The following is a 68,902-nucleotide window of genomic DNA, read 5'->3' on the forward strand; positions in this document are numbered from 1 at the left end:
TTATTTAAATTATTTTAAAAGATAATGGACCACTTAAAGCAAAAATAATAACAATGTTTTGTGGGACCCATGACATACACAGAAGTGAAATGTATGACAACAGTAGTACAAATGCAGACAGGGGCCGTAGCAGAAACAGTTGTAACGTTTTTCTATTGAACTGGTAAACCTCCAGCCAAGATAATAGAAAAAGAGAGAAAACATGAATTATGGTACCAGGTATGAGGGAAGTGACATCATTACAGATTCCACACATATAAAGCATCATAAGATAATATTATGGGTAATTTTATGCCATTATTGTCAACAGGACAAAATGGACAAATTCCACAGATCACTCAAGAAGAAACAGATAACCTGAGTAGCCCTCCATCTATTTAAAAACTTGAATTTGTCATTAAGGTGCTCCCACAAAGAAAACTGAGGGACCAGATGAATCACAGGGGAGTCAGTCTGACTCTTAGGGACGAAGCCATACCAATGTCACACACACCTGGGAACAGAGGAGACCTCAGGCCTCCCAGCGTGGCCGGTGAGGCCATTAACCTCGGATCAGCCCTCAAACTTCAGTGCTGTGAATGTCAGTCTTTTACTAGCTTGATTGCTTTTTTTGAGTCTCACCAATCAAACCTTCCTTTTATTTCATATATGTGCATGTTTCCTTGTTCACATTTCTTTAGAAAATTGGCTCCTGGTAAATCCTTCAAGATTTATTCAGATAAAATATCTTCATTGCACTCTCATTCTGGAGAGAGATGTTTTTATGGGGCCACTCTCAGTCAAATGGCGACTTCCCCTGGTTACCTGCAGGTGTTTCCCCGGAGCCACTGTCACTTTGATCAGTGATGTGTCTTCACTCATCCGAATTTAAGATGTTCTTTCTGACATTTGTGTAACCCCTTCTTTAGGTACACAATGCACTTACTTTAACAGTGCATGCGTGTCTTCCATCAACAATAGAAAATTTCAGCCATTTTCTCTCAAATAATGCTGCTTCCACACTTTCTGACTCTCCCGTGATTTTGTTCTAATCTCTTAACCTCTTCCTATTTCATCCCCTTTGTCTCTGCTGAAGCCTGTGTAGTTTTTTCAGTTACATCATTTTCCATGTTGCTAATTGTCTCTACTTTGGTACTTAGTTCATCTAACTGAATTTCATTCACTGATACACATAATTCTAGACATTCTCTTTGACTCTTTAAATCTTCCTGGTCTTGCTCTTCAGTCATACCTTACCCTCCTGCTTTTGTTTTTAAATGGATGAAACAAATTTGCACTACACTATAAATCTTTTCAGTTGCTGCAGAATTTGAACATCTGTTTCACTGTGTTTTGTGTGTTTCTGCCTACTCTCACGGCACTTTGTTTTCTGTGTTTGGAGGTTTTGATGGTGTGTTTGAGAGGGCAGGGCGGGGTGAGGGGGCAGGGCAGGGTAAGAGGGCAGGCGGGGCGAGAGGGCAGGTGGGGTGAGAGGGCAGGGTGGGGCGAGTCCAGCTCCAGGTAACTGGACCCTAGGCCTAACCCAACCAATCAGGTCAGCCAAGGTAGCGGCACCACCCTCCCTATAAAACCCATTGATATGTTAAGTTCTTTCTCTTTCTCGCCCATGCCCTCGTTGGTGTAGGTGAGACTGGGCTAGGACTAGTCCGAAATAAATACAGGCTTTCTGCAATTGCATCGGATTCGGCTCCCTGGTAGTCTTTGGGGTTGATGACACTTGGGCATAACATGTTCATAGGTTAAACTTCATCTGTGGGAATCTCCAGACCTAAAATGTAGGTCAGTCCTTCCAGAATGATCCCGTGTCATATCTGCCTGGCAAACACAGGCACAAAATGACTAGTTCTTTCAAAGGTCCTGGCTGAAGGCAAGCATGGGAGGCGGGTGTGGAGAGACCAGGCAATATGCATCTCCGAAGGCCAGAGTAAAAAGCCTGGGTTTATTCTAGGATCAATGACGGGCCCTAGCAAGTATGAGGAGGATGCGACGTGCTCTTAGTCGTGACTTTCTTTCTTTCTTTCTTTTTTTCTTTCTTTCTTTCTTTCTTTCTTTCTTTCTTTCTTTCTTTTTTTCTTTCTTTCTTTCTTTCTTTCTTGCTTTCTTTCTTTTTTTCTTTCTTTCTTTCTTTCTTTCTTTCTTTCTTTCTTTCTTTCTTGCTTTCTTTCTTTCTTTTTTTCTTTCTTTCTTTCTTTCTTTCTTTTTTTCTTTCTTTCTTTCTTTCTTTCTTTCTTTCTTGCTTTCTTTCTTTCTTTTTTTCTTTCTTTCTTTCTTTCTTTCTTTCTTGCTTTCTTTTTTTCTTTCTTTCTTTCTTTCTTTCTTTCTTGCTTTCTTTCTTTTTTTCTTTCTTTCTTTCTTTCTTTCTTTCTTTCTTTCTTTTCTTTCTTTCTTGCTTTCTTTCTTTTTTTCTTTCTTTCTTTCTTTCTTTCTTTCTTGCTTTCTTTCTTTTTTTCTTTCTTTCTTTCTTTCTTTCTTTCTTTCTTTCATGCATATTTTTATTGATTTCAGGGAGAAAGGAAGAGGGACAGAGGGATAGAAACATCAATGATGAGAGTCATTGATCAGCTGCCTCCTGCACACCCACACTGGGCCGAAACCTGAGCTGACCGAAATCAAACTGACCTCCTGGTTCATAGGTTGATGCTCAACCACTGAGCCATGCCAGTGGTGCATTTGTTTTTCAAAGATCCTTCTAGATGCTCCCTGGAGAAGGGCTAGCAGGAATGGAAGGACTTAGAAGCCTGTTACAATCATGGCAGAGATGGCAGTGGCTAATGTGGCACATGGTAGAAAGAAGAAGCGAGGACATTCCCTGGCATGGGGCTTCAGTCTTGCTTTCATCTTAAGCAGTAACTGAGTTTACTTGTAAGGAAGTTTGAGTTTAGTTCCTCCTTTCATAAAATCACTAGCACTCTTCTCAGAAGCAGCTCTGTCTTTGAGGTCACTGCCTCCTCTCTGTCCCTATTTTCCCTCACTCTTGCTGGTGGGAATAAACTGCCCCCAGATCACTGAGTTTCCCAGCCCCAAGTTTCTCCAAGACCCTAGTTAGGACCCTGCTTCTGACGCGCCTCATAGAGGCCCCGGTCCCTGTGCCTTCCTGGCAGGGAACCAGCACTTGGCTAGGCAGGAACGTGGTGCTCACAGAGGGAGTGATTAAAGGACTTAATTCTCTAAGTAAATTCCACCTTTTGGCATCCCAGTGGATAATTTTAACTTACTGCTTTCTTAAATTTCATCAAATACCTCTTAAGAGTGCAGAAATCTGAATGTGGGCGGCTAGAGCTGACTGTTTGCCAAGATTCGAGGAGTAAACACTGACAGCCTCGGGGGTTTTGAGCCCTGAGCTTTTTTATTGGTTTTCATAAGGAGGTTTAAGGTGCAAGAAAAAGTACACAGGAGATGGAAACAGATCAAAGAGGATTAACGTAGTGAAGCCGCTCATGGGGGAGAGCAAAAGCTTCATCCAACTAAGAAAGTGGGAAAACGTGTTAGCTGCCAAACTGGGCGAGGTACAGCATCTGGGTTCCTGTGACTCTTATGACCTGGCAGGGACATGCCCCCAGAGACCCCACCCTGGGGCACTGGGTGAGCACTGGCCTGAGACTGGGAGACCCTGGGTTTGTGCCCAGGCTCTGCCCCAAATTCTTATGGGGATTTTCAGGAAGCCACCTCTTCTGAACCTGTAAGAAAGTACAATGGCACTTACCTAGCTACCTCTCAGGGCTTCTCAGCGATAACGAATTTGCTAATGTGCATGAATTTGCATGTGAATTGTAAAACTCTTTATGAACAAAGACATTATTCATATTGTTATTTATCTTCACCACTAAGAATTAAATATTCCAATAACCTCTTTGGCGTAATAAAACCGGCACAGAGCATCCATTGTTTTATTACTCTTTTATTGTGCTCACAGAGACCTGGCCGGACTCCTGATATAAATCAGATAAACCCAGAATAGAAAATGAACTGGGGGTTGCCCTGAACCCTCCAGGTTGGGGTAACAATAGCAGCTGGAACAATGGGCTCTTGGACAGACAAGTGCAGAGGTTCTATGGGACAGCTCTCCTCTTCCCACCCACCCGAGACTCGGGCACACAGATTCACACGGCCGTGTCCTCTGCTCCATCCTCTCCCCAGCAGGTCCCTAGGCTCTCTCGCAGCTCCTTGCTTCTCCAGAAAACACTTTCTAAGCTTGCTTTAAGGTTGTTCCCTTTTTTCAATCCCTGTCTAGTTTGAATGACAGCTCTCCTGACATGTTTCTACTTTGCCAACATTCTCTGAGCTGGAACCTACCTCACAGCCCAAATGATGCAGGTCCTTGTGTTGTGGCCTCAAACTCTGGCTCTGCCAGCTTCCAATCCAGACCCCCTCTTGGACATGTCCCCAGCCCTGAGGTTGTCAAGGCCTCTATCTCACTTATACACCTATCAGAGTGGCTACAGTAAGAACAGTGACACCACTAATGTAGGCAGGGACACAGAGAAACCACATTCGGAATACACCTATCTGCATGGGTGATAAAGTGACATCAAACTACCCACACACGTACCAGGATCAGCATCCTGGCTCTGGCTTAGTGTTGACTGACTTTTGGAAGTTTAACCACTTGGGGGTGCAGGGAGAGAAACCTGATGCTGAATGGTTCCTCTAACACACATGTGTCAAACACGAGGCCCGCGGGCCAAATCCAGCCCGCCAGGCCTTGCAATGTGGCCCGCACCGCGCTGTCATCACTGCACTCCGCTGTCAGTTTATGACCTTGTCAGTTTATGACTGTTCAGTAAACAATTCGGCTCTCGATTTAGGCTGGATTTTAGATTTTGGCCCCTTCTCTGATTGAGTTCGACACCCCTACTCTAACAGTTGCACTCTCTACCGTGCTGAGTGTCCTGGGCAGAATAATGCCCCCAAGATGTCACCTCCTGGTCCTGGAACCTGTCAGTGGGACCTGATCCAGCACAAGGGACTCTGCAGAAGGGATTATGTTAAGGATATTGGGCGCGGAGGGGGGGGGGGGGGGCCTGGATTATCCAGTTGGCCCTAAATCAGTCTGTCTGAGGTGCCTTAGGAGAGGGAGTGGAAGAGACTGAGTCAGAGAGACTGAGTCAGGTCTCCCAGTGTCTTGTCCTCAATGGCTGGTGCTGGGTTTGGGATCGTGCTGGCATTTTCACAGGCAAGGGCATGCTCTTGCCCACATTTTGGTTTTACACTGTTTTGTGGTCAGGTTGATAAAGACTATTTAAATGCATCCTAGCCGAGACCAGTTTGGCTCAATGGATAGAGCGTCGGCTTGGGGACTGAAGGGACCCGGGTTTGATTCCGGTCAAGGGCATGTACCTTGGTTGCGGGCATATCCTCAGTAGGGGGTGTGCAAGAGGCAGCTGATTGATGACTTTCTCTCATCGATGTTTCTAACTCTCTATCTCTCTCCCTTTCTGTACAAAATCAATAAAATATATTTAAAAAAAATAATAAATGCATCCTATTATGCCACACTGCATTCATCTGGCCCCCATCCTGACATCCTGACCCACTGAGCCATCTGGATCTTGATTCTGCGGCCTGGTCTTCCTGCCTCCTCCTGGCTTTGGGTCTAAGACATGAGCTATCACGGGCTATCACTCAATGCTAAGCCCAACAACCTAATCACTTATTTAGACATCTCCCTAGGCGTAGGTCACACTCACTGGTCTGGAGTTTATGGAATTCTGTCTCCCTCCCTTTGCTCAGATGACTCTTCTACAGGCTTTTCTGTAATCGCTCATGGACTGGCAGCCACAGTGGGCAACACTGCAGGGCAGCTTTGGGACACAGTTGAGTCAGAGCTCCTGACTCTCCCCAGGAGGAACCCAGGGTCCAGAACTGTGCACGTTGTTGCCAACCTGGGAACATCAGTCTCTTATTTATCATCTCCCAGTGAGCAAATGGTACATTGGTATCCTTGGCTCCTGGCACAGAATCTACTCCATTTAGAAACTTCTGAGTGTAAGGCCCATCCATGTCCTCCCAGAAGACCCCAAATGGGATTTTGTGGTTGTATTTGATCTCAAGCTGACAATGCCACTTCTTTTCTTGGAACATTTATCATGTCTCATGAGGCAATGATTTAAGACCATCCATCACTCACACCTCAGAGCCAGAACAGAAGCTGCAATACTGGAGGGCTCTGGATGTGACCAATTTCCATTCAAACTGGAGATTTCCTCACTGTGGACATGGTACTAAGCACACACGCCTGTCATTTTCTGCCTTGGGGCCATCTATTCTTTTATTATTACTATGTTTCATCCTGGTTTTTCCAGGTGAGCCAGAGTAACATCATTGTTGGAAAAGAACAAATTTCCGGAAGCAGCCCCAAACCCTCTAGCTGCACAAGGAGACAGTGCTCACTCGGGGACCTGCAGAACAGTAACCCTTCCTCCCCAGGATTACTGGCAGTGACAGCCTGAGGGCATCATAAATCTGAAACACCATCTGTCTGGGGAGGGAGCGTGGAGGCCTGTAAATGCTAAGGCCATGAATGGGGGCAATTTCCGGAGCAAGTCTCTTCCTGTCATGCAAGGTTAACGTTTGTTCAGCCTTCAGTGTTTGCCAACTCGGATCTGTCACCTCAAGGAGCCTCCCAGACCTGGAAGCTTCTCCACTTTGTAGTGATGCAAACGTGGACACGTGCAGTGCCTGGGTCTGGGTGTAATCTCATTGGGGTGACTCCTCTGAACTGCTTTGTTCAGACGACCAGCCCTTGTCAAAACTGTCCTCCTGCCTCTGGGGAGGATGAAGGGTGGTGGGGGTCTCTGCTGCTGAGCTGGAAGGCGGAGCTGCAAGGCTATAGGGAGGTGCCTTGGTCTGTCCAGTCTCACCTTCCTTCCTCTGGGTTGGGAGGGCTCATGTATGAAAGGACCTTGCAGGTGAGTCCACAGGTGGTGCCACACAGAGCCTGTGTGATAGGGAACTGACTTTTTGTGTGTATTTCTGTTTATGGTCGGGACAAGAGAAGCTTAAGAAGCCAAAGAGAAATTACAGTCCTGGTCAAGGAGACCAACTCAGCGGAGAAGGACTGCTGCTGCGTGCTGACCACGGCCGCTACCCGCTGCCCGCCCTGAAAATGATGCGGGAGCACCACTGGGTGCTGGCGGAGGATGCGACTGTGCCTTCGATCCCCCCAGACCTGCCTGGCCCGAGCAGTGGGGTCCATTCTCTCTTTTGTACATCATTATATACTGTCCTCCTTCTAAACCTCTCTACCGAACCCCAGAGCAGCCCTCTGTGCCTGAGTTAACGGTCCACGTGAGAAAATGATAAACTGGAAGGACCCTCTCTCCAGGGGATTCAGAGTGCACCAGGTCTCCCAGGGGTCCCCTCGGATACCCCCAGAGCCTCTCCAAGGTGGGCCTCGCTGCGAGCCCTGCATCCTGGGAGAGGTCGCTGGGCACCGGTGGGGAGGCTGACCAGTGCAGCGGGCGCAGAGGGTGCACACCAGGCCTCATGGACACCAGATGCCAACATCAGGCACCGAACACCAGAGCGGGAGGTAAAGTAAAGGGGCCGGGCACCATCTGTGACCCGCCCCTTCGGCCCGACTAGGCTCAGCCCCTTCCTCCCCCAGCCTCGCCTCCTCTGCGCAGACCCCGCCTCCCCTGCGCAGACCCCGCCTCCCCCGCCGGCTCCGCCCCTTTCCCCCGGGCAGCCCGCCCTCCCCCGGGACCCCTTCTTGCTGCACAGCGCGCGCGCGCCCGGGTTCACTACACGTGGGAGCGCAACACGCCTCCCGCAATGCAGCGCGCGCCCCGGTGCCGCGCCGTGCGCGCCTTGCTGCGGGGCCGCTACCGGGAGGTGCTGCCGCTGGACACCTTCGTGCGGCGCCTGGGTCCCCAGGGCCGGTGCCTCGTGCAGCCGGGGGACCCGATGGCCTTTCGCGCCCTGGTGGCCCAGTGCCTGGTGTGTGTGCCCTGGGGCGCGCAGCCAACCCCCGTCGCCCCGGACTTCCGCCAGGTGGGCTTCCCGGGGACTCCGGTCGGGCCTGGGATCGGGGGGGGGGGGGGGGCGAGGGACGGAGGACGCCGTCGCAGCCCTAATGCTCCCGGGCACCTCCATCCGTCCCGCAGGTGTCCTGCCTCAAGGAGCTGGTGGCCAGGGTCGTGCAGCGGCTCTGCGAGCGCGGCGCGAGGAACGTGCTGACCTTCGGCTTCGCGCTGCTGGACGGGGCCCGCGGCGGCCCGCCCGTGGCCTTCACCACCAATGTGCGCAGCTACCTGCCCAACACGGTGACCGAGACGCTGCGCGGCAGCGGGGCCTGGGGGCTGCTGCTGCGCCGCGTGGGGGACGACGTGCTGGCACACCTGCTGGCGCGCTGCGCGCTCTACCTGCTAGTGCCCCCCAACTGTGCCTACCAGGTGTGCGGGCCGCCCCTCTACGACCTCTGCACCCCAAGACACGCGGGCGGGACCCTGTCGGGCCTGGGACCCACGCGCCAGGCCTGGAATGGCGGAGGTGGCCGGGTGGCTGGGGTACCCCCCGGCTGCGGAACGAGGCGGCGGCGGCGGAGCAGCGCAGGGGGAAGTCCGCCTCCGGCCAAGAGGCCCAGGCATGGCCCGATCCCAGAGCCATGCCGTGGCCCAGGCGCCAGTGATCCCCGCGTGGTGACACCCGCCAGAGCCACCGCGGAAGCCTCGCCTGGGGAGGGCGAGCCGCGCAGGCCCGGGCGCCCCTCACCGCTGCGGGGCCGCGAGCGGGAGGCCAGCTGCCCTTTCTCCCGGCCCTCCCGGCCCTCCCGGCCCCAGGCCGCTCCTGGTCCCCGAGTGGTCGCTGAGACCAGGCAGTTTCTCTACTGCTCTGGTGGCAAGGAACGGCTGCGCTCCTCCTTCCTGCTCAGCTCTCTGCAGCCCAGCCTGACAGGGGCCCAGAGGCTAGTGGAAACCATCTTTCTGGACTGGAAGCCCCTGCAGCGGGGGGCTCCCCGCAGGACGCGCCGCCTCCCCGCGCGTTACTGGCGGATGAGGCCCCTGTTCCAGGAGCTGCTGGGGAACCACGCGCGGTGCCCCTACGGCGCGCTGCTCCGGGAGCACTGCCCGCTGCAGGACCAGGCCACTCCGGCCACCGCAGCGGCTGCGGCGGAGGAGGCGGCGGCCGTGGGGTCCAGCAAACGGGGGTGCAGTGCAGTGGGCATCAGCGCCCCGGAGGAGGACACTGGCCCGCCGCACTTGGTCCAGCTGCTCCGCCAGCACAGCAGCCCTAAGCAGGTGTGCGCGCTGCTGCGGGCCTGTCTTCGCAGGCTGGTGCCCCCACGCCTCTGGGGCTCCAGGCACAACGAGCGCCGATTCTTGAAGAACGTGAAGAAATTAATTTCCCTGGGGAAGTTCGCCAAGCTCCTGAGTCAGGAGCTGACCTGGAAAATGAAAGTGCAGGACTGCGCCTGGCTGTGCCAAAGCCCAGGTGAGGAGGTGGGTGCCAGGGCCCTGCAAGCCCAGGCCCCGTAAACACAATATGGTAGTGCCCCTCCTTCCCTTATCCCCCAACCCCTTGCTTCTTGGTGCTGCAGAATGGCTGTTTGGTTTCTCTGCCTCTGATCTGCTCTCCCACCCAGTTTGCATCAACCTACACGACTTTTTACGGACGCTGGCAGGTCCTGGGTGCTGGGAATGGGCAGTAAGCACCTGGAGCATGAGGAGTAGGGCTATGGCAACAGGATGGAAGCATCCAGAAGCTCCCCTGAGTGTCCCAAAAGTTAATTTGTAATCACCTTTTTGACATTCATGTTTTATTACCATGAAATAGTGCCCCGCTGAAACAGGTTGGGAATAGAATCAATTTATATATATTGATTTCAGAGAGGAAGGAGAGGGAGAGAGAGATAGAAACATCAATGATGAGAGAGAATCATTGATTGGCTGCCTCCTGCACACCCCCTACTGATCAAGCCTGCAACCCAGGCATATGATATGCCTTTGATCAGGATCAAATCAGCCACCCTTCAGTCCACAGGCCATCACTCTATCCACTGAGCCAAGCCGGCTAGGGCCAGAATCCACTTTTGCTGGGGGATGGGAGATAAAGCTCTGGCTTCCCAGATGCAGCTGGTCAGCCAACACACAGATCCCAATCTGAGTTTCAGTTGTGCAGCTGCTATGCCAGGGCAGGGCAGCTGGATGAGTGAAAAGACTGTCCTGCACAAGGACCCTCCCCATCTTCAGGAAGGAAAGGGTCCCCAGGGAGCAGCAGGGCGCTCCTCCTGTCAGGGAAGAGGATGGCTGCAATGGGCACTTCGGGAAGTTTTCTGCCAACCTGGCCTGGCTCTCCCCCCAGCCCTTTGGTTCTCTGGGCATGACGATGAGGTCTCTCCAGTCCAGCCACCACTCAGCCCCCTCTTGGCCAGTGTCCTCTTTGCTGCGCACCAGCCACCTTCCCTGCCCCCCTGACAGAGTAGAAGCAGTGAGAACAGACCCAAGTTTTGCTATACTTGATCTCCCCCAACACCCAAGACATTTAGGACTTTAAAAGAAAGATGGTTTAGAGCCTTCTGTTACAGCCAGATGCATGTTACAGCTTTCTGGGGTGCGGAGCCTTAAAAATGCCCGTCTCCATCCCCAGAGATCCCAATTGCAGTGGTTTCTTACGGGGAGGCAGACTCCCAAGAGACGCCAGGACCAGCTGATTCAGACAGCAAGGTGACCTTCCAGCAACTTGTTTTTTTGTTTTGTTTTTATTCTAATTGTGGGAAACACCACATAACATGCAATCTACCTCTTAACCACTTGCATGTACAGGACAACAGTGCTGAGTGTAAGAGGGCTGCACAGCAGATCTCTAGCACTTGTTCATACTGCGTGACTCGTACACCCACAGACCACCTGGAGCGGAGTGGGTGACCCTCAGGTGCGTCAGACTCAGTTGAGTTAGCTGACACACACTCACTGTACTTGGGACGTCAGCTTGCCTTGTGAAAGGAGAGTTTGACTTCTGTGACTCTGTTCCCCAATTTCCAATAAGGCCTTGCTCCACCATGGTGTTCTCCCAGGCAGCTGGGACCTCTGCAGCATCCTTGCTCACTCAAGCTATACCCTAGGCATTTGTTTCTTTCTGTGGCTGGGCCATGACAGCTGCCTACTGGTTGAATAAATGATGTACGGACAGCCAGCCTTGGCCTCTGAGCCACCTCTCCAGTCGCGGCTGTCCATGGCCACCTCTTCCCCCCTCTCCTGCTGGGACACCCCTTCCTCTGTGCTGGCTTTCTGCCCTGCCAGGCGCTCTGTTCACAGCATCCAACTCCTTTGCTTCTGTCTAGCCAACTTTGACCATTGTCCCACCTGCCTGGTCCCCAGCCTTGGAGGCCAGACTGCCAGCTGACCGCATCTGCCGCATTGTTTAGAGACATCACAAGACAGGTTCCTGATGGAAACTCAGGAGCTGCCATGGCTCCTTGCTTAATTACTCGGTCTCCCTGGGCTGTCTTATCCTTGGGCTGGTGGCAACCCCTGCCCCTAACCTGGGCATACACTGCTGCTGGCTTAGGTTGTGCTCTGCCTCTAACTCCCATCCAACCACACCATCACTTCTCCTGAACTACCATCCAAGTATGTCCCTCCTGTAGAGGCCACCTTTCCCTTCAGTGCAGAGTCTGGGCGCGGCCTTTACCAGACCTTTGTTTTGAATTCTGTTAGTTGTATCCTTCCTCTGCTCTCGTCCTCTGACCTCTCAGGTGGATGTCTGGTGGTGCCTTCCCTTGGTCCTGATCAGCTGCCTGTGTTCTGAAGTGTTATTCACACCTTTATATCAACTGCATTTAAGTATTTTGTAGTTTTTATCATTTCTTCTTTGATCAGTGAGTTCTTTAGACATACATTTTGGATTTTTCAAATGAGTGGATATGTTATCTTTTTGGTTACTGATTTCCAACTCAGGCGTGTCGTGGTCTGAGTGACCTGAACTATTTGAAACTTGCTTTGTCATCTCATCGACAGACTTCACCAGTGTCCCTTGTGTCCTGGAGGCCCGCTTGGTGGCTGTGTTCACGGTGTCGGCTTGTTACATGCTGTGGGAAACTGTGTCCTTCCCGGGGCCCCGTGCTGAGAGGCGCCTGTTTCATTGGGCCGTTTGTCCAGCTTCTCGTGTTCTGACAGCGTTTGCGTGGTTTTATCAGGCAAAGCACGTTTGAGAAGTTTTATCTTCCTGATGTACGTCTACTAATTCTTTTTGCCATAAAGTCTGTCAGAACACCTTAGAGAACATCTGCACTGGCTTTTTTTTGGTTAGTATTTACCTTATATCATTTGTCATTCTTTGATTTTTATTGTATGTTCAACCTTTTTATATCTCCATCATTCTGACATTTTTAAGTTTAGTTTGATCCAGTGTGAGACTTTGCCACATTCCTATAGAATCTGATTAGTTTTCATTTCTCTATAATTATATAGTTGTGTCTACATGTTTTTCTTTGTCATTTGCCTGCCTTTCCCACGTCCTTACTCCTCATTCTGGTTTTGCCTTCCAGTAGCTAGAAATTATACGCTCCATTCTCTTTCCTCAGTGGTTTTCCTTCTCCTGAGCAACAGAAGGGCCTTAGCATATTTTAATCTGGTCCCACCCCTACCTATATGTGCTTTCCCACTGGCCTGGTTATGTCCCAGATTAGGCACTGTTACTGTTTCCCACTGTTATTGTACATTCAGTTCTGTCCCCACCCTATTGTTCTCCATCCTATCTCTGTCCCACGTCTGCCTCTGGGTCCCTGTTCTTCTCCTTTACATGTTTCCATCTGTGCCATGGCCCTTGTGGCAGCCGGGTGACACTGTGGACCTCTTCGCACAATGTCTCACAGAATAAAATGCAGAGGACCACAGAGGAGGACAGCAGTGCTGGTGCGGGTTCACAGCACGTGGCATCCCTTAGCTGGGTGTGACTGCCACCACTCACCTGTTGTCCGGCCTGGAGAACCCCAGGCATTTCTGGATCTAGCAGCCCAGTGAAGATCCCTCAAGCCATACACACCAACACGTGACTGTGCATGATGGGCCATGCAGGGGGGGTGAGCATGTGCCTCTCGTTCCAGGTGGTCGCTGTGTCCCAGCCACGGAACACCGTCTGAGAGAAGCGGTCCTGGCCAAGTTCCTGTGCTGGCTGATGGGCACGTACGTGGTTGAGCTGCTAAAGTCGTTTTTTTATGTCACGGAGACGACGTTTCAGAAGAACCAGCTCTTCTTTTTCCGGAAGAGCGTCTGGAGCCAGTTGCAAAGCATTGGAATCAGGTATCACAGTCAGAGCGTCGTGTCACCCGTTTCTTCCATCTGCAGACACAGCCCTGGCTCCTGCTCCGGATTCCCTGTGCCCCCACCTCGGGGGTCCCCACCCAGCTACTCCCGGGGTCGTCCTAGCCCACAGGGGTCTTGGCTGGCAGGCACTCCTGGAGCGCCTTTTTCCTTGCCTGTAGCTAGGTCAGTGGTTGGCAAACTCATTAGTCAACAGACCCAAATATCAACAGTACAATGATTGAAATTTCTTTTGAGAGCCAAGTTTTTTAAACTTAAACTTCTTCTAACGCCACTTCTTCAAAATAGATTCTCCCAGGCCGTGGTATTTTGTGGAAGTGCCACATTCAAGGGGCCAAAGAGCCACATGTGGCTCGAGAGCCGCAGTTTGCCGACCATGGAGCTAAGTAATCTGTAGGGTCTCAAAAGCGGGAACAATAGTGCAAGCAAGCCACTTATCCCTGGCTTGTGGTCAGATTCTGTTTTAATTTGCACAGAATAAGTGGGATTTGTGTCACAGGAAAAACCTGCCTGCTTAACTCACTGTGGGAAGTATCTGGAGTCAGAGGTGTCTGATGTCAGGCAGGACCCTGAGATGGAAACTTCCAGAAGGTCGACTCACCTCTGAGAGGATTTGTCTTAGCTGCTCAGTGGCTGTTTCGGGTACAGTGTGCAGGACTGTGACAGATGTGGGCTGGTTTGGAATCCTTAAGGGTTAGGGGTGTGACGGCCCGACACACAAGCTTTCCTCCTCTCTGCCACCAGCCTGGCCGAGGGCTTGGCGAGGACCAGAGCAGGGCTCCCGGGCTCCCGGGCTCCATGCACATTTGGGTCAAACCCAAGCCTGGACCACACATCTCTGAAGGGAGGCAGCAACTCCTGAACCAGGGCCCAGGCCCAGTCCTGCAGCTGGGAGAGGGTCTGGAAGCCCTTATCATGGGTCTGAGGAGGTACACAGTGCATCCTGTTTAATAATTTAAAAGTTCATGACATGTGATCCCGAGTGGTCTCTTTTACCTCCCTGTGGGGACCATCCACTTGCCTGTTGGGCATTCAAGTACCTCCAACCTCCCTTTACCACCAGGACCACACTCAGGGAGCATTCTTAACCTCTGCCTCTCCCAGAGGAGGTTTCAGGGGGAAGGCCAGCAGGGAGCTGGGTGTCCCTGGAGAGTCATTTCTGACCCTTGTGAGGTTGCACCAAGTAGGCCCTCCCCCACATTCCTTGTGGCAAAACATGGAGCCTTTTTTCAGGGGTCCCGTCCTATCCCAGCCGCACTAGCCAGGGCTCTGGGGTCCCCGGCACAGAGGCCACTCCAGCAGTGTCTGGTCATGGTGTCAGGGCGGCCTCCTGGACACGGCACCCCTGCAGGTCGACCACCTGGTTTCTGTGTGGCTGCCAAGCCACCTCTCATGAGGTTCTGTTTCAGACAACACTTCGATAGGGTGCAGCTTCGAGAGCTGTCGGTAGCCGAGGTCAAGCAACACCAGGAAGCCAGACCTGCTCTCCTGATGTCCAGACTCCGCTTCCTCCCCAAGCCCCGCGGGCTGCGGCCGATCGTGAACATGGACTACGTCGTGGGAGCCAGAGCGTTCCATGAGGACAAGAAGGTCACCACCTTTGTTTCATTTTTTAAGCAAACAGCATTCAGCCTCAGGCCTGGTGTCCACGTAGACAGGCCGAGGGCCCCAGGGTGCCATGGGTGGGCCATACTCTTGTGTCTCAGGAGGAGCTCACAGGCAGGCCAGTCCTAGAAGCCGCTGCACAGGCTCGGAGACCCCACAAGGTTCCCATGATGTGGACCCGTGACATGTGGGACTGACCCAGTGCCCATGGTTCTGCCGTGGCACTGGGATGCACATTCTCCGAGATGCAGGGACGAAAGGAACTGGGCCATTTAGCCTACGGGTTCCTGGACCCTGTAGGCCCCCACCCTGTGATTAGCATCCCTTTCCACCTATGGCATCTCTGTCACCAGCAGTTCTGACCCCTTCCAAGTGCCTTCCTATAGCATGTGGGGCTGATTTTATTGTGTTCCCCCTCCCCCAAAAGGAAGTGGAACTGTTGACGTGGATCAGGGGTCTGGTTTGGTCTGTGAGTGCAGATGATGAACCTCTCATCTAGGGTGGGGAGGGGGCCAGGTGGGAGAGATGGCCCTGTGTGTTGCCACTTGTTTTTTTATACCATGTTTCTGGGAATTCTGGGGTGGGTCTCTGGGGATGCCCTGGACTCTGGAGTGGGCGTGGGTGGGTTGTCTATCTGGCCCTTCCACCTGAGGGAAGCTGGGTGGGCAGGGGGATGCCGAAGCAGAGCTGCCCCTCATCACTGGGCCCAGAGGTGGAGGTGGGCATTGCGCTCCGAATCCCCTTGGCTGGGGCCCTCCTATGACCCTGCCGCCATCCCGGACTGGCCCTGCAGGTGCAGCATCTCACCTCCAAAGTCAAGACGCTGTTCAGCGTGCTGAACTATGAGCGAGAGCAGCGCCCTGGCCTCCTGGGCGCCTCGGTGCTGGGCATGGACGACATCCATAGGGCCTGGCGTGCCTTCGTGCTGCGCATGCGGGCCCAGGACCCAGTGCCTCAGCTGTACTTCGTCAAGGTGGGTGTCCCCTCCCTCCCCAGTGAGCCCACTCAGCACCCTCAGGCTCGCCCACTGGGTGACTCCGCATCATGGACCCTGGCCAGAGCCTGCAGTGTGGCTGGCTTTTTCAGGGCCTGTGTCTGCCAGGGTGCGGTCCCTGTGGTGGAGCTGCAGCCTTGGGAGCGGGAGGGCCGGGGACCCAGGAGGGAAGATGCTCCATTTGGGAGCCTCTGACTCCTGGGCAGAAGCTTTGAGCCTTCCTTGCGGGCATGGACTCTGCAGTTCTGCCCCCCAACTCCACAGTGGCCCCTGCTCTTGGGGAGAATATGACACTGCACCTGCTCAGGGTGTTGGGGGATCCCCTTATGAGAAGGCAATGCACCTGGCTCAGCTCACAAAGCTGGGGTGCCCTAGCACCCTGGTCATCTGCCAGGGACCTGCTGCTCATCAGCCTGCACTCAGAAAGGGACACAGGCCCACCATGGGTGTCACAGTCTGGGGTGTGAAGAGAGGGACTCAGAGCCACCCTGGGGTGCTCAGTCTGGTGGGTGTGGGGATGTCTCAGCAAGAGCTCCATAGTGGGATGGGTGTGTATGCCTGGGATGGGGCTCTGGGAAGGGTGTTCAGGGGCTCCTATCACTCCAGGGTTTTCTAAGGACAGGCTGGGGCCCCAGCTTGGCAGAGCAGAAAGGGTGGGACTCAGGACACAGGGGCCAAGGTGAGTGTGAGCAGCCTATAAATGCACCTCTATCCGTGCAGGTGGACGTGATGGGTGCGTACGACGCCCTCCCTCAGGACAGGCTGGTGGAGGTGATCGCCAACGTGATCAAGCCCCAAGAGCACACATACTGCCTGCGCCAGTACGCCGTGGTCCAGAGAACTGCCCACGGACACGTCCGGAAGTCCTTCAAAAGACACGTAAGGCCTGTGGGTGTGTGCCATGAGGAGGTGTGTCCGTGACATGGATGTCTGCCCCTGCGGTCCATCCCTCCCCCATGGGCCCGGAGCCCCACTTCCTGAGCTCCCATGCTGGGAGGTGCCTCCATCCTTGTCATCCTCATGCTCTTGCTCATGTCACAGTCAATTCTCTCTTCAAGCCACTCCTGCCTGCTGTGCCTTCCCAGGGCCCCACGTTTGTGCAAGGAGGTGGCAGCACAGCCATGTGTGTGCTTCTTGGTGTCCCTTGGCTGCCCCCTGGTAGGAGAGCCCAAGACACACCTGTGGCTCCTCAGTGAGACCAGGTGCTTCATGGCTGGCACTGTGCTGGCTCTGTGAGGAGAGGGCCAGAGGGCACCTCACCCAGGACACCTGGGCCTCACTCACCGTTCTGCCTTCCAGGTGGGGCCAAGGGTCCTAGGGTGCCCCTCCCTGCAGCGGCCAGCGGCCTGAGGCCTCAGTGCTGAAGGGAAAGGACAATTGGAGTTCAGGTTGCACTTGAGGCCCAGTCGGCATATGGGAATTTCTGAGCAATTGTCATGAGCATGTTGGAGTGTGAGGGCACCCAACCTCCTAAACCTGTGCCGTGGGAAGGCAGGAGTGTGCAGAGAGTTCCCCCAGAAATTCTTGGGAAAGGCATACCTGAACACCCCTGGGCAAGTCAGGTAAGTGTGGGTTGCAGATCCAGAGTGGAAAACACAGTGAGATTGTACATTTGTGGACAGATGGCGCCACCACCTGCATCAAAGGATAGAAAGCCACCAGCAGCCATGAGGCTCCTCCTTTCTCTCCAGGTGCCTGTCCCTCTGACCTCCCTCATGCAGACTCTCTTACCAGTCTCAAATTCCGTGAATGTGGATTATACAGATTGCCCTTCCTGTCTGGTTCCCATTGCTCCCCAGTGAGTCTGAGAAGCAGCTGGGGCCCCGGGAGCAGCTGCCATTCACCTTGCTCGGGGCGTGTTCCTGTGCCCACACTGCTCTCCGCCGCTGGTGGGCCTTTGCTAGTTCCGGGTGGGGAGGTTTGAACGCTGCTGAGAGCATTACTGCGATGTGTCATTTGGTGGATTCGGGTGGAGATGCCAGGCCATAGGAGTGCTTTGTTTAGTCTTAGACATCACCAGAGAGTGTTCCTGAGTGGCCTGTGCCACAGTGGCCATGAAGCACTGCGGCCACGGGCCAGGCCTGGGCTCTGGGGGCAGCCACAGGGACACCAAAGTATGGGAGGGCCAGGCATGCTCCTGCTCACACACTTGCAAGTGTCAGCACTTGGGGGGTGGGAATGGAGGTAGCCTGGATTCCCGGAGGGTGGGCACAGCGTCTTGAAGGGTCTTTTAAAAAAAATATATTTTATTGATTTTTTACAGAGAGGAAGGGAGAGAGAGATAGAGAGCTAGAAATGTCGATCAGAGAGAAACATCGACCAGCTGCCTCTTGCACCCAATGTACATCCCCTTGACTGGAATTGAACCCGGGACCTTTCAGTCCGCAGACTGACTACCACTGAGCCAAACTGGTTTTGGCTTGAAGGGTCTTGACTTGCATTCCCAGTGACCTTTCTTCCACCCTTCACGTTGACATTTCTTGCATGAATGCCTGTTCAAGTCCCCTCCTCACTCTCTGACGGGCTATCTTTGTTATTGACTTATAGGTGAAATTTGTATGTTCTGAGTATGAGTCCTCTATCAGGTGTCTGCCTTGGTTTGTCTCGCCTTTTTAGTTGCAAGGGGAGTCTTGATGATGAGAAATTTTTAATTTTAAAGAAGTCTTTATCCATCGTTTTTGGCTGAAACTGTGTTCTGTTTTAGAAACCTGCCCCTTCTTCTTTTCTTTTTTTAAAACATATTTATTGATTTTTTACAGAGAAGGAGGGAGAGGGGTAAAGAGTTGAAAATATCAATCAGCTGCCTCCTGCACACCTCCTACTGAAGATGTGCCCGCAACCAAGGTACATGCCCTTGACCGGAATCGAACCTGGGACCCTTCAGTCCCCAGGCCTAAGCTCTATCCACTGAGCCAAACAGGTCAGGGCTGCCCCTTCTTTCTTATACATGTGTTTTCCTTCAAGATGTTTATTGTTTCCGCTTTCTCATTCAGGTGTTGGGTCCATTTTGAATTAGTTTTTGTATATGGTATTTTTAAACTGCTCTGTTTCTGCTTAAATCCTAATTTCTCGTCAACCTGCTTCCAGTTCACTAATCTTTTTCTGTCTCTAATCTTTAGTTAAACCCACTTACTGAATTCTTAAGTCCAGCAATCCTGTTTTTCAGTTTTAGAAATCCCATGTGAATTTTCTCATACATCCCAAGTCTCTGGTAAAATGCCCCGTATTCTCCCCTATTTTATTGACTTTGTCATCTTTACTGATTTTATTCCATAACTCAGTAGCCACCCTGCCCATAATGGGCTCTGATGGATTGTGCCTCTTTCTGCTGTTTCACTTGTGATTTGGTTACACAGGCCTGTTCTTCGGCACGCCTCACTATGTTTTTCATGAGATGCCAGACTTTTCAGTTAAAGAATGTAAAACATGGGTTTTTACACAATGTTTTTCTTCGGGGAGGATAATATTTTCCTGAAGTTGGAGTAGTGAATGGCCTTAGTCCTGCAAGGGTCATCTTTACACTGTAGGCTGGTCTCCTTCATGTTCTCCGTCGTTGGCTGTGGCCCTCTGCTTCTCACCTGAGAGCAGCCCTTGGTGGGCCTGGGCTCCTCTCAGCTCCCTCTACCCCCGGTGGCTGCTAGGACCACGCTCAGCTCCGGCTTCTGCCAGGTTCCCTGCAATCTCCCCGGAGTGCCTGACGCTGGGGGTTGGTCAGGATTGAAGAATAAATCACTCACAGTTTTGACTCCTTTGTCTGCAGCCCCCTCCTCCCAGCACCTGACCCTCAATCCCAGTTGCTTTGATGGCCCTGAACCCTAAGTGTCTTCAGTCATAGCCCCCCACTTTTTGCTTAAGCTCCACCTCCTTGGATTAGACGGGCCTCAGAGAGATTGCAGGATGCACCCAGGGCTAGTCCACCTGCTTCCTGCCTCTCCAGCACCCCCCAAGAAACTTCCTCCTGCACTCTACCGGCACAGTAGTCATGGGGGAGGTGACTGCGTGGCGTCCTGTAACTTTGTGGCACTCTCCTCTCCCCGCGTCTCCGTCCTCCTTTTCCTGAACACAGGCTGCTCGGTGGGGCCTCCCTGGATTCCTCCCAATCCCGACTTAGTCTTCCTTGCTGTGACTTCTGCTTGTCGATGTCGAGGCCAGGGCCCGGGAGGGAGGCGCCCACCTGCCTCACACCTGTCCTCTTCGCCGGCAGGTGTCCACCTTCACGGACCTCCAGCCTTACATGAAACAGTTTGTGCAGCAGCTGCAGAAGACCAGCTCGCTGAGGGACGCCGTGGTCATCGAGCAGGTAGGTGTGGGCAGACGGCAGGGCCGACCTCAGGCAGCAGACACTTGCTGTGCCTTCAGCCATATTTCTCTTTTTGCACCTCACTGCATTCTGTGCTACTGTCCAACTGCTTTAAGCTTTGCTAGAGATGTCTTCTCCCTCAGTTTTGATCTTGAGGCCAGAAGGAAACGCGCCCCTGTGCTATGGGAAGACACATTAGATTTGACCCCTCAGCGGGGAAACCCAGGTTTCGTGTGCCTGCACAGGGACTGCTCCTGAGTTTGTGGCTTTCGGTTGAGTCAGTCCTCCAAGTATGGCTCTGAGCCCTCTGGATGGATGCCTTTCCTGTGGCCTCAGGGCCCCACCATGTGCCACAGAGTCAGTGTGTGTGTGGCACAAGCCGTCTGGGCCAGCGGTCCTGGGTCTGAGCCCAGCCAGAGCCACGATGACCCATGCTGTTCCTGCTTGTCTGCTACCACCCACCCCTTCTTCCCCCTGCGTGTCCTGCTCACCCACGTGCGCCTCCCACTTGCCGTTCCAGAGCTGCTCCCTGAACGAGGCCAGCAGCGGCCTGTTCGATGTCTTCCTGCGCCTGGTGTACAACCACATCATAAGGATCGGGGGCAAGTGAGTCAGGGCTACCTGCTGCACGTTGGTAGAGAGTCCTGCCCCATGTGGACGGTCCATGGCAGGGCTTTGTGGGCCAGTGTGTAATCCATGTTCTCTCTGTGTATGGTGTATGCATGATTATGTGCTATAAACAATGTGTCTGCATGTGTGTGTGGTCTGCACGCATGAATGTGATATGAACATGTGCTCCACCCTTCTGCCCACGTCTCCCCCCAGGTTTTACATCCAGTGTCAGGGGATCCCCCAGGGCTCCATCCTGTCCACCCTGCTGTGCAGCTTGTGCTACGGAGACATGGAGAGCAGGGTGTTCCCTGGACTTCAGCAGGATGGGTAAGAGGTTCCTTGCCATTGTGCCCTGGATTGCTTTCGCCCCCTCCCATGCCCTGGTGCAGACAGGGCTGCCCTTTCTTCCCGGAGGTTTCACAGGAGGTAGTGAGCAGGCCTCAGACGTAGGCTGCGTGGCTCCCAGTGCACCGGGGAACGAGGCGTTTCCAGAGGACCCAGCTGGTGGCTGAGCTGTCGTGATCACAGGGCCCCTGCCCCCTGTCCCCAGCCCCCAGCCAGTACCGAGTCGCACAGATTACTTTGTTCTCGTGCATGTGAACTCGTATTTAACGCCCTTCCTCGGGCCTCTTTCCCTACCAGGGTGCTCCTGCGTTTAGTGGACGACTTCTTGCTCGTCACACCTCACCTGACACAAGCGAAGGCCTTTCTCAGGTAAGGGTCTGCGCACTTGTGTCTCGGCAGATGCTTCTCTGGCCTCTGCTGCTGACCTTGCTTGTATCAGAAGTAGTTCTCACCTTGTGCTCAAGCCTCCCACGGCGTCCCAGCCACCCGCTGAGGGCACGTGGCACAGTTGTGCGGGTCTGAGGCCCCAGGCGTACAGCGTAGAAGCCTGGAGCTGAAAGCGTGGCACCAGACACATGTATCCCCAGAGTGGACACAACTGGCCATTGCAGAGAGGACCTGTGTCCTCCATGGGCCCTGCCTGCCCTCCCATCTGGCCCGTCTCAGTGCTCAGCCTGGAGCCTGAGCTCTTTGCTCACCTGTCTTAGTTGTGAGCAGAGTCATATGGCATCTACTTAGCCTTCAGGACTCAGCCTTGTGTTTCCCTCCCCTGCTGCCGGCCTCTGCCCTCCTGGCAGCCACCCTGCTCTTTGATCGTTGGCACTGGTCATCCAGAGCCTTTGGAAACAGCACCTGGAGGCCCACAGGATCGGTGTGGCCTCCCTTCGAGTGCTTCTGAGACCGGGGTTGGCATCCCTCTCCTTCCGGTGGCTGAAGTGGCCTGTCTGCTTCAGGACCCTGTCCAGGGGAGTGCCAGAGTATGGCTGCAAGGCGAACTTGCGGAAGACGGTAGTGAACTTCCCCCTGGAAGACGATGCCCTGGGCAGCACGGCCCCCCTGCAGCTGCCGGCCCACTGCCTGTTCCCCTGGTGTGGCTTGCTGCTGGACACGCGGACCCTGGAGGTGTTCTGTGACTACTCCAGGTGAGTGCGCCTAGCCAGGTGTTTGTGGGCCAGTCTATCTTGCTCTGTGCAACACGTGGCTACGGTCCCGTAAAGTCAGAGGCCTAGGTGCTAGCTCCCCCTCCAGAGCAGGAGCATGTCATTCTTGTGTGGGTGCGGGGACCGGCCAGGTGAGTTTTCTGGAGTATTTTTGGTGAAAGGAAATTGTATGGCAGACTTGGGGACCCCAGCATGTAGGGGAGCAGTATAGATCTGAGCCCAGAGATTTCAGGTCCTGCTGGACACCAGGCTCTCTGCAGTGAGGGCACGCACTTTAATGCCCATCCATAGCCTCGCTGGATGTCATGTGTTGCAGTTATGCCCAGACCTCAATCAGAGCAAGTCTCGCCTTCAGCCAGGGCTTCAAGCCTGGGAGGAGCATGCGTCGAAAGCTCTTTGCAGTGTTAAGGCTGAAATGTCACAGTCTGCTTCTGGATCTGCAGGTGAGCATGCCGCCAGCAGGTGAGCCATGCAGCCAGCTGACTTTAGAGCACAGAAGACCTGCTGCTCAGTCTACCTGTTTTCTAGGTCCTATTGTGTATTGTGTGTGTATAAGTGTGTGGATTTGCATGCACGTGTGAGTGTGAGCATGTGTGTGTGTGAGTGAACGCATGGGTGTGCGTGCATATGGGTATATTTTTACATGTGTGCGTGCATGGGTGAGTGTATATATATATATATATATATATATATATATGCATGTGAGTGTGTATATATGCCCCTGAGGGTCCTTTTCCTTATCCCTCCTCCTGCTCCCATCTTCCTCAGCCCTCCTCCTTGCAGGGTATGGACTCAGGCCTCAGCGGGCTCAGGCTTTGGAGCCCCAGGGCCCACGATGTCATCTCGGCAGGTTTGGGCGCTCATCTCCCTGTCCCTTTCTGCCTGGCTCCCTCAGGCAGCTCCTGACTCCATTCCAAGCGGTGAGGGGCCACCAGTGAGGACACAATGGTCCTTTTTTAAAAACTCCATTTGAGCTGATGATAAAGTTAAAGATAAAAATTTAACCTTCAGATGCATTTCCAACATTTCCTTTCCTTGTGGCTCCAGGTGAATGGCCTTCAGACGGTTTGCACAAACGTTTACAAGATATTCCTGCTGCAGGCCTACAGGTGGGCCCACTGGCTGCATTGAGCTCCACCCCACTTGGGAGAGGGTCCTCCAACTGCAGAATACGGTCCCCTTCCAGGCCAGGGGCGCGGCCCCACCCCGTTTCCAGGCCTGGCTCCCCTCCCCCGGCAGTGGGGAAGCCTCCACCTCAGCAGGGTGAGCGTGAGGGAGGGGTCAGGTTGCTGGCTGATGGACACACGTGCACGCTGTTTGGAAGGGGCCCTGGGAATGGGCCATGTGCACACCGGCCCCTGTAGACACATACACACCTGCTCGTGCACACGTTGCAGCCACGAGACTTTCCTCTGAGAAGCCTGACCTTCCTCAGGTTCCACGCCTGTGTGCTCCAGCTCCCGTTTAACCAGCACGTTCGGAAGAACCCCTCGTTTTTCCTCCACGTCATCTCTGACACCGCGTCACGCTGCCACGCCCTTCTGAAAGCCAAGAATCCAGGTGGGTGCAAGGGACCCAGGGTTGGGGTGGCCTGTGGTGCTGGCAAATGCCAGGTGCTCACTGCACGATTCCGGCACGGAGCTGCCTGTGCTCCATGGGCGCCTGTGGCTGGCACGGCTCCGGCCTGGTGTAGCGGAGGCGGGATTCAGGGAATTGGGCTCTCGACACTTCCCGGCATGGCTTAACCTGCTAAGCACGAGCTGACCTCTCAGCCGCCCTCGGCTCTGTGGGCAGACATCTGTCCTGGTTTGCATGCTAGGGGACATTGGGGAGCTGCCTTCTCCCGGGCAGGGCCTCCTTCCAGGTGCTCAGGGGGTGCTTGCACAAATCCAGGCAGTAGTCAGGAGGAGGCTGGGCCCCAAGTCCCCTGCCTGTCTTGGGGGGTAGGGGTTGAGGTGAAGGGTCACCCACACCAGCCACTTCGCCCGTCTCTGCTCCACAGCCTCTCGTCATGCACAGTCATAATCAGCCTCAGGTCAGGTCGTGCTGTGTCTTTGTGGTCCTGAGGTTGACCGACTCAACTTTCTGTTTATTTCTGTTTTGAGGACGTTTCTTTGAAGAAATTGAAAACATTTCAGTTGTCAGAATTCTGTGCACCATGTTGTCAGGTGGCTCCTGAAACAAAGTCTCCTGTTTGGCTCCCGCTCCTGCCCTCAGCCCCGCAGGGACCGCTTGCGTCCCCGGAAGCACAGGGCCTCTCCTGGGAGGAGCGCTGGGAAACGGGCCAGTGGGAGTGTCAGCCGCTGCATGTGTTGTTCCCAGGGATGCGTCTGGGGACCAAGGGCGCTGCAGGCCCATTTCCTTCTGAAGCCGCTAGGTGGCTGTGCTTTCACGCCTTCCTGTTGAAGCTGTCTTGCCACAGCGCCACCTACAGGTGTCTCCTGGGATCACTCCAGACTGGTAAGCTCAAGGCACTCCTTGTCCACCCCTCTGTGACTGAGTAACAGGGGTGGTGGGAACAGGAGCCCCCAGATGATAGGGTACAGGTGGTTTGAGGGTCCTGGCACACTCACCTGGAGGGCCTGGTACACCCAATCAGTCGCTCCACCACCAACCCTCCAAGGCTTACATTTCCCGCGGGAAATGCGTCTCCCTCCCTCTCTCCTCCAGCCCCACTGGTCTGAGTGCCCTTCCTCCCACCCCTGGCCTGTGTCCTGGCTGCTGCCCCATCTTCCATGCTCTGGCATCCTTACTGGTCCCCGTCTGTTCCTCGGCCTTGCACCTGAAGCCTGACTTGCACACAGTAGGCGCTCAGGACTCAGCCATCTCTTCCTGCCCCTCAGTGGGTCCAGGAAGTTGAGGTGAACATTCTCTGGTTTCCTCTGGGAAGAGGTCTGATCTCAGTCACCTTGCAGCCCAAGCGCAGCTGTGCCGGCAGCTCCCGAGGGCGACGCTTGCCACCCTGGAGGCCGCAGCCGACCCAGCTCTGACCACAGACTTCAGGACCATCTTGGACTGATGTCCAGTCAGCTTCTCACAGGCCCTTGAGCTCATTTCCAGCTGGTTCCACCCATAGGGTCTGGCCTCTGTACCTCGAGACCCCAAGACCTGTGCTGCTGGCTGGGCTGCTCCCTGGAGGGGGTCAGCTCCCAAGTCATCGAGGAAGCAGAGCCCACCCAACCTCAACCACACCCCACCCCACCACCACTTTCTAGTGACAGGTTTGTTCTTCAGCTGCCCGCTGCCAGGAGGAGGCAGGTACGAGAGCCTGGTTGGGGCGTTGGCATCTGGCAGGGAAGCATCAGGGACCTTTGTCACCCTCCTTGCTGCGGGGTCACCCTGGTCTGCAGGGATAGCTCACATGTGGTGGGTGGGTGTGACCTCCTTCCTGCTGATCGGCTGTGACTCAAGCCGTCCACACCCACTGGAGCAGCATTCGCCCCGCTGACCCCCCAGCTGCATCCAAAGTCCATGTCTCGATGAACTTGCCCAGAAGCAAAGAGCCCAGTCAGCTGTTTGAGCCCATTCCCCACTGTCCACGCCCACGCTTCTGACCTGCGTGTCCCCAACCCCTGCCCAGGCTTCCTGGAGCCAAGCATACAGCACCCCCCACCCACTTGCCACTTCCACTTCCGGAGTTTTCTGCTGGCCCCACTCAGCACACAGCCCGTGGCCCCTCCTACACTACCTTCTGCCTCCATGGATGGGGTGAGAGCTGTGAGAGAAGAGCCTTTGTATATTTTTTTTAGTTTTTTGATATTTCTCTTATGTTTGTATTAAAATATGTACCACATAAGTATGGTTATCTATATAAACACGAGTATTGAGTTGATGTGCATGGGCCCGTGGTTTGGTGGGGCCTGGAGGGTCCTGGGGTGGAGATGTGGTGGGAGGGAGGGAGGTGGGTAGATGGGAAGGGCGCTCTCACAGGGCAGATGCGGCATGCCGGTGGGCGGGAAGGCCCCAGCCCAGCACCTCCCCTGCCGACGGCTGACTGCACTGGCTCAGCTTGGAGGTGACCTGGGAGCTCTCGAGGCAGCAGATTTCTACCTGAGCTCTGGGTTTCGATTCTGGAACAACACCTACTTGGGGTCCTGTCCCCCGAGTTTATAGTTCAGGTCTTGGGTGGGACCTGAGAATTTTCACTTTTACCAAGTTCCTGACACTGCTGGCTGGTGGGGTGGCGGCCCCACACAGAGCTGGTCTTGGGGCATTTCTATGCAGTGGTTTGGAGAGCAGACAGCAGCTTGCTTGGTCCATCTGGTGTCATGCCCCCCACATCCCTGATCTGATGCCCACTTCTGGGCCCACCGTGTCCTCCGGTCCCTGTGAGGAGCCCCAGTGAGCAGGGCTTGTCCTCGTAGTGGAGGTATCATCAGGAAAAGGAGCTGGAGTTAGGCCCTCATCCTTGTGGAAATGACCCCTCGGGTGGGAGACCCACAGCATGCCTGTCTGGACCTCTGTGGGGGCACGCTGTGCACCCGTGGGCTATGCAGGGCCTTGGACAGACAGCTGGAAGGATTGCACCAAGAACAACAGAAAGGGGTGGCAGCTCAGAGGAGGTGTCATTGGAAAGTCCCCACCAGGGCAGTTGGCTCTGGGGTAGAGTGCTGAGCGAGTTGGAGGCTTTCTTCTGGATGTCCCTAATGGGGCCACAAAACGTGACAGGTGCCGCTGAGTGTACCTGGGAGGGGCTGTGTGCGTGCTGCGGTCGAAGTTTATGGATATTGCCTTGTTTACTGCTACTGTGGCGAGCGTTCAAGTAACTGGGCAATGCGTTTATGGCTGACCCAAGTCCACCTTGTGCATCGTAAATGCCCAGGAGAAATGAGCAGCGAGAGGCTGAGCCCCACCCGGGGCGCCGGCCTGCAGTGCCCTGGCTATCACAAACACGGGAGGACTGACCCTCAGCCCAGGGTGGAGGGCACTCGGGGCAGGTAGGACAGGGCCCAACCGGGCCCTGCAGACGCCTGAGACAGCAGATTTCAACCTGAGCTCTGGGTTCCTTGGTGCTTGAACCACACATAGTTGGGGTGCTGTCCCCCAAAGTTTATAGTTCAGCAAGTCTGGGGTGAAACAGGCACCTGAGCTGACCCTCGCTGGCCACCCCGGGCGTTTCGGGCATTTCCATAGCAGACTGGGCCCGGGAGGTCAGCGATGGCTCCGTTATCCGTCTTCTAGAAGCTGTAGAATCTTGCTCTCTAGGAAATACACCCCGGGGCAGCTTCACTCAGTCACGTGCATCTTTACCCAAGTGTTAAGCTGTGGTCAGGCTTTACTCACTGAGAATTTCTGATTTATCTCTCTCTTTTTTTTTTTTTAAACGCTGTGCAGTCTGTCAAACTACAGGTGAAATGTTAAAACAATAAACACTTTAAAAGAAGGATTGCTGGTCTTGCCTAGAACTAAACCGCGTGAACAGGAGCTTGTGTGCGCCTACATCCCACAGATGTGTGTGGAGCAAGTGGCGTGAAGCTGTGAAAAGGAGTAACCAGGATGCAAGAGTGAAAGCAGATGATGCTCCAGGGCCCCCAAATTGCTCAGTGATTATCCTCCAAGTCTCATGGTCGACAAACTGCGGCTAGAGAGCCACATGCGGCTCTTTGCCCCCGTGAGCGTGGCTCTTCCACAAAATACCACAGCCTGGGTGAGTCTATTTTGAAGAAGTGGCATTAGAAGAAGTGTAAGTTTAAAAAATTGGGCTCTCAAATGAAATTTTAATTGTTGTACTGTTGATATTTGGCTCTGTTGACTAATGAGTTTGCCGACCACAGCCCCAGTCCCATGATCCTGCCCCTCCCTTGCCCACATGTGTGCCTGGCTGTGAAGGACACTACAGAGCAAACGGGTCCCAAACCTGGGTGGGCTCAGAACGCCCCGGTGCTGTGAGGGGCAGAATAGTGACTCCTGCCCTAATCCCAAAACCAGCAAGGAATATTAGGTAACGGATCAGCTGACTGAAATGGAAAATGATTCTGAGTTATCTAGGATAACCAATGTGATCACAGGGTCCCTAAAAGGCTGAGAGACAGTGTGTCAGAGAGATGCCACAGGAGAAAGACTCTGGCCATTGCTGGCTTTTCGACAGAGGAAGGGGTCAGGGTCATAGCTTGGGGGCAAAGGTCAGGACTCGCCCAACTGTGGGGCTTACCACACACTTTGGGGTACCCTTGAATTCAGACCATTTCCCACACTCAGCTGCTCTTTGGCAGCAATTGTGCATGTTCTATTTGCCAGGTCTTGGGCTGGCTGTGGGCACAGATGGCTCCCAACAGCTGGCCTGGCCTGGGCTGTTTATAACCTGCCATAAAACTTGCTGTCTGGGGGTTTTCAGCACCCTGGACAGTGTTAGACCAACTGGGGATTGGTTTAAAATGGGGGGTCTTCATGGAGGCTGTTCCCAGCAGCATCTGGCCAAGGACACGATGGTCTCAGGGTGGCAGATCAGAAACAAGCCTGTATGTGTCAGGGCTCAGCTCCTTAGACCTGACTCCTGGCTCCATACTGATGGAGAGGAAAGAGGGAGGGAGGGCAGGTGAGGAGTTGGGGAAGAGGCACTGTGTTGAGAGCTCTAGAGCAGGCAGGTCCTGGCTGTCAGCTGCCAGAGGGCTTGGCACCTGGCGCCACCAGCACTGGCACTGGCACAGAGGAGTGACAGGGAACGAGGGGAACAGCTGGGAGTGATATTTCTCCCCCTGCAGACAGTCGGAACCTGAATGATAATCAGCCTTCTCGTACTTTCTTGACACACATTTAAGTCTTTGAGAAAGTTTTAAAAAGGACTAAAGGCTGTGTTTCTGATAAAATGTCAGGAGCAGCCAGGCAGCCCTAGCTCCCAGGCAGGGCTCACTCCTCCCTCTAGGAGGGTCGGTCCTTGGGTCCTGGGGAGGCCATGGGTTCCCTGAGACAATTCTTCACATCAGGCTGCCCACCTCGCCCTGGAAAAACCGTGTCCTGCTGCCTGCATGGTTCCCTTCACCTGCGTGGCCATGGCAGACCGTCCCCAGGACCTGAGTGTGCTGCTGCAGGGGTGCAGGGGTTGCTGCAGGCAGCCTTGGAGATCAGCCCTGAAATTCCCACAATCCCTGTGGCTCTGGGCCAGTGCAAAGGGTGTGGATGTGGCTTCCTCAGAAACCCCCTCCTCTGGCCTGCTTGGCAGCAGGACCTCCCTGCCATGTTGCCCGTGGACTTGCCAGGTGCATCCTATGGCCACTCAGACAGTGCTGTACAGGACCCCTGACCAGATGCCGGGCTTTCTCCTGTATGGCGAACAGCATGGACGGTGATGTCTAAGCTGGGCTGCGTGCTGAGAGGGTCGGAGGCGTGAGAGTGTGTGGAAGTAACAACCATAGGGTAAGGGTTGGTGAGTGTAATGGGGTCGGGTGATCTGTGAGCGAGGGCATACAGGCCGGGCCCCCCCGCCCTCAGCGGACCTCGCTGTCGGAGACCTCGCTGACCTGCAGCTTCAGGCGCATGTTCTGCAGCACATTCTCCTGCTTCTGTCTGCGCCAGATGGGCAGCTGGGCCAGCGCAACTCCTGGGACTAACAGTGCAGGTAAGAAGGACAGGAGCCCACAGATGGCCTGCACCCAGCCTGGGTAGGACTTCTCCTGCCGTGAGGGAAACTGCTTCTGCAGAGACAGGAGGCCACAGGGTGAGTGTCCGAGAGAGAGGGCAGCATGTACCCCCCTCCCCAGACCCACCACCTGGACAGGGCGAGGCTGCCCCTCAGCCAAGTGATTGCGGTGTGTGGGCAGCTTCACCCCATCTCTTCCTGAAATGAAGCAGCAGGTTGGTTCATTCCAGGCGGATGAATGGAAGAGGCACAGGGCCAGGGGCTGCTCCCTGAGCAGTGAGGGCACAGGGGGCTGAAGGCTTAGGACAGGACGTAGGCCGAGCCTCCCGTGGGGGGTGGGCTCTAAGAGACAGGCTGGGAACCTAAGGGACTGTGTTCTGAAAAGAGCCACCCTGTGCACCCCGAGGGAACCCACAGTCTCCAGGTTGCCTCGGCCTGACCCACGGGGCATCCTGAGGCCCTCTGACCCCCTCTGTCCCCGCTGTTGGGGAACAAGACAACACACCAACTTCAGGTCCTATTTTTGAGGTTCACAAGGCACTACTGTATGAATCTAATAGGATAATATTCACAAGAATTCTCCTCCTCCTCCTCCTGCCCATGGTGTCTTGGGCAGCTCCCCTTTCCAAAGGGGAATTTGGACAGAATTACTTCCATGCTCCCACAAGGGACGCAGTGAGGTTCAGACAGCTAGATGGGGTGGCAGGTCAGCCAGGCCACGGGCTCAGCCCTCAGACAGGGCTTGGTGGCAGTTCAGTGACGTGTGCTACATGCACCTTCTCTCATCTCAGACTAGGAGTTGGCAGCGTGAGGAGCTTGTCCCCACAGCACATGGAAAGGGCGGCTGGAGGCTACACCTCTGTGTGCGGGGCTATAGGGAGGGACCTGTGATGTCACCAGAGTCTGGAAACTGCTTATCCTCCTGCTACTGGCTGAGGTTTTCCGGGTTGCCCGAGTCACCTATGATGCTCCAGGGCACTCTAGGGCAGTGTTTCCCAAACTTTTGACATATGTGTACCCCTTCTATAATTTTCGTAACGCTGAGTACCCCTCATACTCATGAGAACGTAGAATTAGGTGCAGCTAAGCACGGTGCAGTGCATATCCTCACCAAACTCCGGTGCAACACATACCCCCACCAAACTCTTCCCGTACCCCTGGGGGTACGCGTACCACACTTTGGGAAACACTGCTCTAGGGGGGTCTCCTGACCTCGGATAGCATAGCAAAGACAGTTCACTTGTTCACTTAGGATACACTTGTCCACCATGAATGTCATCTGGGTCTGAGAGCACCAGAGCTGGGCCAGGCCAGGCCCGAGGCAATCCCAGGGTCCCTGGGTCCCCATATGAAGGACCTACATATTGGGGGTTCCAGGCCTTGTAGCTCAGCGTTGTCCAGACCAGGAAGACAATATAAGCCACGAAGATGGTCAGCAGCAGCAGGGGGCTGATGAGCTTCCAGGTCACCCGCCAGTAGAGGCCAGGCCGCCTCCCAGTCATCCATTCAATGTCATCACAGAACCTGCCGGAGACATTGGGCTTAGGTCCCCACACCGGGCCCCATGTCTGCAAGCCCACATGCTCAGCCAGTAGCTTCATCCAGTGTCACCAAGATGTGGTCTGTGGGGCTGTCCCCATGCCTTCCTGAGTAGCCACCAGACGGTCAGCCCTCTCAGATCCTGATGAGGACTCAGTTCCTGTCCGTAAGTGGAAATGTCCCGAGTGAGCAGGTCAGTCCTGCCGAGGAAGGGGACTGGGCAGGGAGTGCTTGAGGGGCTCCTTGCCTGTGCCAGTCGGCAAGGAGGAGGTCAGCCCAGCCCCAGCCTGGGCCCTGGATGAGGCTCATCTGGGCAGGAAGTGTGGGTTCCACCCCTGGCAAAGCTCAGCTGCTGGATGAGAAGCAGCAAAGCCCCTGCCAGCCCAGCTGTGGGAAGGAAGCAGGTGCCTGACCTGGTGCCCTCAGTGCCCAAGATAGAGGAAGGGACCTGGACACCATTGACCCAGAATATAAAGCAGCTGCATCTAGGAGCCAATAGAAAGGGCAGGACCCCCCAAGGCCCTCCCTCTGCTTGCTCCCTCCAGTCCAGCTCTACTCCAGGTGTTTCCCGAGATCCCACAGCTGTCTGAAGTCCAGGGCTCACTGTTCATCCCACATTACCAGGTCAGGCCCCGCCAGACAGCTGCCTCTCACTTGTTCCTCTCCAGGTGAGCAGTGTCTCACCCTAGGATAAGCATGCTGGCCCCTGAGCCCACAGAGCAGGGGGGAAGACCCTGGATTTGTGACTTCCAGGATGCTCTGGAACGAAGGACAGAGAACACAACCTCTGGGGCCACTTCGGCAAGGCTGTGGTGAGGGGTGGCAGGTGTGAGTGAAGGTGTGAGTGACAGGTACGCAGCAGGCCTGAGCCAGGTGGAGATGGCAGGACAGGTGCTAAGCCTTCTCGGAGGCCTCCAGGAGGGCATCTGGACCTCCTGTGCCATAGTGTCTACTTATCCTTGTACTTGAGGAGTCTGCCCCCGTAGCTGGAAACTAGCCATTTTGTCTCCTTACAGTCTGGGAGGCTGGCATAGCCAGATGGGTGGGTCCTGTGGGGGCTTCTGTGGATATCTGGGAATCACCCTTGGGAGGGGTCTCAGCTGATTCTGTCTCATCCCTGTAGCTGCCCTGGAGCCTGGTAGCCACAATGCCCAGACTTTGTATACGAGGGCTGCTGGGGGCAGAGGGGCAGGACCCCAGCCCCCGCTGATGCCAAAGGAAGTGGAACTCACTTTTCCATCCCGTAAACATAGACGACGCCGATCACCTCGAAGAAGGCGAAGATGATCAGGTTCAGGGAAGCAGCGTATTTGTCGAAAACCTCGAGCCAGTAGTTCCCAGACTGCAGCGTGAAGCAGGTTGCCACGAGGAAGCAGACCAGGCAGACCGTCCCTGCGGGCACGCACACTCATGCCTCCCAAGTCTCCCTGCTGCTGCCCTCCCAACCCTCCCACCTTCTCCCTGTCTGCTTGTCCCCGCAGATTCCTGAACTGTGCCCAGAGGGCAGGAGGATGCTGGGACTGGCCTCAGAGGGCAGTGTGAGAGGGGATCCCTGCTCCCAGCCCTGCTGACCCTCCCCTCCCCATGATGGCGCTTGGGACTCAGTACAGAGCCACTGGGACCAGCCCTGAGAGGCAACAAGGCTGACCCCGCCCTCCATGGAGACTGACACTGCCCTGGAGCCCTCATGGAGGAGGGTGTCTGGACAGTGGGTAGGAGTGAAACCAGAGGCAGGCGAACAGCGAGGACTCTCACCAGTCAGGATCTCCTTGGGGACCCATTTTGGCAGGATGCCCATATCCAGGAGTGGCGTGATGACGCCCTCTATGTTCCCGAACATGGATGACAGTCCCAAGGTGAACAGCATCGCGAAGAAGAGCACGGCCCACATGGGAGCTCCAGGCATGTGCAGGATGGCCTCCGTGAAGACAATGAAGGCCAGGCCTGTGCCTGAGGCGCTCTGCAAGACACGCACAGCCACACTGGGACACATGTGCACGGGGTGCCCAAGCTTGACACACACACTGACACTCCTTATGCTCAGACATACGAGCCAACATGGCCTGCGCTGTGAGACATGTGCTCTGACACGCTCCTGGCCTCGGGTGAGGTGCTGGGCCTGCTCTGTTGGGGCTGTGCCGGGACAACAGAGGGCACCACTGAGTGAAAGAAACCTCCTCTCCTTCAACAGCCTGCAGCCAGCTGTGCCGTGGGGCCCAGGCCATTGGGCTCAGGCATCATCAGACCATTGCCCTGAGGACCTGCCCATCTCAGCCCCAAGGGTTAGTGGGTCCTGTGTGCGGCTACCCACTCCTCCACAGCCAGTAATGCCCTCCCCTGCCCAGCCGGCAGCAGCAGGCCCAGGCCCTCAGTACCTTATCCAGAAAGTCTTGCAGACGGCAGGACTCCAGGTGCAGCCCAGCCAACCTCTCAGGCTGGGTGGCATTCAGGTGTGTGAGGACATCAGGGTACTCGTCCCTGGAGATGCTCTGGTCTGGGAACTCAAACTTATTGGTGATGCTGAGGATGTTCCTGCAGGGACAGAGAGACAGAGTAAGCGCTCAGTTGGGCACGGCTCCCACAGTGAACACGCCCAGAAAGGACCCAGCAATCCCCATGAGGGTCAGCCTCTCAGTCTGCCAGGGTCTCCAGGACACCTGGGTGGAGGGTGGGCCTGGAGAGGACGCTCCCCAGTTGGGTACAATTGTCCCTGGGCAGTGGGAGCTCCTTGCCTCCTGCACCTGTGGATCCCCAGCAGACCCGGGCACAGGGCTCCCCGAAGGCTGGGGAGGGGTGGGCCAAGCTCTGCTCCTCTAGCCTCACAGTCGGAAGAGTTTCACCCGGCCCCCAGGGCTCCTGACCCAAAGGAGTAGAGTAGGTGTTTTTGTATTTGCAACTTTGCCTGCTTGCTTCAGTTATTTGTAACCTCAAAGTCAGCACCGTGGTGGCCCTTCTGTAGTTATCTGAAGACATGTTCAGAGCGGTACGTCTGTCCCACCGAGCCCGGAAGGCCCCCACCCCTTCCTGTTTCACCTCTACTGTGGACAGGGTCTCTTACAGCCCAGGTAGGGCCATGGTTTGCACATCTTTTGTGCCTTTTGATGGCAATTTTGCTGCTTTAAAGCCCCCTAAGGGAGGCACAGATTTGGCACGAAATGCAGTGGATAGGACACACCTCCCGGAAGCTCAACCGGCTGACCCCTCGCGCAGTTAATGGATCAACAGCTCGTGTTCACCAGGCGTCTCGGTGGAATTACACTGCCCCCAGGGCACAGACCTGCAGCGCCTCTGAAACATTCCTCCCCCTCCTGGGAACACTGTGTGTCCTCTTCCTCCCTCTGCAGGCTCGGCCCAGCACTGTGGACATGGCGGATCACCTTCTGTGGCTCTCAGGGGCGTCCTTCCTGGCTCCTGGCGCTCGGCTTGCCGGGCTGTGGCCGTACCCCTGCAGCCTCTGCTTGTCATCTCACGGCCTCTCCCTGTGTGTCTGTGTCTCTTTCTGTCTCAAATAAGAACCCTCTCCTGGAGTCAGGGCACCCTATCCAGTATGATCTCATGTTGATCAACACTCTCTGCAAAGACCCTATTTTCAAGTCAGGTCACATTCTATGTTCTGGGTGAACATACCCTTTGGGGGACACTCCACCCTTCTGCCCTGAGGACTAGGAGGTCACTGAGTGGGACCCTAGGGCAGCAGGCCCCATCTGGCGGCCCCTGGATACTGTGCTCACCTGTCCAAGCAGCGCCCATAGTCATTGGCCGCCTTGAACCCCAAGACAGAGAAGACAGCAATGGAGGCATAGAGGGAGGTCATGCTGTTGACCAGGGCGATGGTCACTGCGTCCTTCTCACAGTCGTTCCTGAGCAGAAGGAGCGCGGGGCTGTGGTTAGGCCCTCAGGGAGGAAACTTGGAGGGAGCTTGCTGCCTCAGCACCCCATCTGGATGCCCCCACGCTGCTCCTGGGACCCTCTTGTGTGTGACCCAGAAACTCTGCACTGTTCCTGGTGCTCTCAAGACAGCCTTGGCCCCTCTCACCAGCCCCTCCTGCCTCCAGGCTGCTGAGGTGGGTGAACTAACTGCACTCACTCAAGCTACTGGGAGTTGAGGCAGAGCTTGTCAAGACAGCCAGAGCCTAGCTAGCCTCGGCCTCTGCCTCCTGCCCCTGCCCACTCTGAGGGGCGGGAACACCGACCCCACAGGAATTCGGTTGAGGGTGTCACAGGGCCTTCACTGTGTGGTTTACAATGGTTGTAATGGGAGTACCAGGTGGCTGTGGCTCCTTGTAGAGCGGAGGCCAAGTCTCCTTTAGTGACTACAGAGGCGACACGCGTGCCCGCCCCAGTTAAGGCCTTGTTCCTGGGTTTGGTTGTCTGGGCTCTCTTCCAGCAGCTGCTCCAAACGTGCGGGAGGCTGCCTGGAGGCCCTGACCTCCGGCCCCGGGGGATGACTCAGTAATTGCTGGAATGCCCAGAATCTGGTCTCATCTCAAGTTCATCTTTGCTTGCCCTCTGTCCCAGGCAGGAAGCCCCATAAAGACATGCTAAGTGAGCACCGAGACCAGCCCGGCACCTCGGTTGGAAGGTCCCCACCCGAGCCTGGCCCTACCTGGGTGGGTTGTAACTCGCTAACGCGATGTGTCCTCCGAAGGCCAAGGACAGAGAGAAGAATATCTGGGTGGCTGCGTCCAGCCACACCCGGGGGCTCTGGAGGGTCTGCATCTGGAGGGAGATGGGAGGCACCTGTGCCACAGGCCAACCTCACCCGCCCAGTGCCTTCCGTCCCAGGGCATGCCCAGGACTTCCTCTGGGCAGCGGTCATGTGTGGTGTCACCTGCTCAGACCCCAGGGGCAGTTGAAGATCATGCAGGAGGGAGTGTGCTTGGAAGGGCCACTTGCAAACTCGGCCCCCCATCCTGTGAGGTGTCAAAGAACCCACAGCTCCCATCCACATGGGACACATGGGTGCTGAGAACTTGGCTGCAGGCCCTCCAGGATGGAAATGGGTCTGGGCAACTTGAACCTGGGTGTGCTGATCTGCTCCTCTCAGACCTGGTGGATTTGAGTTACTTGAAGTCTCCCACTTGACACAGTGCCTGGTGTTTCTGCTGCTGAGGGAGAGGGGTAAACACACTTCCACACAAATATGTCCCCTTTCCTTCCCCTGGGCGGGCACTGCCTGGGGAGCCTGGGGCGTGTGGTGCAGCCTCCGGAACCTCTCAGGGGCTGCTGGGATCTGGAGACATGGAATGTCTAGAAGGGCTGTGGGCTTTGGAGGACAGGTCCCTTGGTCCCATGGCTCCTCGCCTGGTGGGGTGTGCAGCTAGACTCTCAGAGGTGTGGAGTCCAGAGCATTAGGGATGGGACAGTGAGTGCCCAGCCAGCCTCTCCCCTGAGCCCAACATCCTGCGAGCACCAAAGTCCACATGCCCCAAACTGTGTCTTCCTCCTGCTCTCTTCACCCTGACCCTGACTTCCTTCCTGAGGCCCATGCTCCCCTCCTTCCCCTCCTCTTCCCACAAGGCCAGAGGGTGGGACGAGCTGGGCTGGGCTTGACTGTGGCCCGACCTGTGTGCTTCCTGGTGCCTGGGCTTGCATTTGAGACCCACTTACGTTGGGAGTGAACAGGTAGATTAAGCCTTCCGTTGCCCCGGGCAGGGTGAGTCCTCTGATGAGGAAGATGGTCAGGACCACGTAGGGGAACAAGGCTGTGAAATAAATGACCTTAAAGAAAGAAACCACACAGATTGTGAGACTTTTCAATGGTATCTGTTCCACATAAAAAATCTTTAGAGAGGCAGGCCTGCTGGAAACGCCTCAGTGGCCAGTGGCCCGTCATTCATCTGAGACCCAGTCAGGTCAGGCCGGAGGGCACCAGGGAGGTGGTGGGTGGGATCCGGTCAAGCTTGGAGGGGTTGGAGCTCCCTGTGATAGCCACAGCAGACTCACATAGGTGTCTGTGGATCCGCTGAGGGGACCGACTTCCCATGCGGCGGCCTCCCTCTTGTTCACATGGAAGGCATTGAGTTCTCCCTTCACCGACACTTCTTCCCACCCCACCCCCTGGCTGGCCACTCTCAGGGTCTCCCTGTCCCACACCTGCCCATACCCTCTCCCACATGGCACCCACTCTCAGCCAGGTTTGGCAGGAGTCTGCACACATGGCATCGATGCAAAATAAATCTCTTTTCTCACTGCCCCCCAGACTGACTTTGGAGGTCACCCTGACACATCTTTAGGGACTTTCATAACCAGGCCATCCAGAGTATCTGGCTGGCTTGTTGGGCCTCATGGCTGCTTTGTCTCCCCGGTAATTCTAGTCCTCTCAGGTGTGCAGACCCTCATGTGGGAGCAGCTGTGACACCCACACGCCCACTGAGGAACTTTCAGGTGCACACGTGGGTGGGTCTGTGCAAGAGCCGCACAGCCACGACCGGGAGCCAGGGTCTGAAGGTGCCCGGCACTGCACGCAGTGACTTAAAAAGATAGATATGGCCCTGGCTGGTGTGGCTCAGTTGGTTGAAGCATTTTTCCTGCACACCGAAGGTCAGAAGTTCAATTCCCAGTCAGGGCACATACCTAAGTTATGAGTTCAATCCTCTGTCAGGGATTGTATGTGAGGCAGCCAATTGATGTTTTTCTCTTATATTGATGTTTTTCTTTCTCTCCCTCTCTCTTTGGGATCAATGAAAAATATATCCTCAGGTGAGGATTAAATGGAGGGGAGGGGAGAGATACTCAAAAAAGAAAGAAAATGAAACAAAGACCAGACTTGACAAGTACAAAACAAACACAAGTGACAGGGTGATATGAACCAGGTCAATAATTGCATTAAATGTAAATGATCTAAACACCCTACACAAAAGGTAGGGAGCATCAGATTAGGTTGGGGAAAAGCAAGACCAACTGCATGCTGTTGAGTTCAAGAAACACACTTTAAACAGAGATTCCATCAGGTTAAAAGAAGCAGAATGGAAAAACATAGATGTCAACATGGTCAGAGAACACTGGGTGGCTATGTTAATATCTTAATTGACTTCAGAGAAAAGACTATGACTTGGGTAAGGTCAGTCACTCTGCAAGGAAAAAGGCATCGATTCTCCAAGGAGATATGACAGACTTGATGCCCAAGCCTCTCCCAGCAGAGCCTCTAAACACACTCTGACGGCAGTGGGGGAGGGGAGGACTCTGCAGCTGGAGGGAGTGAGGGAGAGGGTCTGCCGGCAGGCTCTCACCTTTCCGGTGGATTCGATGCCTCTGATGACACACAGGTACAGGATTGCCCAGCAGGCTGCCAAGCAGACCAGCAGTCGCCACTGGATGGAGCCGCTGTAGTCAATGTCGGCCGTGATGTTCAGCGTCTGCCGGTACCAGAAGTAGCTCACGGAGCTGCTGCCCTGGCACTCCTCCACAAACCCTGAAACCAGGAGGTCCGGTCACGGGGCTGGCCTCGGGGCTCAGGTGAAATTCGGGCTTTGCAATCCTCTACCCAGGAATGAGACTGTGCATAATCCACCCTGGACCGGTGCCCTCCTCTGCCCCGGCACCCAGCATGGCCAACGGGATGGACACAGGGAGCCTCCAGGCCTGACTTAGGTCAGGCACCCAGGGTCGGCATTGTTCAGAATGAGTGAGATGCAAGATCATACCAACCAGAGGTGGGAAAGGAGAAAGTGAGCAAACTGCTGAAAGCAATGACCGTTTTCCATGTCGCCGAGATCTAGTCAGATCCGGCACCAGGCTGGGGTCTGGACCTAACAACCTAATTCAGCCAGCACAGCAACCCCCTGCTACCCCTCTCATTACTGGGCCCAGTGTGGCTCTGAGCCCCCAGCAGAGCGTGTCTGTGGGCCCCTGGGTCCAGCAGTGAGCAGAGACACGGGTGAAGAGAATCGGGGTTCAGATGCGCTCTTTCACAGTGTGACCTTGAGGGGCTCCTGCGAAGGCAGGGCGTGAACTCCCCAGTCCCGGGCACTACCTGTCTGGTTGAGGTTCAGCGGGCAGGTGCTCCAGGGCAGCGGGTGCTGGAAGGAGTTGAGGAAGTACCACAGCACCCAGGTCAGGACGGTGTTGTAGTAGAGACTGATCAGGAAGGATGCGGTGAAGCAGCCCAGCCCTGTGGGCAGATGGTGGACAGTCACCGTCCTTCCTGTTACAGACTGTCTTGACTCACCTTCCGCCATTTCTGCTGCCCCACATCTGGACGAATCTTCTGGCTGAGGACGCATCATTGTATGAAGTCCTGTTCAGCCCCCTTCATCCATGCCCACAAGCTTCTGGGACATTCATGCTCCGCGTGTGACAGGTCCACAGGGCTTAGGACATGGGGCAGCCTGAGCTGTCCGAGGGCCCAGCCTGTTGCCTCCTTCTGCACCCTGAGCTCACTCCACCCAAGTCTGTCCTCAAGGGAACCAATGAGGCCTCCTCGGAGTGTGACTAGGGATGGCTCCCTCAGGGACACTGCTGCCTGGGTTTCCCTGCACCTGTACCCCAGGGTCCCTCCTTTGCCTGCAGGTTCCGAATCCCAAGCAAGCCCACCTCGCCCTTGGAACTGCATCCTTCCCCCTGTCCCTCCCCAGCAGCTGTGGGCAGGGTTCCCAGAGAGGCAGCGTACCGACTCCACTCAGGTAGGGGGAGATGGCCTTCCACACCCCGATGCTGCCTCTGCGCAGGCGCTGGCCGATGGCGAGTTCAAGGTGGAACAGTGGGATCCCCTCGAAGGCCAGGGCGATGAGATAGGGGATGAGGAAGGCTCCTGCAAGGACGCTGCGGTCAGCAGGGGATGGCACCTGGGCAGGCCGTCACCGCGGCCTCCCTGAGAGGGGACAGACCACACGTCCGGCCCGGTGCTGCTGTTTTAAATCCCTTGTCAGTGCTTCCGAGGTGGTTTCATCAGCAAATGGGCTGTTCTGTTCCTACTGAGACCCCATGACCCCCAGTGACCGGCTCCCTCAGGACATGGAGCTGCCTCATGCACACAGGATTCTGGAGAAGGTCAATGCCTCAGGTTGTCTGCCCAGCTGTGCCCCATGTTGGGGTGGGACCTGTCCCTCTGTCCCTTGCCGGCCGTGCAGTGGAAGGAGTGGAACAAAAAGCTTGGTCCTGGTGGCTGATCCATGTGAGAGGAGCCTCGGCCTCTCCCAGAGCCACAGACCCGAGCACCCAGCACGACCAGGACCTGTAGCCTCTGCCTGTCTTAGGGATGCTTTAAGCCAGACCTCTTTGGAAGAGCAAAGACTCAGGAACCAAAGGCCTGGCAAGTCTGCACACATAGGTAACCCCAAAGCAAGGCTGGGCAGGAGCAGCGTTGGGAGGATTCGCCTGGGTCCCAAGAGCTCTGATGCCCTCAGACTGTTTCTCCCTGGGCCATGGCGTAGCGCTCTTCCCGGGAGGACCACTCCCACCCGGCAGGAACCAGTGACAACCCAGTCCGAGGTGCGGCCGTTCCCCTTCGTTTGAGGATGCTGCACAGGCTCACCTCCCCCATGGCTCTGGCACAGGTACGGGAACCTCCAGATGTTGCCCAGGCCCACGGCAAACCCCACGCAGCTCAGGAAGTACTGGAGCTTGTTGTCCCACTTGGGCCTCTCATCCTCGCTGCTGTCCTCCAGCGGGTCTGGTCCCGGGGCGCTCGCCATACCTGGTCTCTGAACCCTGGAGACTCAATGCTCGAGCCTCGGCTGGGGCTTGAAGCAAGGAGCAGTCTCCCCTTCAGGTGTATTTTTTTGTTATTTAAAGGAAAACCTTAGGACCAGTTAATTGCTAACTCAGCCAGGCCCCACTCTGGCATGCAGTCCCTCGCTGGCCCCCTCCCATCTTGTTTGCTCAGTGCTGCCAGCCCGCAGGTGCCACCACCAATGAACCATTTCCAACAAGGCCCCTGTTCCCTGCGGGGACACTCAGGGGCTCAAGACTGGGGCGCACTTGGCTGTCTTGATTGTGAGATAATCATCTAAGAAACACTACAGAGAGCCATGCACCCAGCTCCCCCAATGGCAACATCTTGCAAATATCTCATCAACAATGGGATGCCGATGTCCATATGTCAACCCAGGCCCTGTCCATCACCAGGGGGTCCCTCCTGTCTCTTTTTCATTTTCTAAATGTATTTTTATTGATTTCATAGAGGAAGGGAGAGGGAGAGAGAGATAGAAACATCAATGATAAGAGAGAACCATTGATTGGCTGCCTCCCACACATTACCCACTGGGGATCGAGCCCCCAACCAGGGCACATGCCCCTGGACCCAGAACCTTTCAGTCCACATGCCGACCCTCCATCCTCTGAGCAAACCAGCTAGGGCCGCTTCTGTCTCTTTTCCTGGCCACACCCACCATCCTTCCACTTCTACCCTCTCCCTAACCCCTGACACTTCTAATCTATAGTTGTCATTTCAACAATGTTATATAAATGGAATCACACAGTGGTGACCTTTGGGGTCAGGCTGGGGGTGGGGGAGGATGGGCTTCCTCCTCTTGGCCCTGCAGCTTCCCCCCACGCTTAGCACCCAGTGCCACCCTCAACATCCACTGCTGTCCTCAGGCAACAGGTGGGCAGGGTGACACCCACTGCACACAGGGCCACCCACCCACCACGCCTGTGCGCTGTGGACACCTGGCCATGGCTTCTACAGAGGAAGCCCTGGCAACAGAACCCCAGCTCTGCACCCTCCTTTCAAGTGACTCGGCTGTTCCCTCTGCTGATCACTCTACATTTGGATATCATTAGGCTGCAAATATGAAATACAATGGTTTATTTATATGCTTTATGATCATAAAACCTGCATGTTTGACCATTTGCAAAGATGGCACGTCTGTAAAATGAGGCATTCATCAGGGGACAGGAACTGATGGGTTTTGCCCACCCAGTCTCCCCTCTCCTGTATCCCCAGATGCTGATGAGTGTTTCCCAGCCAAGGGTCAGAAGAACTTCGTGAAGAGAAGGAGGTGAGTTCCCACAGAGGCCAGAGGCACTTGGGGGTGGGGTCCAGAGCGTCATGGTGCCCGTGGGCCTCCTGGGCAGGGATGCGCTATCGTGGCCAGGGATGGAGAGCTGTCGGCAGGCCTCCCATTCCACCTCTGGAGGTTTCTATCGATCATGATGGCCAGGTGATGGGCCACATAGGAGGCCTCTAGACACGCCAAGGTGTTAGGAGGTTCTCAGCCGGGCTTCGGGGCTGAAATCTGTTGCACAGGAATTGCTGGGAGAGGGGAGCGTGCGTGGAGCATCTCCCGCGGACGGATGGGACGTGGCAGCAGGTCCCACCCTCCACTCAGCTCTCCCATCCCTGCCCAGAGAACTCTCAGAAAGTCCACTTTAACTTCAACTTCCAGATGTTTCCATGGGAAATGGAAGTGGCTAGTTCATTGAAATAAACACCCAAGTGCCCAGTGACTTTGGCTGAGGTTGAATGTTGCGTACAGGACGGGAGGAGACCTTTCCTTCACTGAGTGGCCCCAAGCAGACGGTCTGGCAGGAACTCATGGTCCCTGACATTGCTCAGGACGTATGAGCTGTCCTCAACCTTAGTGACCAAGTCGAGTTACCCTGTAACCCATCTTTCCCAACATCAGGCTAAAAATTCACACAGCTAATGTCCTCTTAAAAAAACACAAAGGGTGTTTCTGCCTTAAATTATGCCAAGTTGAGTTTTATTTAACTGTCATCTATTCATGGCAGCCAGAAGCAATGATTAAATGGGTTAGTATTTATTAAGCTGAACATTGCCAAGACTCAGGACTCCCTGCCAGCTGGCGGACAGGCAGGTCTCACTGGCCGAGGGGCTGGAGCCTCTGGCAGCTGGGGCTCCTCCTCATGGGGTAAAATGGCAACCTTACGGCAGGAGCTCCTGGGTCACAGGGGGACAGCGAAGGGATGGGGCGGGGCAACAGGACTGTTCCAAGGAGCCAGGACAGCAACACATGCCCGTCTCCCATGGCCTCCCTGCTGTCGCTTTTGACAGACTTTCCCTCGGAAGGCGGGGCAGGACCTGAGCATAGGTCCCACCATATCCGTGATGCAGGGAATCAAGAGGATAGCTGGGCCCCACGTGGGAGACATGTATGCTGCAGGACAACATGCATACACACGCACACACACACACACACACACACACACACAAACAGAATACTATACATGTCACATGCATACCCACACATTTATAAATATACAACCAGCATGTGCAGACACATGTATTCACCAACACATATGTATATGCATATGTACACATCCTTACACACGTGCATATTTGTATGTATTTATACACACATGTGCAGGACATGTACACAAAAATCATATTGACACATACACAAAAGCGTGTGTGTACACATATGTGCACACATACCCATGTGCACATGACTTATACACATGTACACATATACACATAACACATGTATATGCATTATACACACTCTCACCTATGTGCATACACACGTGTGCACACTTGTATGATTACATGCATTTATGCTTGTATACATATACTCATGCGCACGCTCACACATGCATATGTACATGCACACATGCAGCCGTGGGCGGGGCACTCAATACTTCACGTCCCCATTTACGGAGGTCGTGGACATGGTGCTGACCAGCCCCTGGTGGCTTTCTTGCTTCTGGCAGCGGTTCCGGATGAGCTTGTAGATGGCAAAGCAAGGGATGGTGAGGCAGGGCACACCAGCAACGACAACCACCACGCCGTACGCCCAGCCTGGGTATGGGACCTTCTCAGATTTGGGAAATTCCGCCTGGGGAGAGAGCAGCCACATGGTGAACAGACATAGACAGCCAGCAAGGCCTCCTTCAGGGGCACATGACCCCTTCTCCCCAAGATTATCACCTCCTGGCCCTTGTGGGGGAGGGAAGGGAGACCTGAGGCTCCTCCCACACACACCTCCTCACAGGGGGCACGCCCCCCCGGCCCCCCCCCCCCCTGCCCAGCAGCTCCTGCAGGCTCACATAGGCAGGGTCCCAGACGCTATATATCAGCTCCTTATTGACGTTGATCACAAAGAAGAACAGGAAGATGACCAGCATGAGCAGCGGGCTGACCACTCGCCATGTGATTTGCCAGAAGATGTTGGGCTTGTGGCCAATCATAAACTCGATGTCCTTGTTGAACCTGGAAGCAGAGGCCAGAAGGGAGCCATCAGCTGGTGGACATCCATGCCACCAAAGTGGAGGGAGGGCCAGCCTCTCCGTACGGACACGCGATGCCATCCTATAGTGCTGCCCCTGCCTTTCGCCATCGCAGCTCTGGCCGCCCTCTGTGCCAAGGCTCGCTTCCCTGGGAAGCTGCCGGGCAGTGGTAGCCTGGTTGGAGGCCTCCGGAAACCTCCCTACGGAGCCACAGCCCAGGTGTTCCGACTTGTGGGCTCACACAGCCTGGGCAGCCACTTTTGCAAATAAGGGTCAACACTTCTGTTGAAATGGAGGAAGGAAGCTCAGCCCACGTCCTCAGCGGGGCAGTGGCCCTGACCTTGGAGGCCCTACCATCCCCTGCCCATGTTGTGCTGAACTCTCTTCTAGCACAAAAGTCTTTATTATCTATGGAAATCAGAACGGAGAGCTGACCAGGACCCCCGGGAGCCCACTTCTGGAAAAGGACAGGTGCCCAGGCCTTGTTCCCAGCAGGGTCTGGGAATGTGGTGACCAGTCTTTTCAGCTTGGGGCCATGCCTGGCTCTCAGCCTCCTGCTCATGTGGCCTCCTTGAGGCCGAGTTGCCTGGGACCCCCAGCAGTGAGTGTCTGACTTCAAAGTGTCCTTGGGCCAAAACCAGTTTGGTTCAGTGGATAGAGTGTCAGCCTGTGAACTGAAAGGTACCGGTTTAATTCCGGTCAAGAGAACGTACATTGGTTGCGAGCACATCCCCAGTGGGAGGTGTGCAGGATGCAGCTGGTGGATGCTTCTCTCCCATCGATGTTTCTAGCTCTCTCTCTCTCTCCCTTCCTCTCTGTAAAAAATCAATAAAATATATTTAAAAACAAACAAACAAAACAAAACAAAGTGTCCTTGGCCATTCGCAGAGGACAGGCACGCACCAGGCCAGTCGTGCCTGCTTCACATCAGCAGTACCCACATGACAACATCGTGCACTTCCATTTAAGCCATTTTCTGTCTGTCTGTCTGGCCTCTGGGCCTTTCTAGTGAGAGAGAGAGCTTTGCAGCCAGCCAGACACTCAAAGAAGGGGGCTGTGCAGCCCTTCCAGCCATGCTCTGGGCCAAATACTCCGGGTATCACTTCATTATCCTCCATGTAAGGGGTCCAGAAAATGGCACCACCTTCTTGACAGGAGATGGACTTTCCACAACATCAGAAATAAGACAACATGCACAAGCCGTTGGGGGTGGGGGATCCCACATTATGAATCCTGTTCTGCATCGCCATGACGTGTGTGTGTGTAAGGGCACACACGCAGGAGGCCTGACTCAGCCACACAATGCAAGCTGCCGGGTGGCAGTCAGGGAGCATGTGGAGGACTCACTGTGCCATAACCTCAGATGTGCCCGCAGCCAATGTACGATGTGCCCGCAACCAATGGCCATGGATCCCCAGTTGACATAAAACACCCAGCCCCTGGATCCAGGGGACACCCCCTTACCCACAGCGAGTATCCCGGTCCTGTCACTCCTCCATCTCTCCTCCCTGCATGCTCCACTGCCCTGGAGGCAGCTTCTGTGCCCCACAGGACACGGAGCACCCTCTCCTTATCTGGTCCCTCGGTCACGTCATGCCTACCAAGGGCTTCTGCTGTACCAGTGCTTCACCCCCATGCTTGGCAACTGTTTCCCTAGCTGATAATTTCTCTTTTGACTTTGCTTAGGACACGTGGGTTATAAATGTTTTTAAATCACATGGTCAGATCAGAGGTGCCAGTATTTTCATTTGTGAGGCTGTTTCCTCTTTCCCACCCCTGAGACTGTGCAGTCTTCTCTGGTCTGTGCTTACCCTTCTCCGCTAGGTCTGGGAGCACCTGGAAGCTGGAGGGGGTACAGTGTCAACTGCTGAGTGGGCATCCATCTGGGAGCCATCTCTTTTCTATCTCACCCATCCAGGTGCCAGACCCATGCCCATATCACACCAGTCCTTCAGGCCTGTGTTTGCACACCTGTGTTCCACCTGGAACTGGAGCCCACACAACCCATCCCAGGATGGGAGTTTCCTATGACTGTTGGAGATGGCCACATGCCTCGGTCTCCCTCCTACCTGTCCACGCCGTACACGTAGACCACAGCGAACATCTCGCAGAAGGCGATGATAAGCAGGGGGATGGAGCCGGCATAGCTGTCCAATAGGGTGAGCCAGTACTGGCCGGAGTTCAGAGTGAAGACAAAGGCGATGAGATACGACACCAAGCACATGATACCTGGGGGCAGAGAACAGCCGCTGTGGACAGAGCTCCCATTTGCGCCCCCAGCCATGGCCCCCGAGGCCAGTCCTCACCACCTGCCTGCCCAGCCAAGCCCTGGCCTGTATACCTGTGAGCACCTCCTTGGGCCACTTTTTGGGGAAGACTTTGAGGTCCTGTAGGGGCACGACCACGCCTTCCATGTTCCCAAACATGGAGGACAGGCCCAGGCAGAAGAGCATGATGAAGAAGAGCACGGACCACAGAGGGGATATGGGCATCTTGGTGATGGCCTCCGTGAAGACAATGAACGCCAGCCCCGTGCCCTCCACGCCCTGCATGGACAAGCAGAGTATCACCCACACAGGTCTCCCAGCCTCAGTCACACACATCCCTCTCCTTCCCTGCCAAACACTGGTCAGCTCTCCACAGGCCACGCCCTCACTGTGGAGAGCGTCTTGTGAAATAATGGTCATTGTCTCTTCAGCTCAACTATCTTTTTAAAAGCTGAACTGTGGTAAATAGACAGGAAGGGGATCCCATTTCCCAGCAGCAATCAGGGCCCAAGCTGTCTGGACAGACACCTGACAGCTATTCAGACTGCTGTGAGCTCATACAGGGCGCCACGCCCTCCACAGACAATTCCTGAGATGCACCCCCCACTCCCCCGGCCATGTTAAGAGCCCCCAAATGACTTCAACAGGACCTGCGTGATCTAAATAGCTGCCCTGAAGGTGTGGCCCATTGGTTGATTAGAGCCAGTGAGAGCAGGTGCAGAGCAGGTGTGTGACGGAAGGGACCCAGGGGTGCAAGCACTGGGGTGAGGCAGGAGGATCAGAGGCGGGCAGGATGGAGACAGACCCCCAGGAACTGAGATCTTAGGGGAGCTCAGTGTCCCTCAAGGGTGTCCCCTCCCCTGCCTTGCGCTGCCGCAGAGAGACTCGCTCACCTCTGACAGGAAAGAGTTCAAGTTGCAGGTCTGGAACTGCAGCTGGGCGAAGGCCGTGGGGTTAGAGTCATTGCACCACTTCTGTGTTTGCTCGAAGTTTCCCTCGGTGACAGAGCCTTCGGGCAAGTCAAACCCATTGATGAGTGTCAGGATATTCCTGGAAAGAAAAGAGAGTGAGGCTGGCATGGGCCCTGGGCGGCGCAGGCCTGGCAGGTTCCTCGGAGGTGGGTGCGGGCCAGGAGGAGCACTCACTGGTTTAAGCAGTTGTCATAGCGCTCTGTGGCTCGGAAGCCGATGATGGAGTAGACCACGGTGGCTGCGTACATGGATGTGAAGCCGTTGATGACGGACACGATCACCGAGTCCATCTCACAGTTGTTGCTGCAGATGAGAGTGGCGTCGGGTCACTGCAGGCCCAGACACCGTGCCCATGGCAGCACAGGCACGGAGCCTGCCCTGAGCCTGAGCTACTGGGGTGCTGCGGGAGAAGGGACAGAGGCCTCCCACCTGTCTTTTCCCACTGCACCCAGCAAGAGGTGACCAGAGGGCCATCCCCCAGCCAGTGGCCTTTACTCCTGCCCTTCTTACCACTTCACTGCAAGTTGGTGGTCTGAAGACCCCTGAAAGCCCTGGGAACTTCTAGAGCTTTCAGCATCCCAAAGCTGGGTGGAAAACCCTGTGCCAATCCCTGCCTGGTCAGCAGGTGCTCTGAGCCCAGAGGGTAGGCACTCAGCCTCATGCTGTTGGGACTGGCTAAGGTCTCACAGCCGCACCCCAAAAGCTTTGAGGAGGTGGCCTACCTCCCCCATCACCTCCTCTGCTCCCTATCCCACCGAAATCCCCTGCCCTCGCCTCCAAGTCCTGTCTCCTCCCAGCAGAGGGTTCCCATCTCCATCCAGAGCCTAAAGACTTTCCTGGCTCAATGTGTCCAAAACCCAACCCCCGACCTCCCCAACCCAACCCAGCAGCTCTCCCACTGGCCCCACTGTTAATGCTAATACATCCTTCTAGATGCTTCCAGCAGAAACCTAAACCCTCAGCTCTCAGAGAAATGCAAATAAAAGCACAGTAAGAGACCTAATCTCACCCACCAGGATGGAGAGACAAAAAGTCATATGGTAACAGGTGTGGAGAAATCAGGCCTCACCATTTCCCTGCTTGGCTCCCACCCTCTGGGACCACCTCCCACAGCCAGTGGCCAGCAGCCAGCAGGTACCAGCACTCACCCCTCCCTGCCTGAGTGCTCACACTGCACCTTCTGCACATGAGCCCATCCCATCGAGGACCCCCGCCTGGTCCCACACCCCTCCAGGGACCCCTCCTCCTGCTCATTTTGTTTGTTTCTCTAGGATGCCACAGGCACAGGTCTCAAGAGGACAGAACCCCATGCTCCATGCAGGGCACAGAGTAGGTGCTCTGTAAGTATTTGTGGAGATGAATTGATAACAATTTTCTTCCTCTGAAGACCCCTAAAGGCCCTTTCTGTGTGGGTGTTGGTCTGGGATGGACTATGGTGGCTGGGCATTTAGAGTCCTGGATGCTGAGGGGCAACCAGAAGGGCAATAGGGGATGGAGCGGAGCACACCAGGGCTCATCATCCCAAAGACCAAGGACCATGGGGAGCACAGTCAAAGCGTGAGGTACCTAGTGTGTGAAAATCTCCCAGATCCTAAGCCTGTCTTCCTGGCACGGAGCCCTGGACCCCATGATCCGGTGGGGCCAGAGGCAAGCCCTCTGCCCAGCCCACAACCCCTGTCCACACTCACTGGACGGAGTTGTAGCTGGAGAAAGAGATGAGGCCCCCGAAGGCCAACGAGAAGGAGTAGAAGACCTGGGCCCCCGCATCCAGCCAAGTCAGTGGGTTGGCCAGCTCCGTGATCTGCAGCCAAACAGAGACCCTTAGCTGGCACCCCAAGGATGAGGGGTCACAGGAAACCCAGGAGGTATGGCCCAAGGCAGAGATGTGAGCCTGGAGGCTGGTGACAGCTGAGGCTGCTGGGCAGTGGTCATAACAAACAACGCCCTCTAAAGGTGGTAACTGATAACTTGGAGGTGGTTGCCATCAATCCACACAGGGCCTCCCTCAAGCTCACAGGCCCAGCATGCATGCATTGAGGGGCCTGGGACTGGCCAGGGCTGGTCTCAGGTGGGGAGGCCCATCCCCCAGGGTGGACTCTCCCACAAGAACTGGAGCCCCAGGGTGGGCAGCGGGAGACTCACGTTGGGCTTGAAGAGGAAGACGATACCGTCGGTGGCTCCTTTTAGTGTCAGTCCCCGAATGAGGAAGATGGTCAGGACGACATAGGGCAGTGTCGAGGTGATGTACACAGCCTGGGGACAGGGCAGAAGTGGGATGAAGGGGAACACAGAACCTACAGTGAGAAAGGACCCTGGCTCTGTTCCTCCAGGCACCCCTCTGGCCCCAGCTCCCAGGGCAGGGAGATCTGACGTTTCCTATGGCTGTATTTGTAATGATGACTACTCGGTCCTCCTAGTCAGAGAACTACTGTGGATCACTCTTGCTACAGCTTTTTAAGCACAGGTTTGAGGACCATCCAAGCCAGCACTATGTCCCCAGGGCCAAGCTGGAGGCCTCTCCTGGACATGGGGTGGTGACCCTCAGAGCTGATTAAGGGGCAGCTCCCCAAGCCCAGCCCGCACCTTGCCGGTGGTCTCGATGCCACGGATGGTGCACACGTAGAGGACACACCAGGCACAGGTCAGGCAGAGCAGAACCCACCACTGCACAGAGCCCGAGTCGCTGATGGAGGTGGAGATGTTGAGGGTCTCTCTGTACCAGTAGTAGTCCACGGAAGAGCTGCGGGTGCACTCCTCCACATAGCCTGCAGGGGGCACTCACATCATCAGTGTGGGTCATAGGGAACCCCGGAGGAGGATGGGGAACATGGCAATGCTGTGCTCCCAACTCACTGATACCAGGAACATAGTGCACACAGACATGCATGTACATACCCACACAGACACATGTGCATGTATACAAGCATAACTGCATGTGTGCATGCACACGTACACACCCACACAGACATGCACGTGTGCATGCATCTGAGCATACCTTCACACATTTGCACATGCACACATGTATACATACTCATAAGACACATATGTACCCATTGGCATACCTGAATGTAAACATGTGCATATATGTGTGCACACAGAAGTGTGAGCACAGTAGACATACACATGTGCGTGCGCGCGCGCGCACACACACACACACACACACACACCATGCACTGACCACTTTCTGCTTATTGAACCCATGCTTACAGATCGGGCAAATGTGTGCAAGCTGTGGAGCTGAGCACACAGCCTGTGTCCCACAGAGGCCCCAGGCAGAGATGTGAGCCTGGAGTCTGGTGACAGCTGAGGGGATCCCAAAAAGTCCCTGGGGAATGTGGTGGGAAGGGATAGTGGAGAATCAGGCCTCCCCTGTGAGAGGTCAGGGAGCAGCAGGTCCCTCCCTCCTTTCCTTCATTATAATCTTGGCCCGCACCACCTCCTGAGGGCTTTTCTCTGGCACAGCGATTTTTAAAAATTCCCTGTTGCCGTAAATGTGCTCCGATTTTTGCATTTGAGGAAATCAAGGGGTGACTACTCATGAACTCTGTCTGTATGCTCAAAGATGCACATGCTCTCGCACCACCAGCCACCCTGTCCTCTTACCCCTGACCCCACCCTGCCCTGGACACACCTGTCAGGTTGTCGTTGAGCGGGCACGTGCTCCAAGGGAGGGGATCCTGGAAGGAGTTGAAGAAGTACCACATGACCCAGGCGATGATGGTGTTGTAGTAGAGGCCCACCATGAAGGACACAAACATGGACGCGATCCCTGGGGGACAATCAACACTGCTGGGGACACCACTAGGCAGTACCACTGGGGGGCCCCACTGGGGTCTGGGCACTGTTAGCAGGAAGGGATTGTGCTGGGGAACCCCTTGAGGACTCAGTGTGAATAGACTCAGGGTTCCAGAAAACAGAGTGGTGGTCTTCAGGTGCTTGCTGAGCCCTCCTGTAGGCAGCACGGGGGACTCAACTCTTCCCACCTATACACATTCCCAGGCCTGAGCACCCGGGATTTAGGATAGCCTCTGCTGCCCAGCTGGCTTTAGTGGCCAGGCATGATCCTAGCCTGGACCCTGCCACCTACACTTCTGTGAGATGCTAAGGAAGGGCTTGCAGAGGGTTGCGGGGGGGGGGGGGGGGATGAGTCCATTGGAGACAGGCAAAAGGAGAGGAGGAAGCATGCTTGCTGCCCATATTGGGGCCTGGCAGGGGTCCCACCCGCTGGGCCCAGACACGCACCTATGCCCTTCAGGGCTGGGTGGATAGAGCTCCAGACGCCCACGCTGCCCTTGCGCAGTCGCTGCCCGATGGCGAACTCCAGGTACAGCAAGGGGACGCCCTCCACCACCAGCAGGATGAGGAACGGGATCATGAATGCTCCTGGTGGGGGAAAGGCATCCGTGTATCAGGTTACGCACGCCAGGTGGCCAAGGGCCGGCTCTGGAGACACAGGTGTTGGTAGAAAGTACCTGCAGAGCCCAAACCGGTTTGGCTCAGTGGATAGAGCATCGGTCTGTGGACTGAAAGGTCCCAGGTTCGATTCCGGTCAAGGGCATGTACCTTGGTTGCGGGCACATCCCCAATAGGAGGTGTGCAGGAGGCAGCTGATCGATGATTCTCTCTCATTGATGTTTCTAACTCTCTATCCCTCTCTCTTCCTCTCTGTAAAAAAATCAATAAAATATGTTATAAAAAAAGAAAAAAAAGAAAGTGCCTACAGATTTTGCCCACAAATACAGACTTAGAACCACACCCTCACATGCACCACTCATGACGGCCATCAGCACTGTCTTATGGGGGATGCTTCATGCCATCATGACAGTGGCCAGCTTGTCTACTGTCCCTCCAAGACCGTGCTTGTCCTACAGGGTGAGCATATGACAGCTCCTGGGGAAGTAAGGAAGGTGTCCACATGCTGGGAGGAGCAGGGGGAGGTCAGAGGGAGCCCTTTTGGGGCTCAAAATCCAACAAGAAGACATGGGCAGCACATGGAACCTTCATTCAAAGTGATGGTGAGCTCAGTGTGACAATGAGATGAAAAGCAGAGAGCAGCAGTGATGATCCCCTTGCTGGATCTCCTGCAGGAGAGGAGGGGGGAGTTACCCTGGGTCTAGGGTGCCACTGGGGCTGCAGGCTCACTGGGTTGACGTATCAGTGAGGGTAAAGTGAAAATAAGAAAAGATTTGCCTCTTTACTGTTTTCCCAGAAGTTTGATGTGAATGTCTTTTGGGCAAAACTATTGAGAAAAACAAAGTCCATGGCTCTCAGATACCCTTTGATCCCATCCCTTCTTCCTGAAGTCACTTTTACCCGCAGGTCCCACTGCCCCTCCATCTCCATCAGGAAACTCCTATTCGTCCCTGAAAACCCCACTTGGATGCTCGCTCCTCAGGAAGCCTCTGCTGCCTGCGCTCCTGGCAGCTCCTCCCGGCAGCTCCTCTAGGTGTAACGTGGTGGGCAGGCACCTGACACGCCTGTCTGCCTGCAGTCCTGTGTGTGCTCTTGCACACTGATGGACACACACACACAGAGGCAGAGACGGGAGGGACAAGGCAAGGTGTAAAGGTCCCGCAGAAGAAAAAAACACTAGCATAGAAATGCAACTTCCTTGGCCCTAGCCAGGTAGTTCAGTTGGTTAGAGCATCATCCTGGTACCTCAATATTGGGGTTCAATCCCCAGTCAGGGCACATGCAAGAATCAACCAATGAATGCATAAATAAGTAGAACAATAAGTCAATGTTCTCTCTCTCTCTCAAAATAAAAATAAGCTAAAATAAAGAGATGCAACTTTATCTTTGAGAATTTAGGAAGCAGGTGGAGAAGGGAAAAGAGGGACGGCTGGGTAGGGGCAGCTGCTGTCTTCACCGGCAGGGTCTAAGGCTTTCCTGCATCTCTCTCCCTGCAGGTGGTGTGTGGCACAAAGGAAAAGCTTGAGGACTATTTGCTGACCGGGTGCAGGGCCAGGACCAGGGACCAGGCTGGAAAGGCACATGGGTGGCCCAGTGTTGAGCAGACAGCATGGTCCTTGGGCTGCGCTGCTTCCTAGTTGTCCCTGCCCCACCCCCACACTGAGCTCCATCCACCTAAAAAGGGGTGAGAAATATGCCTGTGTCAGGTGACAGCACTGGGACAGACACGTGGTGCATTCACGCGGAGAACAGAGGTTGTGGGCTGATGTGTGGTGAATGCAATTCCCCTGGACAAGCTCCTGGGCCTGGGGCTGGTGCCGAACTCTTGGCGGTAGACCATCTGGTCACAGAGACCCAGATGTTTGTGGCCAACTCAGGGAGCAGGGTGAGTGCTGACTCTGACCAAGTCCCCTGGTTTCAATTTCCTGCATGCCCCCCACTTCTAGGTCTGCAAAGCTCACAGCTCGACAGAGCAGTTCTGCAGTGCAGCCCTTGGATCAGAACTCTCCAGCACCTCCCATTTTAGGGGGGAGCCTCAAGGCCCAGAAGGTGCACACGAGAGTAAACAGGGCCAGGACACAGATGGTCATATTCACTCAACTCAGGGCTGGCTTTTGAAACCTTTGAGATACCCGTTTTCAGAAAAAAGGCCCGTGAACCCACCTGTCCCAGCGCCCACACTGGGGCCCTGGGGCCCCCAGCTCCTCTCGCTGTTCCCTGAAGGCTGAATGAGGAGAGGCACTGGCCTCTCCCCCGGGCTGCCCCCGCCACCTGATTCAGTCCTCACTGACCCATCGAGAGACACATGACACGTGCCCATTTCCTCTGAGTGGTGGCAAGACGGACTCTGCCGAGGTGACTTCACCCTGCTGCTTGCTGACAGCAGATGCACAACACGGAGAAAAGAGAACTAGGCGGAGGCAGCTGAGGTGACACAGGCAGAGGACACGGCCCACCTGGTGCCCCATGTACCTGCCCTTTGGTCACAGAGATGCCCCATCCGAGATCTAGAAGGTGGGGCCCTCACGTGACAACACATCTCAATGCAGGCTTTGTGTGCACACCCACATGCACACGGCCACCACCCCACTCAACGTGGCAATGTGCTGCAGATGCTGCTCTAGGTCATGAGGGGAAGGGTCTCCCCTGTAGCTTTCTCTACTTTTCTGCTTTTTTTTCCCCCCATAATATAAAGTTAAACACAAAGTAAATGATTATTTGTTTTTACTTTTCAAATTACCCAAAACTCTTATAAATAATTGAAGAAAAACTAAGTTTTCATCAAACCAGGACTGGTTCTCAGAGTCCTCAGATCCTTCATTTTCTCTCCAAGTTTCCCAATCACTCCCTCACTGGAGATCTGGGGCTACAGGCTTGGGAAATGCCACCGGGAAGGGTCACCTGCCACACCCTGTCATTGTCCTCAGCAATTTTCTCCTGCTGTTGGCTTCTTATCACTGTCCTCAGCAATTGTCTCCTGGGTTTGGGGGGTTATCAGTATCCTCAGCAATTGTCTCCCAGGCTTGGGGGGTTATCACTGTCCTCAATGGTTGTCTGTCCACTCAGCAGGACCAGGGGTGAGGTGGGACAGCTCCTTCTCATCCACAGTGTCTGGAGGCAGTGTCCCTGCATTACCCCTCAGACTCACGGTGAGTGTGTGCTGCACCCCAGGGGTGAACACTTCTCAGTCTCAGCCCTTCCCTCCCCGTCAGACTCTTCCCTTTGGAACTAAGGAAATGCTGCAGGTGTTGCCAGAACCCTGGCCCGGGCAGCCCTGGTGGGGGTGGGGAAATGACCAGGACCTTCCAGAGGGAAGAGGTAGCTGACTTCTAGGACTAAGTGATTCTACTGCGGGGCCATCCCACAGACTCCCAGGGTTCCATTCACCCCTCCACCGTGCAGAGGTGACTCATAAGACTATCTGGAAAGCACAGGATGAGCCCCAGGTGTAAAGACAGAGCCTCCCAGACATTCAGAAGCTTCATTTTGGGCCATGGAAAGGGGGGTGGGTCACAAAGGTGGCCTGGGAACAACCGTAAAGCTTTCTTTTCTGCCACAAAGCCTGGTGAGAGCCGGCAGGTTCTTCAGAGTAAGAACAAACTCACATCACTAGAGAGGATTTGTGCTTTGAGAGGAGGGTATTCAGAAGCCCGCAGCAGCAGAAGCATCCTCAGAGCGTCCAGCCAGCTCTGCAGAGCCTGTTCCTCGGGGAGCACAGCGCCGGCCTGGACCTTCTCTCAGAGCAAGCACAGCTGTTCCCCTTCCTGCCACAGAGCTCCTGGCAGCAGCTCCCCTCCCAGGCTGGGGCCCAGGGGAGACAGAAGCCACAGGTGCATGGGGGCTGATGGGACCACAGGTGTGATCTCCATCCCTGAAGCCTGTTGACACCAGGAGGGTGGGTGGAAGGACAAAAGCATGGGGACTGAGACCCAGCAGCCCCAAGGCGGTCTCTGCAGCTGGGGGAGAGGGAGTGGCCTCAGCCCAGGGGAAGGAGACCCCTAGGCCACAGGCAAAGCTCCAGAGACGTCTGGAGACAGCAGGACTGGCTGAGGCAGTGTTCCCTGGGGGATGCAGCCTTCCTACCTCTGATTAGGAGCCTGCCTGCCTGTTTCTCTGTGGGTCACCCACTCCAGGCCCAGCTCCCTCCTCTGTCCCTCAGGGAATGTGGAACCCAGTGCCATAATGTATTTCAAAGGAGGGCTGGCCTTACTGTCCCTCCTGCTGGCACCATCCACCCTCACAGAAGGGGCTCCATCCAGAGGAGCACCTGGTCCCTCTCTGTCCCTCCCCCCACCAGCAGGTCAGGCCTGTTCTCTGGGGGCCGGTCAGGGCTTCTGGGTCCTGGAGCAAGGGTGGCCTCCACTGACACAGCACTTGGGCGTGTGGGACAGCACTGGACCTCCCTCACCAACTTGGGCGAACGGGAGCAGAGTGAACATGTCGGCACCTGAGCCCATGCTCCAGCCCGGCCCTCTGCCCAGCCTGCTCTCGGTGCCAACATGGGGCTCGAGCGGACCAGTGAAGGGGTGGAGGGTACACACCTGTGCTGTCCTGCCCCAGCCCTTTGCCCTGAAACTTCTCCCCTCTATGAACGGGGTGCTGGGGTCCTTAGGACGCCAATATTGTTTGCCTGGACCCCCAACCTGCCCTCCTGCCCGGCCTACCTCCGCCATGGCTCTGGCACAAGTAGGGGAAGCGCCAGACGTTGCCCAGGCCCACGCAGAAGCCCACGCAGGTGAGCATGTACTGGGCCTTGTTGTCCCACTTGGGCCGCGAGCTGGCCTCCTCCTTCTCGAGGACCTCCAGTTGCCCCAGGGAGGGGATTCGGTCTTCCAGGCCCGGGTTGGGCAGCACAAGCCTCACCATGGTGATCACAGGTAGGTCCCTCTTGGCAGGACAGGACAGGAGCTGGAGGTCGAGTGGACACAGCCAGAGCCCCAGCACTTTATAGGGAACCTTTGGCACCTCACCCCAAGCACCTAGGCTGAAAGGAAGCGTCAGCAGATCCGAAGGGTGAGTCCACGGGACTGTTAATGCCTTATCTGCAGTGGCGCTGGCCGACCCTTTGAGGCTCTCAGCTGGCACCGGCCAGCCCCTCCCCCTGTGCAAACACAGAGTCCCGGGCACAGAGGAGCCGCCCCCACCCCCGCATGGGCTCAGATAGCCAGGCTCCCAGGGAGGAGGAGCCCAGGGCAAAAGGCCCCATCCATGGCCCTGCCTGGACCTTCGAAGCCCCCTACTCCCCACCAGTCATACACTCCCACCTGCGGGAGGCTGCCAGAGGGATCCTCTCTCCGCAGCTCTCTCTGCCAACAGGCTGGGTGCTGGGGCACCCCCATCCTGCCCCCCTCCAGTCCAGAAACATGAGTTGGAGCTCTGGACCCCGGGACCAGCCACTGCCCTGGTCACACTTGGCTCTAAATAGCTACTCAGAGAGGCCGGTGCCCAGAGCCCTGTGGATGTGGCCCCTCAGGATGCTCTTCCCATGCGCTCTCCCTGGGCTCTGGGAGTGCACCGTCCCCAGCCACTGAGCAGCCTCCAGGCCTCTCCACCAGTGCAGGGCTTCTGTCCTTCCACCAACTGACCAGCTGCCTCCTGCACTCCCCCAGCTGGGGATCAAGCCCCAAACCTGAGCATGTGCCCTGACCAGGAATGGAACCGGCAACATTTGTGTGCACAGGACACTACTTAACCAACTGAGCCACACCGGCCGGGCCAAAACCAGGGCTTTTGAGCACAGTTCCCAGTTCAGGGAGTGAGGTGGGGGTGTGCCTCCAAGCTCTGGCCCCCTCATCCCCACCTGAGATCCCGAGCTCAGTGATTTCCCCCTCCCCCACAGAACCTTCCCAGGGGCTAGTGACCACCGGACAGTCATCCCTCGGCTGGACTTTCCTTCAGGGACGGCCTTCCCACCAGCCTGTGTCCAGCCTTCCGGTCAGTGCTCTGCGAGCCCTTCCTGGCAGTCTGTGCCCGCTGACCGCCCACCCCACCCTCACTCCCGGCGGCCTTCCTAGAAGGATGGGTGTGTCCTTCTGTCTCTGTGTAGCTGTCATCTGTGGTCCTCGCCACTGGATGGTAACGATGCCCTGACCCCGCTTAACTGGTTCACACCGAGCTTACCAAACAATCCAGGAAGGCGGGTGGGGGTCATTAGGCACAAGTGAAGTCAGGAGCCTGACCTTTGACCTCATGGAGGGGGGAGACTGGGAAAGGGTGGAGGCTGGAAAGAAGAGATCCATCCGGTTTGCTCTCGGGGACATCTGGCTCCTGACAGGGGCAGGGGAGCAGGAGAGAGGTGCACCCGGCTGGCCAGGCCTGGGGTGGGGGTTGGGGGAGGGCTGTCTGGACCCCGAGGACCAGCAAGGGGGAGGAATGAGGTGGGGTTCTGTCCTAGACATGTCCACAGGAGACAGGCACGGAGCCAGGTGCTGGGTGGAGGGTGAATGTCTAGCTTCACCAGTGGGTTCTTCTGGCCACTCCCTCGCAGAGGAAGCCTGAGTGGCAGGAACTGGACTTGGACCCACATTCCTAGAGTTGCAGCCTCCGAGAGTCCCAACCCCACCTGCTCGAGGGCCCTGAGGCTCTTTCCTAAGCTGTGAGACACGTTATACAACCAACTCCACAGCAATTTTCCTAGAAAATATTCAGAAATGGTGCCTGGCAGACTGAAGGCCAGGAGCCAAGTGCTGACCCTGAGAAGCTGGGGTCTCGGGATCTTGCTGACACGGATGAAGGGGTCTGGGACTGACCCAGTCAGGGTTCCAGAGGCGCTTGGGTCCTCCACGGCCCTGGGTGAGGGTCTGGGCGGAGGGCTGAGAAGGCAGGCACCTCTGCGATGGCGCCGTGGACTCACGGGGCTGCAAGCGGCCTCTGTGGTCTGAGCATGCTGATATGTAGGGCAGATTCGGGGTACGGGGCTCACAGGAGAGGGAAAGAGAAAGGGAGATATGCCGGTCAGGACACAGAGCAGGACGCTCTTGCAGCCTGGTGAGGGCATGGCATCCCCTGTTCCTCCTGCTCCAAACCTCCATCCTGTTTCTCCAAAGGGAAGGCTCGGGGCTGGCATTTGACCTGCCAGGACCCATAACCCCCTTTGGAAGGTCCGACCTTGCACCCCAGGCCCATGCCTGCTTCCCCTGCCTGGAGCCATCTTCCCACGGTGTCTGCCAGTTCTTCCTTCCACCTTCAAGTCATAGTGTAGCCACCATGGGGCCACCCTGGTACTCTCTTAACACGCAGCCTAACCTCTGCTCCCTACTCCACTGAACTCTGCTTTTCCTTCGAACACGCTGTGAAGGTGACTCAGTTACTTGGCTACTTGCTTACAGGCTCTCCTTCCTATAAGGCTGTGAGGGCCATGGGGTGAAGAGAGGGTGGGAGAATGTGAGGGCCACGGGGGTGGGGTGTCTCTGACTCCTGATAATGCCCCTCTTGTGTCTGAGACCTCGGAAATACTCGGTTGATTTGGACCAGGGAGGGTTCCTGCAGCTGGAGGCTGGTGGTGCCCTTCCTGGATGGCAGGTCCAGGCAGGCAGGGAACAGATGCCTCCGTCCTGAGGAGGAGAGAATGCTCCATGACGTGGCTGGCCTGCCAGCCAGACGTGGGCCCGGACAGAGACTGTTCCCCAAACTCCTCAGAGATGACAGCAGTAGAGGCTTTCCCTCGGCCCTAGGCCAGCCATGGTCCTGACCCAGCCAAGCATGGAAGAACGGTTCCATGCCTGGGATGGGTCACACTCCCTTATCCTGCCCACCCTGCCTGCTCTTCGTATTTCTCTGGCACCTGCCAAGCAGTGTGGAGGTTGTCCTCCTAAGATATGCTTTCTATGGAAGTGTCTCTTAATAAGCTCTGTTAGTTGCCAAACTGGAGAGGTCACTGGAGTAAATTGTGGAAAGTTACATTGTCCACGATGAAGACACAGAGTGGGTCTCCTGGTGAGGATCTTCTCAGGAGGCACACCCATCCGAAGGCATCTGCAGCCGGAGGCCATCTCCTCATCCTGTCTCCTCAGCCACGCCTGACATGCCAGGATTGTATTGCAAAAGAAAAACATGCTCCATCGAGAACACTGGAGGTGAACACTAACAGCTCTCTCCTTGGTCTGTAGTTCTATAAATAGGTAAGCATATGCTTGTGCAGGGCCCCTGGGATGGCGTGCCACAGCTCACGTATTGTTCTACTGCTTCGGGCAGTAGCCAGTGTGGGCCACTGTCTCCAAAGCCTCTGTGAGATCTGTCCTTGTCTCTGGCACACGCATGTCGTATTCCCGGTAGAACCGCTCCTCCTCAGGGTGCACGTGCCCAACTGGAAGGGATGCTGCCATGGCCTGCAAGAGGGGTTGGGCCAGTTACCCGCTTCCCCAGGGAGGCCCCACACCCTTGCCAGCTTGGTGTCCTTGCTTAGTTTCCCTGTGGCCATTGTGCCAGTGCTAAATAGTCACCTGTGGGTTTTGTTTTGTTCTGTTTTAGTGTTTTTTTGGAGAGTCCTCACCCAAGGATACTTTTTTCCATTGATTTTTGGAGGGTGGGGGGAGGAGAGAGAGAGAGAGAGAGAGAGAGAGAGAGAGAGAGAGAGAGAGAGAGAGAGAGAGAGAGAACCGACTTGAATGAGACACATCAATTGGCTGCCTGGTGTATTTGCCCCTACCAAAGCTGGGGAACCTGCAACTGAGGTACATGCCCTCGACCCACAACCTTTGGGTCCAAGGATCAACACTATAACCACTGAGCCAAACCAGCTAGGGCAATCATCTGTGGTTTTTAACCTGCATTTCCTTGAAGGCCTGTGCCATGGAGCTCAATCCTGTGAACTGACCAGCCGTCACGATCCTCCCATTCAAATGCCCTTTCCAATTGGATGCTGACCCTGTCCATTAATTTTCAGAACATTTGACCATATTCTGGAAGGTGGTGCTTCAGAAACACCTTTCCCCCTCAGCCACCAGCCTCCCAGCCTTTCTGTACCTCCAGGTGGCGTCCTGGGGGGACAGAAACTGCCATTACACTGTTGTCCTTTAAAAAATACCTTAGCTTACCTCAAGGTCATGAAGATATCCTCGCAGGTTTTATTTTGGAAGCCGGGGACCAAGCCTGCAACCGAGGAATCCAAATGAAGGATCCAGCTCTGTTTACTCAAAATATCACCCTTTCTTCCTCTTTCTGCAAGCTGCTTTAGTCATGGATCTATTGTTTGCATCTATGCAGTCTGTTTCTTCCCTTCCCACTCTGTTCCATGAGTCTGTGTGTCCACCTTCTGTCGTGGGTGCAGTCCTCATCCCTGGGGCCTTACACCAGGTCTTCGTATCTGACAGTGTATGTCCTCCAGCTGTGCTCTTCTTCAAGAACGTGAACATTTTAGAATCCCACAGAAAACCTGCTGGGACTTTGATTGGAGTGCATTAAATCTACAGGTTTGTAGATCAATTTAAATGGAGTCTTACCAATATTGTTTTTCAAATCACAAACACAGTGGCATTAACATATGCCTTCTTTCCTCAATAACAGTTTATAGGTTTTTTGTGTGTGGAGGTCTTGAAGATCTTTCATTCAATTTCTTCTTAGGTATTTGTTTTTTTGTGGGTTTTTTTTTTTTCATGTTATTACTAATGGTATTTTTTTTTTAATGTCTACTTTCTAATTGCTGGAATATATAACAATATAATTAGTTTTTATATACAGGCCTTATATTGAAATTTTTTTACTTTTTAAAGTAAAACTATATATATATATATATATATATATATATATATATATATATACTTAAAAATATGTATTTTTATTGATTTTAGAGAGAGATGGAAAGAGAGGGAGAGAGAGATAGAAACATCAATGAGGGAGAAACATCAATAGGTTGCCTCCTGCACACCCCCTACTGGGGATGGAGCCTGCACCTAAGCATGTGCCCTGACCAGTCAACACTCAACCACTGAGCCCTACTGGTCAGACTATTTTTTTTTTTTTTACTTTGACTTTTAGATATACTTTCAATACAAAAATGTGCCAAATGAAAAATGACAGTTTATATCCCTAACCGGTTTGGCTCAGAGGATAGACTTGAGGTTGAGGGCCTTCTGATTGAAGGGTCACAGGTTAGATTCTGGTCAGGGGCCTGTACCTTGATTGCAGGCATATTCCCAGTGAGGGGTGTGCAGGAGGCAGTTGATGAATGTTTCTCTCATCGATGTTTCTAACTATCTCTCTCCCTTCCTCTCTGTAAAAAATCAATAAAAGATAAAAAGAAAAATGACAGTTTATCTCGATCCTTTTACCTTTTAGTTTTATATTTATTTATTTATTTATTTATTTATTTATTTATTTATTTATTTTACCTTATTACATTGGGTCTAGCACAATGGTGGACAAAATCATTACCAGAAGTTATTCTGGGCTCATTTCCATCTTACAAGAAGCTCCTATTATTTCACCTTGGACCATTGAAAATGATAATTTTTGTACGAACTCTTGCCAGAATAAGGAATACCTCTTCTATTCTCCGTGTATTAAGAGGTGCTTTTATTTCTTGTTATTGCAGATTTATTGAGATACAATAATCACAACATACAATTGACTTGCTTTTTAGTGTATCACAGCACTGTGCAACCATCACTACAACCAATTCCAGAAATCTTCATCACCTCCAAGAGAAACCTGTGCTCTGTAGCCATCACACATCCCCATCCTTGAGGGTCCTCTTTTATTACAAATGGGTGATAAATGCTATGAAATGGGTCCCTACATTTTTGTGACGATTATTAACTTGTTTTCTCTTATTCTCTCAATGTGGGGATAACAATTAGAGTTTTCAATATGAAGCAACCTTACATTCCTAGATGAATCTCAAACCATGACCTCTTGGTTCATGGGTTGATGCTCAACCACTGAGCCACATCTGAGGCCTCATAAGTTTTGAAAAATGTAGTTTGGCCTGGTTGGTGTGGCTCAGTGGTTGAGCATTGACCTATGAACCAGGAGGTCTGGGTTTGATGCCCAACCAGGGCACATGCCTGGGTTTTGGGTTTGATCCCCAGTGGGGGGCTTGCAGGAGGCAGCTGATCAATGGTTCTCTTTCATCATTGGTGTTTCGCTCTCTCTTCCTCTCATGAAATCAATAAAAATATATTTTTAAAAGCTAAATAAAATGTTTTAATAAATATTTTTTTAAATGTAGTGTGAATCAGTAAACCCATCGAAGCCCGTAGGAAGAGGATGTGGTCCTAATCCACTTTGTGTTTGTCTCTCACATCTTATTTCAGTGGGCCCACGTTCAGCTCAGAAGTTCACACTTTAGTATTGGAAGAGGACACCCCACCCGTCAAATCGATGGGAAATGTATGGAGAAGCCCACGTTGTAACCTCTCCCTGTGCTGGGCCAGGAGCCATGTGAGAGGGCCCTGCTCCTGAGATGTTCCCTAGACAGAACATGCTAAAGGCTAGGAGGACCCCCAAGCCCTAGGACAGTGAGGCTGGGGACTGAGCTGAACATTAGTGACTGACGTCTGCCGGCCACATGCCCACCATCTCGTCCTCGGTGCTGTATCGCAGCAGATGAGGGAGGGCCGCACGCTGATCTCATCATTAACCTTTGTCTTGAATGGAGTGGCTTGTTTTCATGAAGAAGTCCTGTTTGTAAGGCCCGAGTTACTGAGTAGTAGCCTCAGAAGTCACGGGATGTTTCTCTGCCCTCAACCCCAAGTCTGCATTCACTGACGGTGGCAGGAGTAAAGCCGACAGGGTGAGTGTCACCCTCTCTGGCAGTCATCTCTGGCCTTTTACCTGTATTCCCTCTGCCTTTGTCTTCCCAGGGAAAAGGAAAGAGGGAGCAGAGTGTTGTCTGTGCAGGAAGAGAGAGAGAGAGAGAGAGAGAGAGAGAGAGAGAGAGAGAGAGAGAGAGAGAGAGAGAGAGAGAGAGAGAAGAGAGTTAGAAAGAGGGAGGGGGGAAGAGGGGGAGAGAGTGGGGGTTCAGCTGTCCTGCTCCTGCCAGCTCAAGATGACAGCCCCTGCATTCACAGAAGGCTTCGTGCCCCCAATGCCATGCTCACTGGGAGTGGGAACCCCATTGTTCCTGCCCTGAGTTGAGCTGGCCCTCAGGGACGCTTTCGTTGAACTGCACTGGGCCTGGCCTGGGGGTGGGGGCAGCCAGAGTTAACCAGAGTCTCCTGCCGCCCTGTTTGTTTACTCAGTTGTTAACAACCTGGATCTTTGAGGAAATAGCCCAGAGATAAGCTGGGACAGGATGCACTGTGATTCTGCCCTGTGTTATGGCAACAGTTGCCCTTAGAGCCCAGCTGGTAGCAGGGGGTGGAGCAGAGGGGGTACCCTGGGCCCCACTCCCTTAAATGGTCCCCAGCAGGCCTGGGGAGAGGGGACATCTGCTGGGAGCTCAGGGTCCAGCACACAGAGCACTCACTTTATTTTTCAAGGTTGGAAAACGTGGGCACAGTATTGGGCTAAGGGTCTACGGTAATTTTGCTAGATAAAAAGTAATATGTGAACGTTTATATTTTTGTAACTTTTGCAATTATAAAATATCACATTTTTGCCAAAACCGGTTTGGCTCAATGGATAGAGCGTCGGCTTGGGGACTGAAGGGTCCCGGGTTCGATTCCGGTCAGGGGCATGTAAAGGTTGTGGGCATATCCCCAGTAGGGGGTGTGCAAGAGGCAGCTGATCGATGTTTCTCTCTCAGCGATGTTTCTAACTCTATCTCTCTCCCTTCCTCTCTGTAAAAAATCAATAAAATATATTTTTTTTAAATCACATTTTTGTAATGTAGTTGAAAATTTCAGAGCAAAGAATGGAGTAAAAACAACTCATAATTCCACCATTCACAGATGGTTATCAACAGTTAATTTAGCATTTCCTTCTTCTATATGTATATATGCCTCTGTACATGCATATCACATATACTAGTATACTCTGATATGTATTTCTAATTGGTACCATTTCGCATTTTCCCTCTTCACATATTGGGTTTTCTCATGTCATAAATCACACACTGCCCACTTGCCCGCATGCCGGGACCTGTTGGATTGTTGTCCACCTTCTATTGTTGGGCAGTTATGTTGTCCCAGCTTTCCGTTACTGCAAATGTTGTGGCAATAGACATCTTTGTTCAAACACCTTCCTCCCCATCTTTGGACTCCTGGGCCAGGTTTTTCTAGAAGTGGCTGAGTAGGCTGAAGGAATGAAACAGGACGGGGAGACTTAGCAGACCCAATAGGGCAATGTCCCCTGGGACGTTCCCACCCGTGACACAGTCCTGCAGAGGAGAGAGGGGGGCCTCGCCTGGTGACCCAAATATCCAGGAGGACTTTTACAGGAGCTCTGGGGGTTCCAACCCCGTGTTAAATCCGTGTCTAGAGCTATTTGTTCAAGTGAAGCTCGGAGAGGAAGCTCAGTCAGAAAGTGTGAGAAGTCAGGGCTGTGCCACCTTCCATCAAGGGCTCCAGAGCCCCGAGGGCCTGGCAGGGACAGAGGAGATGGTCTGTGAGAGAGCCCCAGGGGCAAGTGAGACCTCTAAGCCCACCCCATACCCCCAAAGCCCAGAGCAAAAGGGTCCCTGGCACCTATGGGCTTGGGGCTTACATCCGTCCACCTGCCACTGGCCTGAGGGAGCAGAGGAGCCCAGCCCACCCTCCCGGAGGGCAGCGTTTGCAGGGGGCAGAGGGCAGTACCCAGGCCACCGCCCCCTGCGCCACTGTCTCTGGCTCCTCCCTGCTCAGGGCATTCCCAGAAGAGCCAAGTTGTTTTCAAACTGACTAACATGATTAACCATCAACCTGAGGAAGTGACTTCTCAGCAGGCGGTACTTTTCCAAGAGGCCCTGTGCCCCGCCCCGCCCCCTGTCCCTTTGGAGGTGGGCAGGGCTGGACAGTCTGGAGGAGACAGCCTAGTAAGCTGGGACCAGTGGGGCAGGGAAACTAAGAGACAGTTAAGTGGTTTACAGGCATCTAGTAAATCGCAAAATCCTATTTTCCCTGAACCAAGGACTCTTAAGGGTAAAGGGGAATGCATTTGAGATCTTGCTCTCCAGCATATGTCATCAGTTTGACTCAAACTCATAAAAACTCTCTCTAAAATTAAAAAAAAAAAAAAAAAAAAAAAAAGGTAAATGGTTTACACTTCTCCTTCCCAACCGGAGGATAAACAGCTTAAATCAGCCTACTCAGGGAGATAGATAGCAGAAAGCCAATTAGGGCCATCTGTGCCAACCACACCCAACAATGGATAAAGTCAGGGTAATAACTCTCATTTTGGTGCATCAGCATAAAGCTGAGGAAAACCCCAGCTTGTATTTTTTTATATGTTTTTTATTGATTTCAGCAAGAGAGAGGAAGGAAGAGGGATAGAGGGATAGAAAAATCAATGATGAGAGAGAATCACTGATTAGCTGCCTCCTGCATGCTCCCCCATCCCCCCGCACTGGGGATTGAACCCACAACCCAGTAATGTGCCCTGACTGGGAATTGAACCTCAACCTACTGGTTCATGGGCTGATGCTCACCCACTGAGCCACATTGGCTGGGCAAACCCTAGCTTTTAAAACCCACAAGATAGTAGGGCTAGTGTGTTGGGGCATCATCCCTTGCACCAGTCAGAGCATATACATAGGTTGCAAGTTCGATCCCCCCAGTCAGGGTACTTCCAGCAATCCATCTCTCTCATGTCAATGTTTCTCTCTCTCCCCCTTCCGCTCTCTCTAAAAATCAATATAAAACAACAACAACAACAACAACAACAACAACAACTATCCTCATTTTTAAAGAAAAACACACCCCTCAGAACAAATGAGTTCAGCAGGGCCTTTCACCTCCCCTTTCTCCCCCCTTTCTCTCTCCTAAGGTCTAAGGGCCCTTCCTTTGTCTCTGTAAGTTTCTAAATAAACTTTCTCTTATAGCTCTAAACGCTTTCTTAGCCAGAACTCAAGAACCAAAGTCCAACTTTGCTGATAACAACTGGTGCCCTTTTGCCACCAACATCACCAGTAACATGAGAACCCAGCCTTTGCACCTGCAGCCCCTTTGGGGACCCACCCAGCATCCCACTTGAAACCCTGCTTCTCCCAATCCAAGCCCCTTCTTTCCAAAACTCCTGGTCCCCCCAACTCCTGCTTCAGAGCAGCCCCAGCATCTTTCCGGCCCCCAAAGGTCAGCACCAGCTTGCATCCCAGCTTCTCAGTGATGCTCACAATCCTTCCTCAGGCCAAGCACAATGAGCTGAGTGGGCCCAGTCCTGGGGCTGCCCTCCTCCACTTACCCCCCTTACCAAGGGCTCTAGGCCCCCCATGGGGGCAGGGCTCCCCACCTAACACCACCCAGTCTGAGTGTGGGAGGAGATCTTAGGTGCACACAGACCACACAGAGCAAGTCTGAGGGAGTCCACCCATCGAGGCCCAGCACCTGGCTTATGTACATTTCTGCTGTGCCCTGGGCAGAGCATGCTGGGAGGACCCGGCAGTGCCCTCTCAGGAGCAGAGCCCCATGGTTGGCAGGAGCTGTATGTGGACATAAAAAGGGTGCTGTAATAAATTATAAACCCACAACTGGGCAGGTCATGTGGGTAGTCATGCCTAGACGTATAACTTTTTTTTTTTTTTTAAGTAAAATGTTTATCTTTGCCTTAAGCAAGTCCATTGTTTTGTGCAGCTAAGTCAACACACCTTTAAAATAAGTTACAACTGAGAGAGATGCGAATTTGCATGCACAGGGGAAAGACCACATGAGGACACAGTGAGGACGCAGCCATCAGTACATCTGCCATCATGGGTATGTGTGTGCAGGTGTGGGTACCAAGAAGAGAGGCCACAGTTGTGCGAGAAACCTAAAACCGGAGCCCAGAGAACCAAGGAGAGTGGGCTACAGAGGACCATACTTGGCAGCCCTTTCCAAGATGCAGTTGTCCCACACGGGGATGGGGTGTCCCGTGGTGGGGCTGCCACAGCTGCTGAAGGATGCAGAGCTGGAGGCAGCTGGGTGGAGAGGTGGGAGGCTTCAGGGATGTCCGGGGTTAGAAGCCCAGGGGAATCTTACAAAGATAGTTGAATGAAAAGAGTAAGAAAGAGAGGAAAGTTCTGAACAGTAATATTACTTCCTACATTAAACCACACACATTCCCCAAGAACTCATGTAAACAATGTTCATTCTTTCAGAAGAGTTGCTGGGACAGGGAAGGAGAAGATGCAACAAGTGCTCCCACCTGACTGGAGGTAGGGGTGGGGAGGGGAGAAGAGCTGATGGAGAGAAAAAGGAGGGGTGCATGGAGGGGAGGGGCCTGAGAGAGGGTTGCCTGGAGGGAAAGGGCTCACACAGAGAGAATCTTGAAAGGTGGTCAGCTGCAGTCTGGTTGGAGGTCAGGAGTATGGAGCCCATTGAGAGGCTGAGAGGAGGAAGGGAAAGGAATTAAAACAGGACACACACACACACCCACCAAGCTCCAAGGGGCCTTTGTGAGGGACAGGGGGTCTGATAACAATGAGGGGAGGGAGACTTGGGGCTGGCCTAGAGAGGAATCAGGAAATTTGGAGGAAGGGGCCATAAAGGCCCCAGCCCTGCTCCTCTGGTCTAAGGGTGGTGCTAGGGCTGCCCAGAGCTTAAGGACACGTGAGGGCTATGGGGCCTGTGGTGGGAGACCCAGCTTGTCCGGGAGGCTGACCTTGTCCTCAGGGCAAGCAGACCAGGCTGGGGGAGAAAGGCCTGAAGCCATGTCCCTTCTCGTTCACATGTGTTGAC

At 54.5% G+C, this 68,902-nt stretch overlaps 3 protein-coding genes across 4 annotated transcripts; 1 reads left to right on the top strand and 2 right to left on the bottom strand.

Moving 5' to 3' along the window:
• The first annotated feature begins 7,354 nt into the window (after positions 1-7,354).
• TERT (telomerase reverse transcriptase) lies at positions 7,355-27,317 on the top strand. Its single transcript, XM_084882615.1, has 16 exons — positions 7,355-7,992; positions 8,106-9,432; positions 13,046-13,241; positions 14,672-14,852; positions 15,661-15,840; positions 16,582-16,740; positions 20,066-20,161; positions 20,682-20,767; positions 20,987-21,100; positions 21,416-21,487; positions 22,072-22,260; positions 22,595-22,721; positions 23,326-23,387; positions 23,714-23,838; positions 24,601-24,738; positions 25,194-27,317. Exons 1-16 carry the CDS (start codon positions 7,774-7,776, stop codon positions 25,295-25,297), a joined length of 3,375 nt encoding a protein of 1,124 aa, XP_084738741.1. The 5' UTR covers positions 7,355-7,773; the 3' UTR covers positions 25,298-27,317.
• A 247-nt stretch (positions 27,318-27,564) lies between these two features.
• SLC6A18 (solute carrier family 6 member 18) lies at positions 27,565-41,097 on the bottom strand. Of its 2 annotated transcripts, XM_084882617.1 has the most exons (13): positions 40,869-41,097; positions 40,005-40,145; positions 39,369-39,506; positions 38,626-38,807; positions 37,004-37,114; positions 36,000-36,112; positions 35,125-35,253; positions 33,769-33,925; positions 33,149-33,353; positions 32,626-32,785; positions 31,216-31,378; positions 29,736-29,909; positions 27,565-28,782 (listed from the first exon to the last, which is right to left on the bottom strand). In XM_084882617.1, the coding sequence occupies exons 1-13, from the start codon at positions 41,026-41,028 to the stop codon at positions 28,759-28,761; spliced, it is 1,857 nt and encodes a 618-aa protein (XP_084738743.1). In that variant the 5' UTR covers positions 41,029-41,097; the 3' UTR covers positions 27,565-28,758. The 2 variants fall into 2 exon arrangements, with proteins under 2 accessions (XP_084738743.1, XP_084738742.1); XM_084882616.1 differs by lacking the exon at positions 27,565-28,782 and having other exon boundaries at positions 29,015-29,909.
• Positions 41,098-42,127: 1,030 nt separating this feature from the next.
• On the bottom strand, positions 42,128-57,086 carry SLC6A19 (solute carrier family 6 member 19). Its single transcript, XM_084880440.1, has 12 exons — positions 56,840-57,086; positions 52,005-52,145; positions 51,394-51,531; positions 50,346-50,527; positions 49,905-50,015; positions 49,451-49,563; positions 47,937-48,065; positions 47,685-47,841; positions 46,866-47,070; positions 46,594-46,753; positions 44,345-44,507; positions 42,128-44,133 (listed from the first exon to the last, which is right to left on the bottom strand). Exons 1-12 carry the CDS (start codon positions 57,039-57,041, stop codon positions 43,930-43,932), a joined length of 1,905 nt encoding a protein of 634 aa, XP_084736566.1. The 5' UTR covers positions 57,042-57,086; the 3' UTR covers positions 42,128-43,929.
• Positions 57,087-68,902: the final 11,816 nt, after the last annotated feature.

Source organism: Pipistrellus hanaki (genome assembly GCF_964339955.1).
Source record: "Pipistrellus hanaki genome assembly, chromosome: 4".
NCBI lineage: Eukaryota > Metazoa > Chordata > Mammalia > Chiroptera > Vespertilionidae > Pipistrellus > Pipistrellus hanaki.

Excerpts from the sequence above, each read along its gene's own strand:
- TERT (XM_084882615.1), top strand. The coding sequence starts at position 7,774 with ATGCAGCGCGCGCCCCGGTGCCGCGCCGTGCGCGCCTTGCTGCGGGGC. Across the intron at positions 14,853-15,660 it reads CGTTCCATGAGGACAAGAAG|GTGCAGCATCTCACCTCCAA; the intron begins GTCACCACCTTT and ends CTGGCCCTGCAG. Across the intron at positions 20,768-20,986 it reads ATCATAAGGATCGGGGGCAA|GTTTTACATCCAGTGTCAGG; the intron begins GTGAGTCAGGGC and ends GTCTCCCCCCAG.
- SLC6A18 (XM_084882616.1), bottom strand. The coding sequence starts at position 41,028 with ATGGCGAGCGCCCCGGGACCAGACCCGCTGGAGGACAGCAGCGAGGAT. Across the intron at positions 39,507-40,004 it reads CCCCTACCTGAGTGGAGTCG|GGCTGGGCTGCTTCACCGCA; the intron begins GTACGCTGCCTC and ends ATCTGCCCACAG. Across the intron at positions 37,115-38,625 it reads GCATCGAATCCACCGGAAAG|GTCATTTATTTCACAGCCTT; the intron begins GTGAGAGCCTGC and ends TCTTTCTTTAAG.
- SLC6A19 (XM_084880440.1), bottom strand. The coding sequence starts at position 57,041 with ATGGTGAGGCTTGTGCTGCCCAACCCGGGCCTGGAAGACCGAATCCCC. Across the intron at positions 47,071-47,684 it reads TGAACTCTTTCCTGTCAGAG|GGCGTGGAGGGCACGGGGCT; the intron begins GTGAGCGAGTCT and ends TTGTCCATGCAG. Across the intron at positions 44,508-46,593 it reads TACGTGTACGGCGTGGACAG|GTTCAACAAGGACATCGAGT; the intron begins GTAGGAGGGAGA and ends CTCTGCTTCCAG.